We start from the raw sequence: 60,948 nt of genomic DNA on the forward strand, positions 1-60,948 counted from the left end.
CTCCTGCCTGTGAGCCGTCCACACGCACCATGGGGCATTCCCGGACGTCCCTTGTGCATGCAGACCTTTATCCCCTTTAAGCACAGGGTCATTTAGGTGGGAGGCAGGATCTAGCCTCTCTTTATGTATTGTGTTGACTCATCAGAGCTTCATTACTTTAATTGCCACCAGGGGAAATGTTAGTAATGCAGTAGTTCATGGGATCCGAGAGAGTAGATGAGCAGCTAGGAGCTCTGGCGCGATCAGTCCCGTACCTTAGCATAGCTATACTGCTTGCAGCAAGGAAGAAGGCAAATTATGAGACCGTTTCAGACACGCTGAATGAATTTGAGAGCAGTTAATAAAATGAGCCTCGCAAAAAAGACCGTTTAATCTAATGCAGTCATATGGCCGCATAAAAAAACCAAGCCCTTATCTTGTTGGTTTACTAAGGTTGCCCGACAGACAGCTGGACTCTCCTTTTGTGACTATCAGTGCAGTGAAACCGCTGGAAGCCCTGCTCTCAGCAACAGGCCTATCTGCCTGTGAAGGCTGGTTTGTCTGTCTCCCAACGATGCTATCCCAAATCTAGCAAGGTTGCCTCTTCTGACAAAACTGCAGTCTTCTACGCTGGCAAAAAAATATAAGGTCTTAATGTTTTAGTAATGAATAATCTTGGCCTAATTTTCCTACAATGAAAAGAAACTGTGTTCCAAATAGAATTATAATGGCACTAGCTTTTATTTAAGCTAAAATGGATTTTGAGTAAGTTGAACATCAATAAAATGTGGAACATTTAAAGTCTGGAAGCCTTTAATCTATAAACTGCCTATGCTCTTCTCTACTTGTGCCGGAGAAGACTTATCTACCTGCAGGAGGGCAGTTAATTTTATAAGGTTATTTCTATATAGTAGCTTCTGGGCTAATCTGGTGGGACATCTATCATTGCCATTTGAAAGAACGCTTCGGTAAAGTAGAGATGTGCGTTCAGAACCACAGTGGGAACTTTTCACTTAAAGTCTAGCAGATGTTTGCTAGCATGCCGAGCAAGGTGCCGCTCAACCCCAGAGACACCACCACAGACAGACATTACAAAATCCCTCAAATTGTTGGATAATCAATCAGCTGCATGATGTGAGCACAGAATTCTTCAGAAGACAGCGTGAGTCTGACCTTGATATCTCAATGCATCTATGAGGTAACTAGATCAGTATTTTACCTGATCAGGTTTTTTTCTCAGCTTAATGTTTCAGTATCACTGATGCGATGTTGTGAACAAATGGGAGTCTGACCTCAGGCATTATCAACAGAATAGTAACATTCTTCGTTTCATTTGGGTTTGGATTTTTTTTTTCCCCAAAGACCAGCATAAAAACCCCACTTTGCACTTGCACTAAAATTTCAGAAAGGAAGGCTCTTTAGAAAACAAACTTTTCATTTAGGAATGAAACAGATTCAATCTTCCAGACTGAACTTGACCGGCAGACAATAAGCACAGGATCAGAAAACATCTTCATAAATACAGGATCGCACTGCTTTCACAGAGTCATTCTTAAGAACAGACAGTCCATTGAAGTTAAATCTAATTTACCGATCGAGTTATGATTGGATTGTACACATCTTTGCAAAGAACATTGCCGAAGCTAGGTAAATAAATCAGCTACGAGAAGGATTAGGCATATCCATAGCAGCCAGTCCCTCGATGGCTATTTAATACACCTGTTGGCAGGAAACCTTCAGTTCAGAAAGGCCTGAGCCCAGCGAGCGGCCAAATCTGCCAGAGAAAAATGGTGTTCTTTGATATTGTCCCTTTGTGAAGGCATTGGTTACTGGCAGCTGCTAGCTGAGGCAGGCTTCAGGTCTAGCAGGACCTGTGGTGTAAATCAGCGTGGCCCTTCCCAGCTGCAGGGCGCTTGTGCCGTTTGCAGTGACCGGGCGGGATGCTGTAGGTGGAAGATACAGATTTGTCTGTGCGCTGTTCCGCCCGATGGCTGCCCCTTCGGGGATAGGTGTACTTGTGGGCATACGCCATGTATCAAAGTAAAAAAAACCCCTCTATTTCAGATGTTAGGTTAATACTGAAAATAGCATTTTACGCTTTCAGAGCTACCAGAATTTATTGCAGAATACTCATACGCATAAAACTGGAATGGGTATTTATCGGGTGCTGTATGAAATCAGCGTTAGCTGTCTCCTCAAAGGAGCGTACCAGTTGCAAGGACTCCGCCACAGCAGCTCCTTGGGATGACAAAATGACACGAGTTCTGGACATGCTGGTGGGAAGAAGGGGCCTTGGGAAGTCCCATAACCCAGCTTCTCCCTCCGAGCAGGACTGTCACCAACACAAGGTCAGGGCAGACGTGGCTTTGCCTGGGTAACTCATGGAAACCTCCGAGAGCGGCAATTTGGACCTCGGCTAACAGCGTGCTGAGAGAAGATGAAGTGCTAACAGCGGAAATAATGCCTGTGTGCTAGAGTTAGGCTTCTGATTTGCCTTTTTTTTTTTTCCTGGAGACCTTTTTTTTCACCGTGCAGTAAGTACTTGCAGTGGGATAAAGAGTTTGGTATTTCACAAACCTCCTTTCAATTTCTGATCTAACAATAAACAACACCATAGGGATACAGGGTCATGCTCCTTTACAGCTAATATAAGCGTCAGCTGTTTGCAATTGCTCCTTAGGAATGGATTTTTTTTAAAATATCGTTTGAGGCCTTGTTTAAAAAATTATACATTGCGTTTGATGTGACATGGAGCCGTGAAACATTTTAAGCCAGAGCATGTGCAGGACAAAGACACAACCATGATGAATGTTAATCAAATCAATTTTTATGCAAACTAATATTCTATAAATGAAGTTTCCTAGAATTCATTGCCAATGGCTTACAAATACCTACTTTAGATCAGAAATGAGCAGGAGATTCAATGACAATATGTACTGCCTGCTGTGTTCAGAAATATTCGTTAATACGATAAAGTGTTTCATATCCTCATCATAGCAGCTCTGGGTATAATACATTATTTTTACATCAGCTAAATATGAAATTTATTAACTCTCTGTGAATTTCACAAGTTTCATTTGTTTCCCTGAATCTTTCTAAAATAATTTTATTGCCACCGATTTCAGCATCAGTTTCAGTTCAAGCCTCATAGTTCAAGCCTAAGCCTTTTCTTCAGAGACGTTGAGTCTCAGAAAATTTTGTTGGGAGGCAAAGTACTGGATCTTGAGATTTAAACTTTTATTAATGGCAAAATGAAGCTACTTTCTTAAAAAGCAATCACGAAACCTCTTTGCTCTTTGTGTTTTGATGCACAGAAAATGAAACTCTCAGTATGGTCACTTTCCTGTGTATTCTTCTGAGAGTTGTAAAGTACAGTCTTATTTTCCCTACATACACAGGGCCACTAAACAGAAACATAAAACAATAAAAAATGTACTACAAAGGTCAGTTGACTTAAACCTACTTGAACTACAACAATATCACACCTGGAGTCTTTCAAGCAATTTCAGTAAACTTATTTGTATGCCGTAAGGTATATTGTCTATATAAAAAGCTAAGTAAGATTGACTCCTGCCGGTCTTGCCGCAAAGCTTTGGGCACCAGAGAGATCTGCAGTTCAAATAGAAACGAAATAAAATAATAAAAACAATACTACAGGAGTGGTAGTAAAATTCGCAAATGCATGTAATAATTGATTTTTTTTTCAGATCCAGGCAGTTATTCAAAGTATTTTACGTCTGTAGAGAATAAGCATTAAAATTACTTCAGGAGGAAGAGTATGAGACGCATGCAGCTTTCAGCAGAGTTTTCTAAAGGAAGCTGGCTCAAACCCTTTTAAAAAATAGCCTGTTTTCTTTTTTTCTGAATACTTGAACCTGCCAGAGAAACCACAATTAAGTGAGCTATTATTTCTCTGCTTTTTAATGGGTACCAAGTTTAGTCTTGCAGCCTGCAAGCTGAAAGGGTACAGGATGTATTACAAATGTACATTTTACACTTTGGTACATGTAAAGTCACAGAAGTGTGAGGTACACCTCTTTTTTTACCTCTTTAGTCATTTACAGTCACCTACAGGCCTGTAGACTGGGCGGAGAGCGGATGTGGGCATGCAAAGCCGACAGTGCAGCCCTGTACAGCCAGCCCAGGACCACACCGTCCTCTTTCTCGGGAACACGTGTAGGAAATTAAAACCATTTGAGTAAATGAGGATAATGCGATTCAGGCAATCTGTAAGTTAATTGCCAACTGACTTACTAGGGATTTGTAACCTGCCTTCTGTGAAAAGAGTTCTGTCTGTTAACCGGGAACCGAGTGAGCAGCGCTCTGTGCGTGCAGGCATTTGCACGCGGGTTATCTGCAGCGCGCTAACATGCACGGGCAAACTGCGAGTGTGGCAGTTCCTGCCAAATATTCTAACTTTTCGCCTTTTTAGTCGTTTTGCTTTAAGCCTTGAAGCTTTCGTCCCCCATTCGTAAAACAAATTTTCTTTCATTTCTTGCCAAATTTCTCAGTAAAATCCCTTGAAAACCTGGGAAACGGTAGGCAAGCATTTTGCTGTGTTTGCCTTGGCTGTTGGAGGGAAACAGATGCTGAATCTAATTCCTCGGTGAGGGCAGAGTAAGCAGTTCATGGACGAGGAAGCAAGCCAGTACACCGAATTAAATCTATCTCAATAAAAGGGCTGAACTGCTGCTCCCGACTCACTTACCAGCCGCAGGTCTGGGGCAGCGCTGCTGAGGGGGTGGCAGAGGCGACGGCGGGGACGCAGGAGCCAGGGAAGAGAAGAGGGTGTTGTGTAGGATCACAGCCCCAACGGCTTGCTCAGATGCCAGGGCAGGACAGTCCCACCGGTGTCATCACGCCTGAGGCGGCGAGCTGGGTTCCCCGTGCTCCGTCACCCCGGGGAGTCTCCACCCTCTGCCTGCGCGCTGGGGAAGCCAGAGGGCTTCACAGGGAGGGCAGGGCCAGGACGAGCCACGGCTTTCACCGTTTTCTTTTTTTCTTTCAGCTGAACACGTCGTAAGCCAGCAGCAGCGCAGCACCTCGTCGGGAGCCGCCCCAGACCACCCGCGTTGGTAGCGGTGACATTTGAATGAAGTATAGCGTCTCCACCTGCCAGAGGCTGGCAGCGATGGCTGAGTCCGGCAGAGCTGGCAGGGCGTGAGGAATGCCGGCACGGCACGTCGGACGAGGGACAGCTGGCTGTGAAGTCTTCTCCCCCAGTGGCCTGCCTTGGGGGTACTACCTCGGTGTGTTTTCTTTCAGTTCCAAATACCTGCAATAACGCAAGGGCTGTACTCAGGCCATCAGAGCAGGGCTTTCACAAGGTAATACGTGGGCGGGTAATTGATGCTACGGAGGGAACCAAAGCTGAGGCAGCCTTTGTTATATGAGGTATGGGCACTGGTCCTCGGCGCATCCTGTCTGCCCAGCTGGGCCCGCTGGGCAGCACGGACCACAGCTTTCCAGGAGCTGTGCTAACACCTGGAGCAGCACCGATGACAGACACAACGCTTCTCCCATTTACTCTCAGACACGGTTTTGCTTGCCAGGACAGCTGTAGCTTCTGAGTCCAGTAACCCCGACGATGAGGCCGGCCAGGCTCTGGGGGATGCTGAGGGAACTCCTTCAGCTCAGCTGGGCTGCCAGCGCTTGGCCACCATCCCAGGCACCATCCTGCAGGAGGGCTCTGCCAGTGCTTTGGCAAGAGCACGAACCCATGCGGTCACGATCATTCTCCTTGGCAGGGGGACGCAGAAGAGCACATGTTACAGAGGGTTTCCAGTTAAAAGCACAAGCTTTATGGTCTCATTTTCCTAGCAAGACTCATCACTAATTAGCAAACACCGAGGCTGCCTGTAAGAGCTGTCCAGGTCAGAACACCAGCTTTTTTAGCTGGCTGTCACCTGGGATGGGTAAGTATCTCATCGTTCAGGAATCATGCTCCTGGGATCTTGTTCTTTCCTTTGTCAGTAATTTTACCATAATTAACTCTGTACTGGATTTATACATGACTTATAAGCATCCTAGCAGCTAGCGAAGACCATTGCATAGCCCCAGTAGCATTTGAGAAGGTGCACATATAGCTAAAGAGATGCAAAAATTCTGTTATCTCATTCAGGGAGCATATCTGCACTCTGGCCTGGAAACCTCAGCAGTCTCTTCGTAGTATCAGATCTGGGCTATTCCCAGATGAGTCAGGAAAAAACAGAGTCTTTGCACAGGACGCAGTCAGAGGCAGCTGTTGCCTTCAGCAGGACTGGCACTCGTGATCAATCAAAACAACACAATAACAAAAAAATAACAGAGATGAAAAACTACAGTTGTTCTCACAGATAGTTGCTCTACTGTTAAAACCCAACTTGATTTTTTTTTTTTTTTAGTTGTGGACATAGATATCCTTGAGATCATAGAATCATAGAATGTGTTGGGTTGGAAGGGACCTTTAAAGATCATCCAGTCCAACCCCCCTGCAGTAAGCAGGGACACCTTCAACTAGACCAGGTTGCTCAAAGCCTCATTAAGCCTGGCCTGGAATGTCTCCAGGGATGGGGCCTCCACCACCTCTCTGGGCAACCTGTTCCAGTGTCTCACCACCCTCGTTGTAAAGAGTTTCTTCCTAAGGTCTAATCTAAACCTACCCTGCTGTAGTTTAAAACCATTGCCCCTCGTCCTATTGCTACATGCCCTTGCAAACAGCCCCTCCCCAGCTTTCTTGTAGCCCTCTTCAGGTACTGGAAGGCCACTATAAGGTCTCCCCGGAGCCTTCTCTTTTCCAGGCTGAACAACCCCAACTCTCTCAGCCCATCCTCATAGCATAGGTGCTCCAGCCCTTTGATCGTCTTCGTGGCCCTCCTCTGGACCCGCTCCAACAGGTCCAGCCCTTCTTGTGCTGAGGGCTCCAGAGCTGGATGCAGTACTCCAGGTGGGGTCTCAGGAGAGCAGAGTAGAGGGAGAGAATCCCCTCTCTGGATCTGCTGGCCACACTTCTTTTGATACAGCCCAGGATGTGATTGGCCTTCTGGGCTGCAAGCACACATTGTTGGCTCCTGTCCAGTTTTTCATCCATGAGTACCCCCAAGTCCTTTTCCACAGGGCTGCTCTCTATCACATTATCCCCCAGCCTGTATTGATAACGAGGGTTGTCCCCACCCAAGTGTAGGACCTTGCACTTGGCCTCGTTGAACTTCATGAGGTTTGCTCAGGCCCACCTCTCTAGCTCGTCCAGGTCCTTCTGGATGACATCCGGTCCCTGCATGTCAACTGCACCACTCAGCTTGGTGTCATCTGCAAACTTGCTGAGGGTGCACTTGATCCTGCTGTCTAAATCATTGATGAAGATATTGAAGAGTCCCAGTACGGATCCCTGAGGGACACCACTTGTCACCCCTCTCCATCTGGATATCGCGCCATTGACCACTACCCTCTGGATGCTACCATCCAGCCAGTTCCTTATCCACCAAACAGTCCATCCATCAAATCCGTATCTCTCCAACTTAGAGAGAAGGATGTCGTGGGGGACCATGTCAAAGGCCTTGCAGAAGTCCACAAGATGACTTGTCCACTGATGCAGTCACTCCATTGTAGAAAGCCACTAGGTTGGTCAGGCAAGACTTGCCCCTGGTGAAGCCATGCTGGCTGTCTGGAATCACCTCCCTGTCCTCCATTTGCCTTAGCATAGCTTCTAGGAAGATCTGTTCCGTGATCTTCCCAGGCACAGAGGTGAATCTGACAGGTTGGTAGTTCCCAGGGTCACACAGAATCACGGAATCGTCCCTTTCTACCCTTTTTAAAAATGGGTGCAATGTTTCCCTTTTTCCAGTCACAGGACTTCACCTGACTGCCATGACTTTTCAAATATCATGGAGAGTGGCTTGGCAACTACATCAGCAAATTCCCTCAGGACTCTGGGGTGCACCTCGTCAGGTCCCATAGACTTGTGTATATTCAGGTTCCTCAGGTGGTCACGAACCTACAGTGGGAGGGACTTTGTCCCGCAGGTCCCCATCTTGTGATCCTTCAACTCAGGAGGCGTGAGGAGAGAGGCTGGCAGTGAAGACCGAGGCAAAAAAGTTGTTGAGAACCTCAGCCTTCTCCTCGTCTGTTGTTATCAGTTTGCCATTCTTGGTCGTCAGGGAGGGTACGCTTTCTTTAACCTTCCTTTTCTGGTTGACATATCTGTAGGAGCCCTTCTTGTTATTCTTAGCATCCCTTGCCAAGTTCAGCTCCAGCCACGCCTTGGCCTTCCTGACCTCATCCCTACATACCCAGGCAGCATCCCTACACTCTTCCCAGGACACCTGATGCTGCTTGAACTGCCTGTGCAGTTCTTTCTTGCCTTTTAGTTTGACCAGCAGGTCCCAGCTCAGCCATGCCAGCCTCCTCCCTGTCTTACTTGATTTCTTACACCTGGAGATCGAGAGCTCTTGTGCTCTGTGGAAAGCATCCTTGAAGATCTGTCGGCTCTGTTCTGCCCCCTAGTCCCTGAGGACCATTTCCCAGGCGATCCTATTGACTAAATCCTTGGAGAGCGGGAGGTTTGCTTTCATTTCTGAGTGGGTCAATACAGAGTTGTTCCTGTCTTCAGACATGGAGTAGACTATCTAAAGAAAAGCCACAGCTCATGCTTGCATTGCAGCCTGAACCACTGAGTAAAAGGTATTCAGCCTGTCTTTCCGCAGTTTCGGGAGGTGGCTGGGAGTTACTTAATTTCACTGTGACGTTTTGTCTCTCAGAGAGCGTGTGCTAGCCAGGCTGCTGGAACCGTGTTATCAACTCTGCTAGCTGCTGAGATGCTCGGTAGTCTTGTATAAAGATAGTACAGAGCTATTTACATTAAAATTGGTAATAAAATATTATAACAAAATGATTCCTCCGTGATAAGGCTACCGATTTTATCAGAGACGGTGCTGATTCTGCCGTCTCGTTGGCTTTATTAGTGCAGGGTTCCCAGGGGGATCAAGGCTCAGGTACTGCTGCAGGGCTCAAAACCTGCACCACAGAAAACACGTGCAAAACTCACTAGTAAATTTTACCCTGATAAATTCTGGTAAATCTGTTTCTGGTTTTTATCTGTTTGGGACTGTTTTCAAGGCCATGCCTTGTCTGGCTGCTTATTTGTTAGATGAGAATGCGTGACAAGCATTCATAAAGCTTTCCTCTTCTAGCTTCTGACAAATCCGTGGCCACATCACAAAAATACGTAAGGGTAGTAACTGATTAAACATGGAGTTCAACCTTTCAGACTCACGTTTTGTGCTCCCGTAAGATGTGTGACACACCCAAATCACACAACTGACCTTTGGTCAGTTCACAATACACAACCTTGAGATGTTACACACATCGCGAGTCGGGTATGGCCTTATCAGACAATGCTCCCGAACAGCTTTCATGCGTTTGCATGTGCTGTTTAATATTAAATCTGGCAGAAGGTCACCACACGATCCGTCCACCAACCGGACCAGAAGGTGGAACCTGTGCAGGTGTCACGCTAACGACAGTGAGGTCCCTGGGTCTGCCCCTTCTGGGGTCAGAGGTGAAAAGGGCTTGGCGCCTTCAGCCCAGCACTCGGAGGCAATGTTTAAAAAACATAATAATAATTTATTATATTAAAAGACTTGAAGTGATGAACATGAGGAAGGGCTTAATCTAACGTTGCTCAATATTACGCTCACCAGGAATTGTTCCTGAGCTCTGCATCAGGCTGGCATGGTACAGCTTGGTGTTGGATGCGAATCTCTCAGGAATCCTTTTGGTCTGTCCCGTTAGCCCTGAAAATAACATGACGGGCCTTCTCCCTTTAAGGCTCAACATTCACACATCAAATTCTTTCATCCATGCCCCAGAAAAGTACCAGTTAAATCACCACGATGTTAACATCACATATTTCGCTTGAGTGGCAAGTTTCCCAGCAGCTTCCCTGCTTCTTGGGGTGGGCTTGCTTTTCTGTGTTCCCCCCTCCTGAATTTAGGCTCAGAGCTATACTCCTCCGCAGCCCTGCCCTCCCTTGTCTTGCGAGTGTCTTGCCTCTACTTTGCTTTTTAGACCAAAAGCCTTGCATACTTGAAAGTTAACATACCTAGGAAATATTTAAGACCTCTGTTTCCTATCAGTGAACAGAACAGTCCCCTAGAGCTGCTGCCACCCCTGCTGGTGAAATCGCACCTAACCCCCCCGTGAGTTGTGCCAGCCCCAGTGCGCTGGTTGTGGTGGCACTTGGGGAAGACGAGTGTGTTGCAGAACTGTGCCTCCAGCAGGCTGTGGCTCCCTTGTGCTCACTCGCTGGCGTGCACTCCCACCACCCCAGGGGGAAAACAGTCCTCCAGGAATTGTCCACAGCGGAGGTGACAAAATAGATGCCAAAGGGCTCGCTGCACGTTTGCTAGCCACGCCGGAAATAATGGTGAAGCAAACAATAGGAGAACCAGGAGAAGTTACGCTATCTGTTGTTCTGTGTAAAAATGCTGCTGCTTTATCAGAGCAGCTGATCTCTCCCACAAGCTCCTTCTAACCACCCTGCTCCATGTCCACTGTCATACTTTGCCCCCCAGCTGTCTGATTTCTTTGAGACAGCAAGTCCCCGGGAGGGAGTTGAAGCACCACAGGTGGCAAGCACTGCACCAACTGTGACATGTCACGAACACAAACAAGTAGAGGGGCAAAGACAACTGGATAGATACACTCAGAGTTTTTACATCCACTCGTTGCTGTTCTAATAGGTATCAGGGACTGTTATGTTTCCTTCCTACGGTTCAATTGCTCTGACCTCGTGCCTGTGCAGAAATTTCCTGTCATGGGGGAATTGCCGGTGGGCAAACAGCAGCAGCAGGGTGTCTCTGGAGAACTCTTTCCCCTCCTTACCCTGGACTATTAAGCAGAGAAGCAGGTGGGCCTCCTCAGCATCCTTCTTCCCTGGTGCCCTCTAGCGCCTGCCACTCTGCTCTCCCAGCTCATTCTGCAGAGAGGATTTCTAAAATACAGAGCCGCTTAGAGGCCAAGCCCACGGGAAGAAAATAAGTAGCATCGAGTCTGTCCTTTAGTAACAGTGCGGGATGTGAAACCGGGTGGTCTGGTCTACTTTCCCGTACTTCATGCGGGAACACCAGCACTGCTTTGCCCCGGGTGAAACAAAACCGAAGGAATGGCAAAAGTCCTTCTGCAAAGTCTGGGGAACCACGCTGGAAAAGCAGGAAGACCATTTCAGGAAGAGCTTGCATTACCTGTGCTTTTGCCACCATCCAGCATATTAACAGTCACAGTGGATTAGCCTTTAATTAAGAGACCACCTCAATAGAACGGAGCCTGAGCTGCTCGTTGGGTGCCTGTGAGGCTCATTCGCCAGCACTACCTGTAAAATCCCCTCCTGCACAGTGACTCTGCGCGACTTCTGTGTATTTGCACGTGTGTAGGAGCAATCCAGGGCTCCCGGGTGAGCTTGTGGAGGCCGTTTGCAACTCCCCGGTCTGAAATGGAGCCTCTCCAGACACGTGCAGCAGCTCTGTGTGCTCTTACTGATGCTTTGCCAGCTTCAGAGAACAGGGAACTGCCAGCAGCATGGTACAGGCCGTGCCTGCAATGACACAACGTATGGGGAGATACTTTCAGGTTCCCCCCACATCTGCACAGGAGGCCCTGTGTGCACAGCCTACCCAAGACAAGCTTCTGTGCTACAGCTGCAGAGATCTCCCAGACCGACGCATCCTTGCCTGGCTGACTCCCAACTCCATGACACGGATCACCTCTGACAAGAGGATCCAGGGAACTACAGGTCTGTCAGTCTGACCTCGGTGCCTGGAAGGCTATAGAACAGATCATCCTGAGTGCCGTTATGCGGTACATGAAGGACAACCAGGCGATCAGTCAGCACAGGTTCATGAAAGGCAGGTCCTGCTTGACAAACCTGATCTCCTTCTATGACAAAGCGACCTGCTTGGTGGATGAGGGAAAAGCTGTGAATGTTGTTTACCTGGACTTTAGTAAAGCCTTTGATACCATTTCCCACAGCATTCTCCTGGAGAAACCGGCTGCCCATGGCTTGGATGGGAGTACTCTTTGCTGGGTAAAAAACTGTCTGGATGGCCGGTCACAGAGAGTGGTGAACAGAGCTAAATCCAGCTGGCAGCCGGTCGCAGGTGGTATTCCCCAGGGCTCGGTATTGGGGCCAGTTGTCTTTAATATCTTTATCAATGATCTTTATCAGTGATCTGGAGGAGGGGATCGAGTGCACCCTCAGTCAGCTTGCAGACAACACCAAGTTGGGTGGGAGTGTTGATCTCCTTGAGGGTAGGACGGCTCTACAGAGGGATCTGGACAGGCTGGATCAATGGGCTGAGGCCAATGGTATGAGGTGCAACAAGGCCAAGTGCCGGGTCCTGCACTTGGGTCACAACAACCCCATGCAGCGCTACAGGCTTGGGGAAGAGTGGCTGGAGAGCTGCCTGGGGGAAAAGGACCTGGGGGTGTTGGTTGACTGCCAGCTGAATATGGGCCAGCAGTGTGCCCAGGTGGCCAAGAAGGCCAACAGCATCCCGGCCTGTATCAGGAACAGTGTGGCCAGCAGGACTGGGGAAGTGATCGTCCCCCTGTACTCGGCACTGGTCAGGCCCCATCTCAAGTACTGTGTCCAGTTTTGGGCCCCTCACTACAAAAAAGACATTGAGGTGCTGGAGCGGGTCCAGGGAAGGGCAATGAAGCTGGTGAGGGGTCTGGAGAACAAGTCTTACGAGGAGGAGCTGAGACAACTCGGGTTGTTCAGCCTGGAGAAAAGGAGGCTGAGGGGAGACCTTATCGCCCTCTACAACTACCTGAAAGGAGGCTGTAGAGGGGTGGGGGTCAGTCTCTTCTCCCAAGTAACAGGCAATAGGACAAGAGGAAACAGCCTCAAGTTGCACCAGGGGAGGTTTAGACAGGATATTAGGAAAACTTTCTACACTGAAAGGGTTATTAAGCGTTGGAACAGGCTGCCCAGGAAAGTGGTGGGATCACCATCCCTGGAGGTATTTAAAAGACAGGTAGACGTGGTGCTTAGGGATGCAGTTTAGTGATGTTTTTGGTCAGCTGATGGTTGGACTCGATGATCTGAAAGGTCCCTTCCAACCTAGACAATTCTATGCATCTCCTAAATAAACTCAAGAGGGGGGATGACTGGTGAGGAGTCCACGGACCACAGCCAAAATTAAGCAACAGGTCTTTAACATAAAGCAAATTTTCACTCGTCTGCCTGAGTGAGACAGGAAAGGTGGGACACTTGTTCTTTCTCTTAGACAGAGCAGTGGGGAAGCGCAATGGGGAAGCACAGTGCAGGACGCCTCAAGTCAGAGCCCATCCCAGCCATTGCTCATGCCGCATGCAGCTGCAGGGCAGAGGGACTGCTATGGGGGCGGTTGCCAGCTCTGCCACTGAGGTGCCTCACCTGGGGGTGCCGTGGGGCACGTCCATGTCCCTCAACCTCCCTGGGACGTGCTGCTGCCCCGACTGGTCCCAACTGTGCTTAGCCCGAGGGCTGTGGTGCTGCCGGTGCAGGACAGCTGCAGTGGTGCCAAGTCCTGGCACACAGCACTGGGTACAGCTGCTGGTGTCGTCTCCTGCCCCAGTCTGCAGGGATCCCATGGGAGAAACAAGATTCCTGTGGAAAAACAGCCTTGACACATCTCCCATTGACATGAAGAGGGTAAAACAACCAGAGCATTTCCCTGAGCCACACGCCAGCAACTACCTGTGCAGGGGCTCTCTGAAGCTTGGAAAAAGTATAAGTCCTGTGGCTTTGGGGTCAAAAACAGAGGGCAAGTGATGCATTTCTGAAGCTCGGGAAAAGACTAACTCACTCGTGTATTTTGTGGACTTGAAAAGGGAGGCTCGGGGGGAATTTGGGGCAGGCGGGGTGTGTGTGGAATGAGAGGGTGTTGGAGGCAGGGTGGGCAGGGTGCGCGGCGCTCCACTGGAGATGAGGATCACGTTGGCCCCTGAACTTAGGGAGGCTGGCATGCACCGGGCCGAACTCAACATGAGGTGGGTGAAAGGTGCGTTCTTCCAACCGTTCAGTCAAGGTTTGTACAACCACCAGAATAGTTATTAAATAAACAATATTTAGACAATGTAAAATTATGACAGTTAATATTCAGGTTATGAAAATGATTGATTTACAACTGTGTCAAAAGCCCAGGCTGCTTTAATTAGCTTGTCACAAGAAGGAGCTTCTACAATCCAGAGCTGGAAACAGCGGGAGCATCTCTTCTCCAGCATGGGCAGTAGCTGGTGCTAAAATAACTCAGCACTTCAAATAATCTCATCTGGAATATCCACTAACCGGAGATGAAATTACTTAAAGCACAAGTGTCCATCAGCCAGAGCTGTAACAAGCAGGAGCACCTCATGCCTGGACTGTCCAGGAGCAGAAGCTGGTATTACCTGAAACTGGGAGAAGCCCAAATGTCCATCTGTTGGAGCTGCAGTATAGATGGAGTATCTGTTAGCCAGAGGTGGAGCATCTCAAGTCCCAGCTGTGCAGTAGCCAGAGCCATGATTTGGAGCAGGCGCTGAAATAACCTGGAGCTTCTTCATATACCCGGAGCTGTGAGAATCACGAGCATCGCTTATCCGGAGCATCCAGTAGCTGGAGCTGTAACAAGCCAGGTGGACCCAGGCACGGCTGTCTCCAAGGAGCTCTTCCCAGCAGGGAGGTAAGTTGTCCTTCTGTGAGTGGGGAGCCCAGCCTCTTCCCTCAGGGATTAAACTGATGCCATGTGCCATCTCAGTCCAGCTCCCGAGGGCAGAAATGAGGTGGGGGTCCCCCAGCTCTTCCTGGTGCAGCCCTGCTGTGAGGGCGCAGTGAGGCAGCAGCACAAAGCAGCAGACTCTCCTCCCTCTCTTGTGGGGGGAGAAAAAGTAGTTAGAGCTCCCGGCCGCACAGCTGAGCCCCGGAGACCCCTCAGATGCCTGTCCACTCCCCAGCCAGAACTCAAGTCTCTCCCCAGAAGGACAAGCGAGAAAGAGCATCGTGCCCAAACCCCGCTGCTGCATTTCAGCGCAGCATAAAACTGCAAGGAGCAGCACTGAGGCTACCAAGGGGGTGCAGCTGGCTCCGACCCCAACAGCTCTGGCTCCACGTTTCCTGAAGTCCCTTTGCAGCTCCCAGCCCCTGAAATGTGAGGCAAAAACCACTGGGGAGGGGCTTTGAGGGTGCCTGGGGGAGCTCCCTACGCAGCACTGACCACCGTTGGGCATTGCCTGCCCCACACCTGTGTTTGTGCAGCGCGGCGAGAAGCAATGGGGGTAGCCCTGCTCCAGCGGTCCCTCAGCCCGGCCGCAGGGGCAGCCGGAGGTGACCCAGTAATGGACTGGCCAAGAGGGGCAAGTGCTGAGCTGGGAGTCCCAGGCATCCCTGACGAGCTCAGCAAGGAGCTGAGAGCTCCTTGTGAGCCAGGGGACAGGAGCTGCAATGCCAGCGCTCACAGAAACTATGACAAGAGTGAGCTGACCTTCCATCAACAGCTGCTCTGTCAAGTGGTGTCCTACATGCCCACTTAACACGCCTACACCAAAAGGGTGTAAAAGTAACGCGGTACCTTCCCAAGACAAGCTTCTCTGCTAGAGCTGCTCTGTAGAGATCTCCCAAACAGATGGGCCCTCGCAGGGAAGCCTGGCCGACTCCGTGGTGCGGATCATCAGTGATAAGGATTCTCCATCGTCCTCGCTCCTGGCAGCGGTTTGGAGAGTGTGATACCAGTAACACCTCAAATAGTACATATAGGTGTGTCTATAGGTAAGTGATAATAAGTACATACTTGCTTTACTGATCGTGATTTAGAATCACAGAATCATAGAATTGTTGAGGTTGGAAGGGACCTTTAAGATCATCGAGTCCAACCTTTAACCTACCCTGACAAGAGCCACTTCTAAACCGTGTCCCTCAGTGCCTCATCTACCCTTTTTTTAAACACCTCCAGAGATGGTGAATCCACCACCTCCCTGGGCAGCCTATTCCAATGTTTAATAACCCTTTCAGTGAAAAAATGTCTCCTAATATCTAATCTAAACCTCCCCTGACGTAACTTGAACCCGTTTCCCCTCGTCCTGTCACTTGTCACCAGGGAGAAGAGCCCCCATCTCTCTACAACCTCCTTTCAGGTAGTTGTAGAGGGTGATAAGGTCTCCCCTCAGCCTCCTCTTCTCCAGGCTAAACAACCCCAGCTCCCTCAGTCGTTCTTCATAAGGTTTGTCCTCCAGGCCCCTCACCAGCTTTGTAGCCCTTCTCTGGACACGCTCCAACACCTCAATGTCCCTCTTGTAGCGAGGGGCCCAAAACTGAACGCAGTACTCGAGGTGGGGCCTCACCAGTGCCGAGTACAGGGGGATGATCACTTCCCTAGTCCAGCTCACCACACTGTTCCTGATACAGGCTAGGATGCTGTTGGCCTTCTTGGCCACCTGGGCACACTGCTGGCTCATATTCAGCCGGCTGTCAACCAACACCCCCAGGTCCTTTTCTGCCGAGCTGCTTTCAAGCCACTCTGCCCCAATCCTGTAGCGCTGCATGGGGTATTTGTAGTAACTTGTAATAAATCGACAGAAACAAAGCCTCTGTGGTGTTGTGTACTACAACATCCTACAAACCTCCTGTTGCAATCCTCGCACGCCTGAGGGTCATGTCACCCTCACAGGTTGTGGCAGTGACTCCTGTGCAGCCAAATCAGCTTGGCCTGAGGCTCCCACAGGGACACAGGCCCCAGCTGGTGTCACTCAGCTCAGCCTGGTGCAGCTGTGCCCACCCCACAGCCCCTGCACAGAGGACGGGGGTCCCCAGCAGGGCCGGAAACCAACACCGGGCACTGCCACCCACAGCAGGGATTTCCTGAGCAGCAGCTGGTCCCAGCCCTGGTGTGCTCGACCCCATGGGGCTCTGCTGTGGGCACAGCATCACCCATCTCCCTCCCCTGTGGCACAGCACCTCCTGCGGTGTGATCCTGAGACCCCCGTGCTTCGGCCAGCAGCGAGAGACCCCCAGCTCAGCCCTGATGGTGCGGTTGGGTGCGAGGATGTTTGGCTGCTGGTTTGTGCACTTGCTGGGCAGCACCTGCAGCTCCTGTGTCCCCCAGTATTCCTTGGATGAGGTGGGCACTGGTGCCCTTCACCCAGGCTCGGGGATGGCTGCTGCTGTCTCGTCACTGCACTGCCACGGCATTGCCTGCAAGGACAAGAGCCCGGTGACAACCCAGGTTCCTGTAGGGGTCAGAGCTCTGGTCCCAGCGGCCTGAACCCCTGTGTGTGTTGGGGAGAAACACCTGGAGAGGAAACCCTGTGATCAGGGATGGGCAAAGCCATGGGGTCCCATGTGCCCCTGCCAGGATGGGCAAGGGGCGGAAGGGCCAATGACTGGCAGGTGACACCATAACAACCATCAGAGTGGGAGGGGAGGGCAAGGGGTCTGCAAGAGCCCCATGCTGGGGACACAGGGCTCGCCTGTCACTGGAGAGAGGGGACTCCAGCACTCATGGTTGGGTGGCTTTGAAGACCTTGACCCCAGTTCATCCGTGAGCTCCCAGAGCGGCAGGACTGTTGCTGAACTGGCCACCCCAAATCACACAGCTGCCAATGCTGCGGGGGAAGAGGCGGGGGGGGACACAGGGGCTCAGACCTGCCTTGCCTGGCAGGCTGTGGGAGATGGGGCATCCAGCAGCCAGGAAAGGGCAGAGGTGACCCAGCCACGGTTGGGCCGCGCACAGGCCGGCACAGTGTCATCTGTCCCCACAGCAGACACACGCACTGCTTGTTAGCACCCAGCGGGGGCTGGCACCATGCCACGGCCGCCCGCTCCTGCTTCTCTGTGCTTGTGTGTTTTGAGCGTGCAAGCGTGTGTACGTGCTGACGGCGGGGGCACAGCCTCACCCCTGCAACGCCAGGGATGTGGCAGTGCCGTGGCCACTGTGCAAAATGCAACGGGAGCTGCGGTGGGGAAAAGGGGGCGGGGGGTGTGGGGGGGTGTGTGAGTAAAACCCACTCCTGGAGGTGCCAGGACAGAAGCACAGATGTGCCAGAGCCCGAGGGCCCTGTGCAGCCCCAGCCCCACCACCCATTCTGCGCAAAAAGCACCTTTTACCGTTAAAAGCGCCAAAGCTTAAACCTATCTGAGCCAGCGCTCGGCATCTGTAGGGCAACCTCAGCTCCAGAGTTATCCCTTCCTTCTTCTTCGCCCTGGATAAACCCCTGCACCCCCGAGCCCCAGCGAGGCGCAGGTTGTCCCGGCTCCCGCAGCACCCACAGCTGCAGGGGTGTCACCCCACAGAGAAGCAGCTCCCCCACAACAGGCTCCTAACGAGGTTAATGCGGAGGAAGCCGAGTGGGACTGTGACCCCCCACATTGTCACCGTCACTCCCCAGATGCCTTCTGTGCCTTGGTGCCGGGGGTGGTCCAGGCAGAGACAGGGACGGGTTCATTGCTCTCGGGCCTCTGCGAGCATGGGGTGCTGCTGCCGCCAGCTCTGCACGCTGCCAGTGTCCGCAGAGAAGCTGAGCTGCCCGCAGCAGGCGTGGGTTTTGTTTTGCTTCATTTTATCTTCTCACTGAACTTTGTGGTCTGGTCTCATCCCAGTGTGGGTTCTGCAAAAGAAAGTCTCCTTTATCCGATAACCGCCTCAGCATTGCTCTGAGTGCACAGCGTACAAAAGCACGATGCTGTCCTCTGGTGCTGCAGGAGGACACAGAGAAATAAACAACACCACACCGACAGGAAGACAAACTCTGCTGTTTATTGCTGGTGTTACCCAGGGAAGGAGCAATCAACCACAGTCAAGGCAAAACCCCGCCTCCGTGGTGGGTTTCCCGACAGCCAGGGCAGTGGTGAATCTTTCCCGCCGTGGCTCTGCAGGGCACAGTGAGGATGGCGGCATCTGCAATGGGATGGGAGAGGAGGGTCAGGGAACAGGGCCGTGCCTCGCCACAGTGACACAGAGAGTGTGTCCACCCACCTGTCTGCGTCCCCCGCCCTGTCCTGCCTCACTGGCTGGACCCAGTGATGGGCCCTGAGCAGAGCCACCATCCCGCAAGAGGTTCCCAGCAGCATTCCGCTGCGGGACAGGTCACCCTTTCTCCCGGCCGTTGCTGTTCCGGCACCGCAGCAACGCTGTGTCTCAAGGCAGGCGTCAGTGAAAAGGGAGACTCTGGGAGCCCACTTGGCTCTGTGCAGCAGTGACTTTATAGTCCGCCGCCAGCACGCCCGGCTTACCAGAATATGCCCAGCTCCCTCCTCCGGTTGATGTCTCTCTTCAGCTGGCAGAGCGAGCACATGGGGCAGCACATGGTGGCGGTCCAGTCATCCAGAATAGAGCCCTGCGGAGCGAGGGACATCGTATGAATAACCCCTTCCCACCTCAGCTTTTAAGTTTTCCTGTTCGTCATTGTCAACACCGCCGGGCAGCTCAGCCCTGTCCCCGCAGCACGCTGCCGCTTGCGGCCAGCGAGGACCGGGATGAGGCAGTGTGCGACGGCATTAGCTCCAGCTCACCGCAGAGACGGAGACGTGTCCCCGGCTCCCTGCCTGCAGGGCTGCCCACGCAACTCCCCGCCACTGCTCTTCCCCTCAGGCACCTCTTTCTCCTTCCCTGAGCCCACACCCCGGCAGCCAGCTCGTGGCTGTTGTTGCCAGCGGGGCAGTTGGTCACTGACCGGGATGTTGTATCTGGTGCGGTAGAGCGTCCTCATGGCCACGCTGGGGCCGCACAGGCAGCACTCATCCATGTCCTGGGCCACTTGGCACCCCAGGCAGGTGAAGCAGAAGGCTCCGCAAACACCTGCAAGGCAGTGAGACACGGGCTTGGCTGAGAGATGCAAAAAAAGAGGAAAACGGAAAAGCCAGGCAGGGATGCAGCCCTGGGAGCTGTGGCTCTTGACCTCAGATGAGAGCTGCTCCGCTGTTGGTACCCACAGAAGTGGGGTTTGCAGCAGGCGCAATGCCACAGAAGGCATGGAGAAAACACCAGAAACACATTGTAAGCCAACAACAGGAATGAGGGGTACGTATGTACTCACACACGCCGCAGTCGGAGCAGCAGTCCAGCAGCCCCGACTGCCACTCGCCCGCCCGTGGGGCAGCCAAAGTCTGGGGCTGGAAGGTGATCACGTTGGGAGAGGCCATTGCCAGCAGGGGTCAGGTCCCTCTGGGCAGTTCGCAGTCTGGAAGGAAAAGCCATCAGAGAAAGACGCTGCAGGTGTTGCTGATGTGGGGTGTCTTGCTCAGGCTGCTGCATTCGAAGATGGAGAGGGCAGCACAGGTCCCCGTGGGGTCCCCACTGCCAGGGCACTGCCACCCCCACCGCAAAGAGGGGAGCTGCCACTGTCCTTTGCAGCAAAGCCCTCCCCAAAACCAGGTCCCAACCAAAGGCAGCAGCACGTCATCCCCCTGCCTATGCAAGTAAAATGCCTTTGTAAAAACAGAGGTTCTTTTTTTTCAGAGCCCCAATGCTTCAACACTTCAATCCTGTCTTCTCACCCCTGGTTCATCTTTCATCGTTATCCGCTTAAAGTAGTATTTTTTTAAATGTTCACGATGTCCCAAAGCTACTACAGCTCGGTCCTAGCTTTCCTGAGCTCTCAGTAGTCTCCTTAATCTTATCTTTGTTCCCTGAGCATCTCAGCCTGTTTGCCTCCCCCTCTCCCTTCCTTCTTCACCTACTTTCTTAGCAGGCTTCCAGGCAGTGGGTGTTCCTTGTCCCTTTCCATCACCCTAAACCCAGCCACGAGTTCCCATCCCTCCTCCACTCGCCTGTCTGTGCCGGTGCCTCATCCTCATCTTCCTCTTCCTCAGTTCCCTGGGGCTACCACGGCCCCTGGAGCTCCGCTCCTGCCTCTGAGAGGAGCAGAGCACCTGCTCCACAGCACCATCCCCAAACCCACCCGACCCATGTAACATCTCCACCCGCACCTCCATCTCCATCCCCATCTCCAACTTCATCTCCAGGTGCGGCCCCTTCCCTCCCCACTGCCCCCTGCAAGGCACAGCGTTCTCACTTCAGCCTTGGAGCTTTAATTTAAAAAAAACCAATGAACCTAGAGGATGCTCCCATAGGAAGTTCCGTACAGATACACTCCCTGCCCTGTGCCCGAGCTTGGCGCTGCTTTGTTCAGCAGCACAGGGGCGAGATGCAAAGGCTCGCCTGCTCTGACAGCTCCAAGGGCTCTCTCCCACTCCCAGCCGCACAATCTCAGAGAAGACATCAGCAGCAGGACAAGCAGCCTGAGTTTTGGACCCCGAAATCGTGGGGAAGGCTCCCAGGGCAGCTCCCTGGGGAGGTCCTCTCCAGCTGCCGCGTCCCCGCACAGCCCACGGGCATTTCCACGGCGGGCATCATGGGCGTTCAACAGAGCACCTTCGGCAATTTCGTCTCCTGCCTGCCCCTGCCAGCTTTGACACACGCTCGTCCTGCCTGCCCAGGTGTGACAGCCAGGCCTGGGGGGTGCCACGGAGCAGCCCTCCCCTCCCTGCCCTGGAGCTCCCTGCCCTTGTGTGACAAGGGCAAGCGAGTGCCTGAGTTTCAGGATACGGGGAGGAGCAAAAAGAAAAACAGAGGATTTACATTTTGAAGACACGAATGACGGCATTAATCCCTGTAAATGCCGTTAAAACGCGATAAAGGGAATGGGATCATTTTCATAGTAGTATTACACATCTACACAGAATTTAAGTACTAAATGCAAGTCTCCAGGAATACCATGGAGTAAATATATTACTACGGCCGGCACTCAGATGATGCCATCGCGTGCATTACCCGCAGCCGACACCAGAGAGGTAGACACAGGCTGTGGCATTGCGTTTGTATTGACAAGCCGTCAACAGGTGGCAAAGGGCTCAGTGGCTCTGCCCATCATTTACAGACTGGCCTGGACATATCTCTGCTGTCAGACACAGCCTGTTGCCGTACTGCCAACCCTTGTCCCCTGATAGTACACAGAGAGGAAAAGGGACCTCAAGTTACACCATAAGAGGGAAGAAAGTCCCCATTGGCAAGGACCTTTGGAGGGAGCGCAAGCAACCCCACCACCAGTGGGTGCAGTGGGCACCACGTTGACCCTCACCGGACACCTCCCGCCTCTGCCCCGGCCTCTGTCTCTCCTTGTTCATGCACAAGGCCCCAGGTAATCCCCGTCACCTCTGCAGCCAATGTAACACCCCGCTGCTCGTCAGGATGGCAGCCCCTGCAAGGAGCCTCAGCACGGGGCGATGTAAGAAGCAGCAGGAGCCAGGAGGGGCGGGGCAGGGGACAGACCACAGACTGTGGTGGGGGACAGCATGGGGGTGCCAGGCAGGGACCACAGGGAAGAGCGTGGGAAGGCGGGACGAGCAGCAGGAGAAGGTTTAGGGGCAAGGACCCCACCAACCTCCCCTGCCAAAGGAGGTGCTCCCCCACCAGCAGATAACGAGATTAATAGCAGCCCATGGCGAAAACACAGCCGAGCAGTGCCCACTTCCACGCGCACCCCGTGCCCTTTGCAGGCAGGGCTGAGCACAGACTTTCCCTTCCTATCCCAAGCAGAAGCACACCGTGCCCCTGTGCGGAGGGAGGCTGCGGCGTGGAGCAGGCAGCAGCTGGAAGAAGCCGCCGCCGCCGCTCCTCTCCTGAGAGGTGGCCCATCACCCCCAGCACATCACCCCCAGATCTACAGCTCCGCAGCACCACTAGCAGCGTTGGAACAGCTGACGGGAACAAAAGGGATCCTGAGGTGCGCACAGCCACAGCTCACCGATAACCAAGGTCACAAAGCAGGGTTTTGTTGTGTACGGGCACATGTAGATGTCCTCAAACGAACCACAGCGTGCAAATGCTGCCGTCCTTCACCACTGCTGCCCACTTCCGTTGAGACGCCTGTCAGCAGCACCCAGCACGCCCTGGTTTAGCTCTGAAGTGTTCTTCCAGGTAGAAAAACCTCACCTCTGTTTCCACCCCTTCCCCAGCAACGAGCAGTTTCCATAGTTTTGTACTGCAGTTCCTGCCGAAGCAAAGCCAAGCCATACGTACCCGCGGAGCCGCCTTCGTCCCGGGAGATGCGTGTCCTTTTCCTGGTTCTCATCCTTTATATGCTCTGGGTGCTCCCTGGGCGAACAAACTCTACTCCCTCTGACTAATAGACCAGATGCCGGCTTAGGTGCTGCTTTGCGCAATTGCAGCTTCCCCACCGAAGGCAGCTGGCACAAGCACAAGCTGCCCCCCCCCCTCAGCTCTCCCCACCCCAGCGTCCTGCAGGACCAGAGACCCCATGGGACATGCCTCTTTCGGGAGGAGTTTTCAGAGGAGGACCGTTTGTTTTCAGGCTCCTGCACTGCCTTAAACCATATACCACTGGAGGTGCTGCGCCTTTCCTTCATTAAGCCGCAAGAACTGAGCACGACTCCGCTGGGTGACACAGGCACTGCCTCGAGGTACAGCTACCAAATTGTGCCACCCTGTGCTGGGCCGAGACGGCAGCATGGCTTTTCTTTCTCCCTCTCCACATTCCTGGCCTCTCTTAGGCTAAAAAAGGCAGTTTTCTGTATTTCCAGGGATCACCCTCAGGACTGTCTGGGCCGTCTGGGTTTTAGGCAGGTGGGAGTGCTGTGGCACGGACCCACCTCACAGCACTGACAGAGCCTCTACCTGCCCTTTACAAGGTTGGTGGTGGAGGTGAAGCCAGAGGGGGGAGAAAAATTATCATCTTTTCTTTAGAGAATGAAGCTGGGGGAGATTTGTAGGGATGAAAAATCCTTTAGCATCTCTCTGAGAGTGATGGAGAGAGGGTGGATGTCACCTCTGCCTTTCGGACAGAGAGCGTACTGCTAACAGCCCAGTGCAGGCAGACGCGCTCTTGCCCGGCCATGGCCGGGAGGCAGAAGGGTTTGCCCATGGAGAGGACTCAGACAACCCCCGAGTCGGCTAGGTTTTTAATGGCAGGCAGGTGGGAATTCACTCTCAGGGTCCGCGGGGGAGCACGTCTCTGCAACGTGGGAGATGGGCTGGTGCCAGGCAGCCAAAAATCCCCTTGGCTTTATGTTCACGAAGGTGGGACTGGCAAGTAGCCCCATATGGCCACCCAGAGCCACTGCAGCAGTGACATCTCGGCACTTGGTGGCCTGCAGCCGTCATCTGCCTGCCAGAAGCCCCAGCTCTGCCCTGGATCAGAAGTCACCTTGACAAATTTTACAACTTGGATGAGCAACGCTGGCTCCTCCCGTGTATTAAGCATCCTTTCTAAAAGCTGAGCGAATAACGCAGTGGGCGCAGGGAAACCTCAGCTGCCTCAGGGGCTGCTGAGACGGACAGAGTGGGAGAAGGATGGGTGCTCTCAGGCAGCGCAAGAGTGACACACACGCTGGTAGGAAAGCAAACGCTGCTGTTTATTCGTAATGCTAACCAGAGAAGCGGGAATTAGCCATAATCTGGAAAATCCTCCATGGTGCGTTTCCCAAAGCCCGGGGCAGCTGCGACGCCTGTCCACAGTAGCTCCACAGGGCACAGCGAGGATGGCGGCATCTGCAATCAGATGAGAGAGGAAGGTCAGGGAGCGGGGCTGTGCCTCGCCACAGTGTGTGTGTGTGCGTGTGTCCAGTCCTGACCCCTGTCCTGCACAAGGTTCCCAGCAACATTTCGCTGCAGGACAGGTCATTCTTGTCACCTGTCCATGGCCATTTCCCCACTGCAGCAACCCTGTGTCTCACTTCAGCTGTTGGCAGGAGAGACTCTGGAAAGCCGCTTGGCTGCATGCGGCTGTGGCTTCATAAACCAGCACCAGTATGCCCAGCTTACCAGAATATGCCCAGCTCCCTCCTCCGGTTGATATCTCTCTTAATTTGGCAAAGGGAGCACACGAGGCACCATGCGGTGACACAGAAGTCAGAGCAAATGGACCCCTGTTAGGAAGAAATTGGTTAGAGACGTAGGCTTCCCAAAAGCCACCTTTTGGCCAAGAAAACGTTAATCGCATTCCAGGCCGTGTGCCCTTTGTTTCCTGGCTGGCTCCAGCGTCTGAGCAGCAGACACTAGAAGCCAGGGCTGGTGAACCCCCACACAGTGGAAAGAAAGGAGGGAGCCCTTTCTGCAGGCTGCAGATAGCTACTTCTCTTTCCGCTTCCGAGGCTAAGACTGCAAGGGAAAAAACACACACAGAAAGCGACGATTTGGGCAAACTGGGCTTGGGACATCATGGTTTGCACTGGGGACAGTGGGAAGAAACCATTTCACGTACATCCCGTATGTGAATGTCCAACTTCTTCCTGCATCTGATTACGGATGTTTAGCTGTACAACTGACAATCTATTCTTTGGTCTGCCCACAATTACCTCAAACCTTTGCCGTCTTTCAAAGATTGGGGATAGCATCGGGAAGCAGCAGCTGAGGCTCTGCGAGCTGCTGTGGTTGGCGGCAGGTGAAGGCGGGACACATGGCCCTGGTGAAGGGTGCTGGGAAGGAGCTGTGTCTGATTAATGAGCATTGTTGGACACCCAGGGATCAGCATGGCTGAGGGCGTCCCAACCCCTCTCCTGTGCTCCCAGCATCATGCAGGGTACGAAAGTGGGCAAAAAAGGGCAAGGGGAGAGCGCTGCTGCTCATCTGTTCATCCCTGACGTGCAGAGAGAGGGGCCTTGGGGGCACCTTGTCTTTCAGCCCCACAGCATGGCGAGGGGGCAGGTTAAGCACTGACCGGGATGTTGTATCTGGTGCGGTAGAGGGTCCTCATGGCCACGCTGGTCCCGCACAGGCAACACTCGTTCATGTCCCCTGCCACCTGGCAGGCAAGGCAGGGGCAGCAGAACATCCCGCAGCAGCCTGTCACGGGGAGGAGAAAGGCACCGGTGGGTGAGGCTCCCCCTGCCCGCCCGGCACTGCCGGCATCGGAGGAGGAACGGGGAGGACCAGGCTATACGGCTGCAGTTATCACACCACCGACCCAAGCGGCAGGGGCAAGGGAAGTGTCCCGACATAGGGTGGGACCGACCACAGCACGTCACTGCCGACGGCTGAGAGACGGGACCACCCGAGGCACTCACAGACGCTGCAGTCGGTACAGCAGTCCATCAGCCCCGTCTGCCACATGCTCCTCGAGACAGAGGGCACCACCATGGCGTACTGCGGCTGGACCGTCACGACGGGTGGGACGGCCATTTCTAGTCGCTCTTCTGAAAGACACAGGAGTGGAACGAGCCAGTTAGTGAAAAAAAAAAAAAGCAGCCAGGCTGACCCCCCCCAACCAAGCTGGTCGCCATCACTCTTCAGCAGGCAGCCTTTCGCCAAGCTCCCTTGCTGCCGCTGGAGGTGACGGAGCGTAACCGTATCTTACCTGTGTCCGTGTCTTTTCAAGTTTTTTTTTTTTGCATTTTCTGCCATTTTATCCAGCCTTCAAAATAGCATCAGGCCATTGATGTTCCCCACTCCACCCCAGAAAGGCTTCGCTGGTGCTTAGACACAGGTCACCAATTTCCCTTGCGCCAAGCAGGGCTGGGCAGTGAACCTCGGCTAAAACCAGTGACTCGGGCATTTCTGTTGTTGAACTTGGCACGCTTTACACAAGATCGCTTTGGAATGGGTACAAAGCATGAAAGAAGCGGCCATGGTCTCGCATTTCCTCGTAACGAAACCAGGCTCCATGCAACACAGGTACTGTAGAAAACTAGTATCACTGGTTTCTTGTCACAGAGAGCCAAAAAGGCAGAAAATCAACACTATGTCCAAAGTCTGAACCCCAGTTCTTGCCTTCCTGCGGTTAAGGAAGCAAGAAAACCTTGAAAAACCAGAGTCGTGGTTTAACCCCAGCCAGCGACCAGGATGGCATCTCGCTCACCTGCCTTTCTCCCCCAAGAAGGGCAGGGAGAAGAGGGAGAAAAGGAGGTGAAAGGGGAAAAAAACCCAACCTTGTGGGTTAGAGATAAAGACAGTTGAATAAAAGACAGCACAAAGCATTCTCAGGTAACAGCTTGTCATGGTTTCAGTCGGGATAGAGTGAACTGTTTTACTAACAGCTGGTATGGTGCTGTATTTTTAGATTTGGGATGAGAAATACTTTTGATAGTGCACTGGTGTTTTCAGTTGTTGCTAAGCTCTCGAGGTCCTCTCTGCTCTTCGTATCACCCTGCCACTGAGCGTTCTGGGAGGGCACAAGAAGCTGGGAGGGGACACAGCCGGGACAGCTGACCCCAACCGACCAAAGGGATATTCCATACCTTATGGCGCCATGCTCAGTATATAAAGCTGGGGGAAGGAGGAGGAAGGGGGGGACGTTCGGAGTTATGGTCTTCACAAGCAACCGTGATGCACAACGGAGCCCAGCTTTCCTGGGGATGGCTGAATAGCTGCCCACCGATGGGAAGCAGTGAATGAATTCCTTGGGTCACTTCGCTTATGTGTGTGGCTTTTGCTTTATCTATTAAACTGCCTTTATCTCAGCACACACATGTTTTTTTCTCAATTCTAATTCTCTCCCCCGTCGCAACATGGGGGAGCGAGCGCAGTTTTAGCTGCCAGCCGGGGTTAAACCAAGACACGATTAAAAAGAAGCTTTGCCCTGAGGCCACGTTCTTTTAGCTATGCACAACTAGAAGAAAGGGGAAGGGAAAGAAAAAACCAAACCAAACCAAACCAAACCTGCCTGCTCACATTTGTTGAGGCTTTTCGCTACAAATTGGGGTGCTTGGTTTTTTTTCTTCTTTGAAAGAGCAGCTTGGCAAAGGCAGAAGCCCCCTGCTATGTTGGCAGGCTCCTCCCCGCCCAGCTCCTGAGCTCAGAACCCAGAACAGAAACTGAAATGAAGTGGCTGATGCTGACAATTGAGGCGCTGGGGTTGGGGGAGGGGGTGGTGAGGGGACACCCTCACTCTCCAGCCTTTGGGGCAACGCATGCTCCTCCAGAAATCCCGCTCCTAGCTTCACCCGGCAGCACGCGCCAGCCCGGCGTGAAAGCAGCCAGAGGCAGGGCCAGGCGCGTGTCCAGGGGGAAACAGCGAGCGTGCATTGCCTCCCAGCGCTTCCCTCCGCCGACCCACCACACCACCACCGCCGCCACGCCGAAAATATCTCCGCTTTCTACACTTTTACTGTATTCTGTATGTGAGTATTATTCACTCACTTCCTTCTCTCTCAGCCGCAAACGTTAACAAAGAGATTGCAATATTAAGATGCTCTTATCACCAGTGGCACACCCTGTTGAAAAGGATTGCAAATACACAGGGAGACCAGATGGCAACATATAAATAAGACTGAAATCCAAGCTTCTGGCAGCACAGGAGCAACACCTGGCACATCCTCAGAGCCTACCAGAAAACACGTGGAGCTAAACAGCCTTGCTAAGAGGAATTTGGCCTTGACCATCCACATGGACAAGAGAGAGCCTAATTTAAACAGACAGCAAAGTACCAGCCAGATTCCTTTAACGCAGTTATACAAATCTGGTAGCAGGAGAAAGCAGCAAAGAAGAATTTACCTCTCCATAATCCAGCTGTCGCGCGTAGCTTTTTAAAAGCCTCCCCCCTTCCCCAAGTAGGATTTGCCATATAACTTGCTTTAAATTATATGCCCAGCAGGAAAAAACCCCAAATCTCTACTTTTGCGCTATTACCCCCCTCTTCCCAGGCTAACAAGTTTTTACTACTTCTGTGCTTTAAGAGAACCAACCTTTCGGTGAGCAGCTTCTGTCAGAGCAGCCTTCCTTGCTGGCTGTTACCCTGTGCAGAGAGGCTCTGGGGAAGATGAAACTAAATTTTCTCACTCTGGGAGGCTCTCATTGGCAGGCAGCAGTAAGCAGGTGTAACGATGGGAGGTAACTGGAAGGGGAAAGGTCAGGAGCTGTGCGAAGCACTTTCTTTTTTCCTTTCCCCAGAATTAAATCACAGACTGCCATTCATTCTTTTTCAAAATGACTGCATGCGTATTGTCTCATTCCCTTGACTGTGTGCATACACGTGGTTGTTGTTTGGGGGAGAACAGCTCTGAATGCTGGGATAGACATTTCCCCAACGTTTTTCCCCGAAGAAAAAAGCATACTTCTCAGATCCCAGACGAGACTAAATGAAGAGAACCTCAGGGTGCTTCACTCTGAGCTTTTCCCTTTCCTCAAGGAAAAAGCTTTGGACGAAGGGTGGTGCAGATGTGCTCGCTTTCACAAACAGGCTTGGGCGACGGCGGGTGGGCAGCGTGGTGGTGAAAGGGGGCCCGCGGCAGGGGCTCCTGGGTGGCCGAAACATCCCTGTGGTGCCCAGAACAGCCCCTGCCCCAGCCCACTGATGCAAGGGGGCAAAACAGGACACTGCCAGAATGGGGGAAGGAGAAACTTGCGTTAGACAGCAACTTGCCAGCTTTGTCATCAGGCTGGGATTTATGGTGCATTAAGTGGAGCCTACTACCAACAGTGCTGCTGATATAACAGGGAGCTGTACCCTGAAACGCTCCCCTTGGCTGACAACAGGTCCAAAGTTTAACTGTGGCTGTCCTGCCTGACCCCTAGCTGGATCGTACAACTTCTTTTCTTTTTTTCAATAACATTGCAAGATGCTGCAGGAATTGAGGTTTGCAAAAAGTTGTAGTTCAGCAGATGCTTACTAGAAGTGACATCCCACCAGCTGACTAGACTGGGCTCACGCAAAATGCCAGCCAGCCTGGGAGTCTGCTGGGAAGGGAGGGAAACAGGAAGCTGAAATGCACAGTCGGTATGGGAGAAAACATTAAAAAAAAAAAAGCTCATCGGGAACATTTGAAGGATTTTAACAGTTTGTCCTCTGTCCAGAGCTGGGGTGACACTGACTGTCTGAGCAACCAGGCCCTGCAAGTACTTTTCTTCCGCAGAAGAGCAGCCCACTTCTACCTGCAACCCTGGGGCATCAAAGTATAACTGCCCTTTGTCCCCTGAGAAAACACTACCATAAACACTTACCTCAGCTCATTCCCTTCACCCAGCATTTAAGTTGGACAAAAAAATCACTGCAAAAGTCTCACCGGTGAAATCAAAACACAAACTCATGAAACTCACAGCAAGAGCATCACCCTTGCCCAGTGCTGGCCAGGAGGGCCTGTTGCCTCCCATGTCAGACACCGTGATTTCTGGCCAGAGCTCACCATGGGGCCTGACCTGGGCTCCGGTGATGGCTAGTGGCCATGGTCCCCTTCACGTGCAGCTTCTCTGGGTCCACGAAGTGGCACTGTAGAAAGATGGGCAGTCAGCTGCAAAGCGCGCCTCTCTTAGCTGCAGCAAGACAACAAACAGCAACAAGTCTCAATAGCTAGGGAGAAAGGAAACACGCTAACGAAGCCAAACCTGCGATGCCTTTTCCCATGTGGTAAGATTATTTCCAAGCAGAAAATGGAAATGTTCAGCTGAAATTAATATTCCCCAATTTAATGTGTATTACAGTAAATGCGATTTCGATAAAGATTCAGGAGTACAGGTTAAAAGCAAAACCTCTTTGAACACATTTTTGCTTTCTCTGCAAAGAGAAAAGTATAAATTACATGGTTTACCATGGTATTTTACAGAGAAGTGGCAACCAGAAACTACTTCATTCCATTTTACACTGACGCCATCCACATGCAAATGTTCCCCCCTACCTAGCCTGCTTCCCACAACTTGGAAGGGCTCAGGTGAGAGGAAAATCCCTGCAATTACAAAAGCCAGAGGAGAAAGGAGCTGAGGGAATCAAACTTCATGTCAGGAACTCACAAGGTAAAAAACAACTAAGGTAGAAGTCAACAATCAGATCAACCCCCTTGTAACAGACTAGTCCAACTCGTTAATTTTGTAATTTGCTGTTCATTAATTCCCTAACTCACAAATTCACTGACTCACACCCACACACAAGCAGAAGAGGTACCAGAGGGTGCGAGTGCGTGTCCTCCTGCCCACATCCCCAAGTGGCAGTGGGAAGCAGGAGAACCTCAGCAGTTCAGCTGCTCTTGGGCCAGCTCTGGAGGCTTTCTTGGGTAAGCTGACCTGTGTCTACCTTCCACCTTGGGCATGTGCTCTCTGGCATTTCCATGGCCTCCCAAGCGTTTTATCCCAAGCTGCCAGCTGCTGCCACCATGCTGTGGGGGATGATGGACCTTACCTTCTCATGTCCCTTGCATCCGGCATACACGATACCCTCACTTTTAACCTGAGGGTGCTGCTCGCCGTGTACAGGAGCAGGGCGTCAGCCCAAGGCCTGAGCAGGAGCCGAGCGAACAGCCACAAGTTATGCACCACAAAATTAATCCAACATTAACCAAAGTATTAGCAGAATGACATCCAACACACTTTGCCAACAGAATTTGACATGCAAGTACTTTTTTAAACGGATAGATGTTACTTAGTTGTACTGTTGATCAAAAAGGGCCTTTACTACTTAATAACAAAGATGCTTTTTAAGACAGATGGGAGAAGGCAATCCAAGAGAGAGTGGGTCTGGGAGAGATGATGTGCAAGAGGGGGAAGCTATGCAGCTCCGCACCTGCTGCGTGCACATGACAACAAGTCCTCTTCAGAGGAGAGCTCTGCAGTTCGATGGCAGTCTCGTTTCTCCCCTTCGTGTGCACGTGATGCCTCTTGCGCATGACGGGATTTCTTCCGCGTGACTTCATCCACCCTGCAGCCGGCTCTGGTATTTCCACACACCGACACACCTTTCTAACTTTGAGTCAAGCCACCTTTTCGTTCCCACATTATGCTACCAGTGGCTAGTGCTATGCCTGACCTGGTGACCCCCTGAAGCCTTCCAGCCATGCTGGCTGTCCCATGTCCTCTGGCCCACACTGTTTGCAAGCCACAGCTCCTGAGCTAGGTGCCTGCAGCTCATACTTTCCTGAAATTAGGAGGAGGGAAAAATCTGAACCCCTACATTAACGATGCCGTATTTACCAAGACACACACAAACAGCAAAATCCAGGCACAGTTTGCTCTGGATGATCTTATGGATCATCCAATTCTCTCTCTACAAAATGCAACTTTGTCACATAATGGTTCACAAAATCTTTATTCTTCATTTTTAAACTGCTCTTCTTCGACTTAAAACCTCCTCCACCCCAAAATTATAAACCCTATTTAAGAACAATTTCTGTGTAAGAACCAAAGAGGCCCTAAAAGCAGTTACACTTCTTAACATTTTCACATACGTCTATCTCACATGCAGTCAGGCTGAAAAATCTACTCTTTCTAATTTGCTCAAAAAATATTTGACACGCTTGTTTAAATAGTAAAAGATAAAACAACTTTACAGGGTGTACATTAAAAAGAAGTGTTCATAACCCACAAGTTAAGTCCGTTCCAGCCCCAAAGAGGACCTTCTGTGACCAAAGCCACTGACTCATTATATGCTTTCTCACCTCCCTGCAACAGGAACTTCTTTGTCTGTTCTCCACCATCAGTAATGCAAAACCTGCATTTAGCAGGGTAGCAAACCATGAACTCACGGCTCTGGACTGCAGTGTCTCCCAGACATGTCAGTTTAAACAACCTTAAAATATGATAAGAATCTACAGAGCTAGAGCAGGACACAGCCTTATTTTTGGGGTGACTGCATGCGCAGTTGTGCCCCCACCGCTCAAGGAGCAGAGCAGACACGAGGAAAGGTTGTTGGCATACCAAAATGAGTTTGGCAACCAGACGCTGTGCATCAGCAAACCACAGCCCCGCGTGTAGGCATACACAAAGCCACCTGTGGAGAAAAGCACACTCCCATTGCCTACTGGTATGTAAACTGAGGTAAACTCCAATTAATTAATTACAGAATGTGCCATAGAAGCTCTTTAACACCATGAGCCAAAGAAAAGGTTAACTACAGTGCAAATTATGTAACTGAGAGCATAAACCAGTTGAAAACCTGAATGGTTTGGAGCAACGTAATAGTTAGCCTGCACTTGCTATTTTTATTGTTTATAGGCATCCTCCTATAAACAAGTTCTTCCTGTAAGACTACAAGTCAAAACCAGAAGGCACAAGTCAAAAGGAATAGAATTAAAAAATAAAAATAAAAAAAACGAGGATCACCTCGCACGATAAATTTGTAGCTCACGGTCAACCACCAGTCACACACACTTGGCAATAGCTCCGTGCTGCTCTGGTTTTGGTTTAGTCTGTGTTCAAATCATTCTTGATAAACAAGCTCAGCTCACTCAGTGCAGGCAGCTTTGGAGAAGCCTGTTCTTTTCACGTGAAAAGGAACCACTGCCAGCAATCACAGCGAGAGCGAAAGGTAATTTTAAATACTTCTCTATTGATTTCTTATTCTGGACCTCACACGCTCGAAGAGTCCCAACTGCTTCTAGACATCTCAGGATAAAAACTGTTATTGCAACTCTTTCACGCAACAAACTCTGACTCAAACTGAAAAGTATTCATGTAATAAAATCAGAATACCAAATATGTACAGCCAGATTTTATTTACATCCTGAAATAATTTTGCATTTACCACATGCTGTCATTGAGACGTTGATTTCATATAAAATCTTGGGCTCACAGTCTTGAGAGCTTGATTTAAGTTTGCTTGTGCTACAGAGGACTGGCAGAGCAGCTTCACTTGTTGAAGCTTCTATGGAGGCTGAAGTCATTTAAGGATGATCAAAACTTATATTGCAGGATAATCTTATTCACATGTTTTTAGAAAAAAGAATGTTTTCACCAGCTTTTATAAATAAAGTATTTAAAGGAGCTACAGTTATGTTAAAAGATTTTTCCTTCTTCCAGTACTTATATTTTAGCTGGACTAAAATACCAGCATTTATAGTAATTTCAGCTACCTGTTTTCTAAAGGCTTTTCTACGTTTTTTGAGTCTTTTCGTTTCCACAGATTTCCAAGCACAATCCCCGTGAAGAGCAGAACTCCTACAGTACGATTTGAAGCAAATTTCTTCCAACAGTCTTCAGGTTTGTCTATGTCCAAAGTGTAAATCTGCAAAAGCACAGTATAACATTCTGGCGTTATTATTCTACGGACTTGTAAATATTTGACACATCACAAAAAGACACAAAAAGATCTGTAACTTCAAAAACTGAATCTCAAATGCTAAAGTCCATCCTTATCTCCATAATAAACAGGAATATTCTGGGCTTACAAAGGATTTTTTGCAGAACTGGCATCTATGTTTACTTGACAGATTTATTCAATGTACAGTAGAAAAGTCAAGGATCACACATGAACAAGATTCACAGACTCTCTCAATGAAGGACCGTATAAACAGCCTGGATACTGGCGTGTCTGGTTTGATATTTAGAAATGTAAAAATATCTGGGCATGTAAATAAGTCTTTTTGAGATCTTCTTCAGTAGGTAGCCACCTAGTTCTTCAATGGGAACTTTAAATAAACACCCCCAAACCTGCCTGCACCTTTAAATCTCTGCTGCAAGTGAACCAGGGTAAGTGGAATGCACAGGAAGGTGCCAGGCCCTGCCTAGCCACAATGGGCTGGTTCAGTCCAGTTGCTCTTAGCCGTGTGTGTTCAACTCTCTTGAAAAAAAGAACCAGGACACCTGCAACAACAGTTAGAAGCAAGGCTTGCCCAGCTTGGCAGCTGTGAGTCACAACTAGAGGTGAAAAAAACCACACAGCGCAGCAAGAGTGAAGTTACTGAAAAATATTCTCGGAAACAAAATTTGGTGCAGAAGTCTTGAGAAGGATGACAAGAAAAAATGTTCAGCAAAAGAAGTGAAAGGATTAACAGAAAAGTACCCCCCAAAACCTCCAACCTTGCAATTCAGCCTCTGAAGAAGTCAAAACAGAATGTATACAACTAAAGGAAGAGAAATCTTTCCCGAGCAACCCGTTCCTCTGTCATTTGCAGTTGTACAGAGGCAACAGGTCCCGATCAAACAGGGCTGGATTCTAATCAAATAATGTGAAACAGTGTCCACAAGCTTCTAAGACAACTTCTAAGACATGATGTTATCCACACCCTTGGAAACCTGTCAGCTCATCAAGCACAGAGAACTGAAAACACTGAACTGACAAACCAAACCCAACAGCAGCCAAACCACAAGACACACCTTCAGAAACGCAAAGCAAATAACATGTTGAAGGACAGTAGTTGTGTAGCGTAAATAAGTAAGTTTTAATTAGAATAAATTACTTAGGATTATAATGTGGTGTGATTTGTGCTGTTTGCCTAGCTTTACTTATCACGAGTAGCTAGATTTGCTGAAGCCTGTAGGCTGTGACAGTTATTTTTCATAGTAATTTTCCTAGCAGGTGGTACAGTGCTGTGTTCAGTCTTCTCGTACGGGAAAGATGTTGATATCACACTGATGTTTTGGTAGTGTTTTTCCCAAGTCTGTGACTCTTCACTTCTCCATGTTCTACCAGCCAGTGCAGCTGCACAAGGAGTGTAAACCAGAAGATAAGGAGGCTTCAACCCTCGGCTGAAACTGCAAATGAACAAGATAGGAGCCTGCCTGCCTGGACATAGAAAAGAATCCAATAAGACGTCAGGAGACCCCAGACCAAAAATCACTCTTGGATTAAAAGACGCATGTGAGGGGCAGGTGTATGGATCACAAGGGTATAATTGCCCAGGGGTTTCTTTGTTCAGGGTCCCTCTCTTTGGAGGCACCCAGCCTGGGCTGTCCTTACTGCTGTACCTTTCAATTAAATTAATTATTTTATAAAATCCGACACCTGAGACTGCTGCGGGAAACCAAGGGTCGATCCTGAAGAAGGAGAAAGCACACTCGAGAGTAAGTGTGTGTGTGGCATCGTGAATGGTGTATGAATGCTCAGGCAGCTGCTCCTTTAACATAAAAGGTGTTATTTTTCTATCAGTGAACCTGAATTTGGTATCTGCATGACCCAAATTCCTCTGTCCCAGGTACCAATTCAATGAATTAAGGGAAATCTACACCTCATGTGGCTTGGTCAGCTTTCTAAACTCAGGTAGTTAAGCAAGCGTTCAGAAATCTTGAACGAGAAGATAAGTATGAGAATGTTTAGGCAGAACTAATATTAAAATAATCACGCAAAAAGAAGCTGCTCTGTGGTATGCAGAACAATGCTGCTTTCGGGACTTTGGCAATCTACACAATTGTTTTGCACTCTTCACCACTTGCACGCAACAGGTCTGGATTTTCACTGCGGAAAACCTTCCCTGCAGAAAGGTAATTTCCATTTGTGCCAAAACTACAATGTAAGGCCTCTCTGACAATCCAAACCACAAATGATTATGCAGCTGAACATAGTATTCTTTCCCTCGTAGATTCCCAAGCACAATTGCTATGAAAAGCAGTGGCTGACAAGTACCAGCCTACCTCATCACAAGAATTCTCTTACTCAGAGGTATGCTAATATCCATCCCCTGCATGAGCTCCCCCCTTTAGAGTGTAATGTAAGTCTAATGTGCTTTAAAAGGTCTCATGCTAACCCCAGACCTAACTTCTCACTGTTGACAGTCTGCTTGCAATGCACAAACCTCTTTGCCATCACTCACCTACCAAGACCAGCAATTAATTTTCATATAGACTGACTTATCAATACAAGATTGGGCAACAAGATAGGATTCAGAAAGAACAGGGTTCACAAGATCCTCCCTTGTCCCTGTCTCTCCTGACAAAGCTAATTTTTTTCTTTCTGTTATTTATTAAAACGTCTAAACTAATACAACTGCAAGACTGAACTGCATTGGTTAAAAGAAAAAGAACTGAATTAGAACTGTCAATTACCATAAAATTATAATATTAACATCTGCTACAGGTGGTATGAACAAGCTACAGAAAATTTTGTTATACTGTCAGATCCCAGACTGAAGCTTCAGACCACAGTACAGAATAATTATTTAGATGTAAAATTAACCACGTCTGAGAGACAGAACATGCAATATTAATTTTCATATAGCTACCGTACTGTTATAAAAAAAAAAAGCATGCAAAGCCTTGAAACTTTAGACCATATAATACCTTAAAGTAAGTGAATGATCATAATATACAATTGCAGTCTCAGATCATATGTGCCAGACATATCAAGAGCTGTATCCAGACAGTAAAAACTGCACAATCTTGCAGGATATTGAGGAGGATCTAGCTGCAGCTGCTACTGGAAGCGAGAAGAAAACTGTTCCCTTGAGATCACAGCTTAATATGAGGCAGTTCTATTGGTTAGGAACGGATTGAAAAACAGCGTGCTACAGTCTGTGGACCACTGGAGGTCTTTTCAAACACAAGGTCTGCAAAAGGTACTTAAAAGAAGCGACTTTATTGTCAGCAGACTTCAGTTCTCTGTACGGGAAATGGGTTTTTTTGGTAGTTGGCGAATTGATGGCGGTTGAAAAGCACTCTTGATTTCTTATCAGGAACTGCCACATGTAAAAAGTATAAATAAATCCATCAAACCTGGTGTGCTAAGTGAGCCCCTACGGCAGCCACAGCCGAGTAATACGGGAACGTCTGGTTACAATTCATTCCTGCCATGCACAAACTCAGGAGCATTGCAAGGCTGAAGCCACTGAGCCACTGCTTCGTATACTCCTTGAACTGTAATGCTGTTGACTTCACACCGATAATGATGTCGTCCTTCTTATCCTAGAATGAAAGGATGAATTAGCAAAAAATACACAATCCAACTGCCACTTCATAAGGAAAATAAGAAGAGGGGCTTTGCTTAAGTTTCCAACGCTTCTTATTAGGAACTCAATTTAAGTGCATTTGTAGGTCTCTACATTAACATTTAAATTTGAAGTTTGGTGCTTAGAGCTGCTTTAGCAGCCAAGAGCTAATATCAGTGTCAAATTTATTTGCACAATGCAAATGTGTAAGCACACAAAGTGCATTATACTTCCAGCTTTCTACCTGATATGCAAAACATTTGCGAACAGCAATAAAAGGTGCAAGGGCTGGGGTTTCTTTGGTGCTCTTTTAGCTTAGTTGAGGGTGAAGAACTGCAACAGGTTAATACTGCTGTTAGACAACAAAGTCATAAATTAAACACACAAACATACACAGATAGGTAAAATTTCCCAGTGTTACTCTACCTGATGTGCATAAATGGTATCATATACCAGAGTCCACATTACTCCAGCAAAGTACAAGGGCAAACACACAGACCACTCACATGACCCTTTGATGGCAGACCAGCCAAGAAGGGCTCCCCAATTAAATGTAAGTCCTAAAAAAATAGAGAGAGTAGAAAAAAGAAAAAAGTTACAAGATTGACAGGAGCAATCTAAATTACATGTATAGAATTAAATATTATTTGTTCGAACATATATCATATCAGCAACCTTTTGTACTATACTGGCATCTCTATTTTCCTATCATTTATTTTCAGGCAGCTAATAAATACAAGTAACTTGACATTAAATACTCTGGACGTACAAGGAGAAATATGTGTAGCTATGCATTTTTCCCCAATTTAAATTAGCAGAAGGAAACATTTGCACAGAACTATTCCAGTGTACTCAAACAACGGGACTAAAGTTAAAATGCTTAGATGTCACTACTACAAAAGATGTCAGTATAACTGATGGCAAAAGAGTACACAGCAGCCAACTATGGTGCTTCAAGGCTGAAAATGACAATTTTGTTTGAAAAAGCTGAAGGCAGCTGGAATGTGAAGGCCAAGATACAAAGATATGTTTTAGTAGCTCAACCTGAAATACAAACACCATCAGTTTCTGCACAAGAGTTATTTTAGAGGCCGGAGACTGAAACGCAGGACAAATACATGTTTAAGTTCATTTCAAGATAACCCTGAAACTAAAGCTGATTCTCAAATGACAAATATTTATTTTCTCCCTCCCCTCACTCCCTCAAAATAAGGAACTGATTTTTAACAAAAAAAAACCAAACCCAAACATCAACTCTTCTACATGTTACAAATTATTTAAGAAGCTTGTGGCACAACAGAACTTTGTCTATAAGGTATTTTTATTTTAATCTAAAGTTATAAAAAAATCAGGTTGCTGAAGTTCAGTTACCAATTTGTAAAACACCTCGAAAACTATATCTGAAGAAAAAAATAGTAAAAATATTTCCAGCTCACCCAAGACAAGCTGTGGCCAATATGTTATTCTCTTCATCAGAGGGTAGGTGACCACAAGAGATAAAGAGGCTGCTCCCAGAACAATACTGTAAAAAGTACCAAGAGGTGTATTGTTTGGCAGTCTAAAGATCACAAGATACAGTGCAGTATTACAGGAGCTGTACATAGTACTGAACTAATTCTTTTACTTTCAAATATAATTGCATGACTCATAACCTCCTCCCTCTGTCCCCAACACCTTTTCTGCTGAAAATCTCTGTGCTTAACTCTGGACCCGGAATCAAGTTTGAAAAAAACCCAAAAGATAACTTATACGTCACCTATAGTAATTCAGACACAGAAGCACACAAAGCGCCAAGCTAAGCTGTCCCCCAAGAAAAACCAAGGACTGGAAAGTGGAGATATCTCCAGCTGCCAAGGGCCTACTTGCAGTCCTCACAACCTAAAAATGGAAAGACTAATGTTAATACCAAATCCAACATAACACATTCCACTGTATTGTAAAACTAAAAGTCACACAATTGGCATGTAAGTGGGAAACCAAACAGAAACAGGTCACAGAATGTATGAGATGAGGTTACTTCAACGATACAAACCTAGCATATCAACACGGACATGACCTGTATTTCTAAGCAGCAGTGCTTATAACAGAAGCACGCAGGCTTTAAAAACTAGAGCAGAAATAAAGTGCCACTTGTGTGCAATGAGGTTGACTAGAAACACTATAGGCATCTTGTATATGAATTTTATTACCTTAGGGGAAAAAAAAAGGCAGACTTTAAAAGTTGTGAGCTGACTATCCTGATTTCAAGCAGCACTTCTGTGCTTAAACGCTTTAAAGTGATTACCATGTAAAATACCGTAAAGATGCAGGGCTCCTCTAGCACACATAATCATTGTTTGTTAATAACCGCGAAAGGACAATTAATTTAATCGTAGTTGGGATACAATGTAGTTTAGAAGTTCTGTCTGGAACAAGAAATCCTACAAGGCAAACCGAAGGAAGAAGCAAACATCAGAAAAAAGTTAAACTGAAATGTATGGTGAGGTACTTGCCAAAGGTGACTGCTGTCAAAAGAAAAAAAAAAAAGACAGACAAAAGTTTTGAAGTTTTGCATGTTGATGAAAATAGTGTAATGTCGATTCGAAGAGGTTTGAAAGCCAGCTTTTCACAGAATAATATGTATGTATAAAGTGTACTGCATATGCTTTGACAATGTGCATTTAAATAAACTCTTTCCGTTTGTTCTTGCCCCCCAACCAGGTTATGTTAAACGTCAGATACTGCTTTTGCAGTTTAAACATGTACTTAACATATTTGAGACCAATTCCATTGCACGTCGTAAACAAACACAGGATGTTTCACATACAGAAAAGAAAACGTGTACCAAATAATAAGTAACACAAAACCTAAAACTCCCAACCACCATAACCAACACAAGCCAACATCTTGCTATTGACCCAGCCTCTATCGCGCTTGTTTTGAAGATATCCTTTTAAGGTGTGCAAGAAAAAGCTGCAATGGGATTTTTTAAAACTTTACATCTAACCACATCACATGCATAAATCAATTCATTATATTTAAAATTACATCTTACTAATCACACACCCCACCCTGTCAAATATTTTTAGCATATGTCGTTGTTAACATCCTCCGAACCCAAAACCATCCAAAGCTGCTACAGAACCCGTACTGATTCATTCCCTTCCCAACAGCACAAATACAACAGTGCTGTAAGAAGAACATGACATATCGGATTGGCTCATTAATCCTGTCTCTTGCCAGCACCGCAACCCAAAACCCAAAACCAGTGGAACAATATAAGGAACAGAAAACAGGACAAGCAAACAGTGACGCATCACCGGGATACTCCCCTCCAAGCCCGCACCTGTGTATGTTTCAACATCTGACGCTGAGCACTGCCTTTTGCTTATTTCCCTCTTCTGAACAAAAGAGAAGTGAAAAATACAATATAAGAGAAGAGGATTAGCCCAGGGTTGGGCATGATACTCTTAACTGCCATTCTCATGAAGAAATGAACAATACTCAAGGAAACCCTGCTCCTGAAAATGAAAAGAAGAAAAAAAAGTAGTTCTTGGATAGATCATAACTAGCAAGTGTAGCAAAAAAGTGTTATTTATTTGGTTCCGTCATGCAAAACAAAGTTGAAAAAGAAATTTGTTCAAGTACTACCTACAGCTGACAACAACGTATATTTTATCTTACGCAGAGGTAAGTACTCTTCAAAAGACTTCTTCTTTACGTTCTAGACAGAGAAATGTTATACAAGAGAAAATGATTTCTACTGTTCTAAGGAGGAAACGTAGACAAATTAATTGCACACATCTCAAGAGAGAAACGCGGAGGAATTTCTGAACCCGGAGCCCTATGGCTGCACTCAGCGAGTTGGTGATGCTGGAGGTCAGCGGACACGTACGTACCCGGTTAATTAACCAGCAATTCACTTTCCTGGGTCTTTGCAAGCCCAGGGGAGTTTCTCTACCTTTTTGTCGTAGTCGCGATCCCACATGTCGTTGATGGTGCAGCCGGCTCCCCGCATGAGCACCGCTCCCACGCCGAACAGGGACAGCATCTGCCAGTCAGGGAAGCAGCCCGGCTCGGCCGCCAAGCCGATGCTCCAGGTGCACGGCAGGTACAGCAACCACGTCCCTGGGGGACGACAAAATCCGCGGGTTGGGGCGAGGAGGGAGACGAGGAGCGTGGGGGCCGCGGGGCAGGGCGGCAGCCGAGTAACGGCACGGCCGAGTAGCCAGGCAAACCCTTTGGCAAAACCCTCTGCCCGGAGCGAGGGTGCCCGTGGCCAGGGAGGGGTGGCTACAGCCACCGGCACCGTCCCCGCCACACCGCCGCTCCCGCCCGCCCGTCGGGGCCGGCATCATCCGCGCCCCCCGGCCGGCAGCGCCCGCCGCGGCCCCAGGCCCCGCCATGGCGGCCGCGTCGCCATGGCTACGGCGCCGGCCCGCCCCGCCCCGCTCACCGGTCGGCTGGTGCAGCCGCATGAGGCGCAGGTAAGGCTGCAGCGGGCCCGGCGCGGCGCGCACCAGCTCGGCCACCGAAAAGCTGAGCGGCCGCGGAGGTCCGGGCGGCGCGGAGGGGCGGCGCAGCGGAGAGAGGGGACCGGCGGTGGCAAGGGGCAGACGGGCGGCGCGGAGGCCGGCGGCGCCCCGGCAGAACCGCGCCAGGAGCGCCGCCATCTTGCCGCCGCGCTTCCGGCGTAGCGGTGTCACGCGCGGCGCCGCGCATGCGCTGCGCCCCCGTCCCCCTCGTGTGAGGGAGCGGGGCCGGGGCCGGGGCCGGGCGTCCGCTCTCCGGGTCCCCGCGGAAGGTTGCCGCTCCTTGCCCGGCTGGCAGCCCGGTGGCTCGTTCCCGGGAATCGAAACCGCGGGTCAGGCCGGGGGGAGCCCGCCCCGGCGGCGCTGGGACAGCCGCTTCCTCGTAGGCCGCGGGGCCCGGCAGATGTCGGCAGGGGTCGGGTCTGCCGTGGGCCTCTCACGGGCACGGAGGACCGCAGCCAAGTCTTGTGGGGTGTGAAGGAGGCTGTGGCTTCGCCTGCCGTGGGCTTCGAGCAGTGGTTACTGACAGGGCACCCGAAGGGACCTGTGGCCAAACAGCAGGATGCAGGGATTTAATAACTTCTCTCATCGTTAGTTACCTCACTACTTGCGTGCTGTTCTTACTACTAAATTTCTTCAAAGCCTTCCATGCTGTTTGTTGAAATTCCATAGGTGACTGTATATCCTCAAACGTATCATCAAGACATGGGTGTTCATGCATCAGCGTATGTCTTATCTCCCAGACTGTACTTAATAAAAAATTCTGATTTTGTGTATGGCCTTTGGATCTCTGTCCCCATTCATTTCTCCTGCCATCTTATCCCACCATCTGAGCTGCTGCATAAACTGGGGAGGGAAGGGAGCTTCGAACACAGCCGTGAAACCTTTGTCTTGGTTTCAGTGATAAAATGTCCCCAGATTCGCTGCTGAAAGATTTCCTAGAGAATTCAGCATCCTTGTAGGGCATAACTTCTGTCTCATTCCACACTTATCATCTTGAACAACTGAGACACTGACAAGGGAAACCATTTTGAACTTTTAATTTTCCAAAATGTTGACTACCAGGAGGAAGTAGAAAAACGATGCGATGGAGAAGTGATTTACGTTTTTCCATTCGCCGTTATTAATGAGCAGCGCTCCACAGCAGTAAAATGATTTGCGCGGGACCATAAACAAAATGGTTGCTCAACTTTGATGAAGTTTCACTAAGACTTTTTTGGTAACATTGGCTCCGCGTCACGCTGACAAGGTCAGTCATCGTGGGGTTTATTCAGGTACGGACATGACATGCCCGAGGCGTGTTTGAACTGTGTGTCCTGGAGGGCAGCGAGCGAGTGCCAGCAACGTGCGCCCACAGCCTTTCTGCCCGCTGTGTCCGTAGGAACTCTGAAACTCCGATTTTCACCAGGCGGGTGCTCCTGAGCAGACACCGTGGGCGGGTTTTTTTTTAACCTGTGATGTGGTGAGCAGACCCTGGACCACCTGCAGACAATTTTTAAGGAGCTGGTGAAGCAGAAAAGCAAACTCACCGTCATTAGATTTATATTCGTTACAAGGTGGCCTGGCCCCCTCACTGAAAAAAAAAAATAAAATCAAGCGAATAGCACATTTCAGACTTTGAAAAATCACTAAAAGCTATTAAGGCCCCACTGTCTTGTTTGACTCAAATGTGAGTTGGTGGCCAAATTGCCCCTGATTCGAAGGAGATTATCAGTTTCCTTATTTTTGCATACATTAAATGGTCTTAGAACCTTATGCAACTCACCTTGCAGGAACCGATTTACAAGGTGAGTCATCCCAGCTCCAGAGTCCAAAATGCAAAAGTAAATTGGAACATGTGAGAGCTATAATCGTTGTTCTTGGTCTCAGGTAAGTGTGTGTGCGTGTGTGTGTATACATATATATATGTTGACATTCAAGGTTGAGACCCCAAGGTTTACAACATTCACAGAGGAAAAGGAAAGCCCTTGAGATAAGGTGTTGCTGCTGCAGGCCTGTCCTGCGAGGGTGGTGTTCACCTCTGGTTCTGACTGTACCTGTGCGCTAGGATCCAGCGTCTTGTTTCCTCTGCTCCCCTCCCTCCTGCTTTGTTTGTACGGAGATAACAGCAGCTATAAACTTAACATGCAACACGTTGTGAAGTCGTCTGGGTGTGTGTAGAGCTTTTTAAGTTGAAAGCGGTCACGTGAGCTGTACACAATACCTCTTCGCCATATGAAGACACAGGCTGTGTGCTCAGAGAAGGGACGTGGCTGGGAGGTGGAGCTGGAACAGCCGTCACTTGCATGCCCAGACACCCCTGTACCCCTCCTAAATAGTTTTGCATCCCAGCCCTCAGCCCCTGTGTGGCGTCTGAGGCAGTGGGGCGCAGGGCTTCTCAACTGGTGGTCAACTACAATGGAAGCACGCCAACCTGGATAGGCTTTCCTTCATTTTCATTTGCTTGGGTACTCTTGTTGGGAATCACACCAAGCACAGATGATGTACGACCAAAAGAAACATAGGGAGTTTCGCGGTATCAATATGCCAAAAAAAGGAGTCTTTAAAAAAAAAAAAGGAAGGCTGCCAAAAGCTGGTATAAATCGCTTTAATTAAAATCTTCAAATATAAAAATCACAAGCATTGGAATAAACAAAACTGTTAGAAAAAGAGGCTACCAGGCAAACAGTTACTTTGATGTCTTAGTTGCAATTTATATTACTATAATAGTAATATATTATTAAATTTACATTGACTGGATGAAAGACTTCCCACTCCATTTTACACTCTCTTTGCTTCTGTTATTTAACTTGGACAACGGAAAGAAAATTAGCCTTCCTTATTCTTATTTCTGATCTGTATTACCCCCTGATACACAACCCTTCACAGAATGCGTCTGCACTGTGGATGCAAGCATTAGCATTACTTTGACGCCGAACTTAAATATAAACCTTTTATTGTGCAATTTTTCATCACGGCTTCAAAAGTACGCCTGTTTTTAAAGTCTGCTCGCTAAAAAAGGTCCCCTCCCCAACCCTGCCCTGCATTGAAACCTCTTGTAGCGCTGGTAGCATCCTTTTAAAGCTTAAAAAGGGAATTACAGCGGTGTGGTGGTGGTGTTTTTCCCTGCTGTGCTCAAAATATCGTAAGGTGTTGACAGTGGCATGGGTTATATATGTCTTCTAGAAAAGCAGATGCAAATAAACCTGTAGGGGAGACCACAGGTATTCTCCCAGGGGTTCTGCTGCCCTGCAGACTGGTGGCACACCAAACCACAGCAGGGTGTGCACGGGGAAGGCACGGCCGGGGAGAAAAGCCACTGCCAGCACAGATTTCTGGCCAAAATGGCTGTTTTCCCAATGGGAGGGATGTCAGCCTGGCTGGGCGGGTTTGTCCCCAGGATGCTCTAAGGCCACTGAAGTCCCTCTGATGGTCAAGGGGTGGATGGTTTGCTCAGTCTCCTTACTGTCCTGTTTCCTCGAGGACAGAAGACACCTGAGCGAGTTCGGGAGCGTAAAGCAGAGCTTCACCTGCGGATGACAGGTTCAGGGAAGTCCTTTCCAGCTGCATCACCCGTGGGGTGGTGAAGGTTGAAGAGTCACGAGCCCTCCGCATGCAGCCCACTGACCGCGGAAGGTTTGCTGGGGCGCTGGTGGGCTCCTCTCCTTCCCTCCCGGGGATGAAGTGTGTGAGGGCAGAGGTAGACGACACATCCTCCAGGAACGGCCTGATTTTCGTCTGTCAAAAACTCGCCTTTGGAAAGCACATGTCCACAGCTCCATCTTGTGACTGAACTCTCCTGGCTTGCGAAAAACATGCGGTTCTGCCCCAAATCCCATGGAGGAGACCTGGTTTCTTGTCAAGGCGTTCTCCACTGCAGGCACCCAGCCACGGTTTGCTTTGAGTGTCTCTGCTTCCCACCCCGAGATGCCCTCAGCAACCACAACCCCTCCTCGGGCTTCCCCGCATGGTGCAGGCAAAAATCACAGCTCTACAGCTACAATGAAAACCCTGCTCATCCTTTCCGAAGGCAAGCTTTTGAAGGAGCTGCTTTAAGAGCTGCGCTTGCAAAAATGAAAGGGAGAGGGGAGGTTGCAGTTCCCAGCTGGCAGAGCCCCAAGCGCAGCATAAGAAGCGGATGCAGCTCCACATATGGCATGGAGAAGGGCCCCGTGCTCAAGCGCAGTGACCCAGGCTGGATAGAGAGCAAACCCAGCCCCCTGCCTGGGATTGCTCTACCTGGATATTTCTCCCAGGAGCTTAACAAGCATCTTTCACACACAAATTACCCAGCGTGACCTCATGTGTTCCCTACCCCACAGATCGTACCAGCGCCACCACATTTACATCCCTTGCCAGAATTAAAACTCATGGTGGAAAAGTGAATTTCTAGGATTGAACTTCTGCTAGCCAAGTGCTTTACATTTATCCTGCGTGCATGGATTAACCATTTAAATGCAAGCAGTAGCTTTGGCATTTTTGATAACGTAAAAGCCGTAAGAGAAGGCTGGAAGGCCAAATACACCGCTGGGACCAAGGGGTTTTTCGATAAGCTCTGGCAGCGTTCTGTCATCCACCATCCGTAGCACACGGCCATTCAGCTCAATAGACCTGGAGAGGGACAGAGAGACTGTTTGGGCAGCTGCGCGCTGTTTGCCATCGAGAACAAACAGCTCTGGACCCGAGGGTAAACAAACTCAGCCCAAAGACAAACTAAACTTCCCTGAGGGTTTGTGTGCACACACACAGAGCATCTGCTGCGCTCCCTCTGCAAGGACTCCTTTAGAGTCGTGGCACAAGCAAGTTGAAAAACACATGTTTCTTACTCTTCTCGTGAGGTTCAACAGCAGAACAGGCTTCGAAAAGTACAAATTTTAAATAGTTTTTCTCCTGCAAATGTTAAGGTATCTTCTATGACCACAGAGCGGATCCTTCCTGTGCGTTAGCAGTAGCAACAAAAGAAACCATACAAAGTCGGAACACGTTGCTGTAAATCGGGAGCTAGCACTTGGGAAAACAATATGCCTGTGCTTGTGTAAAAGAAAAAAAGACTTTAGCAGCTGGTCCAGAGCCCTGAAGCCTGCTAGAAAAAAGCTTCCCGATTAACATCAGAAAAGCGTCCTCGTAACTTTGCAAGCTTGTTTTTTTGATTTTAGGAGACCTGATTTAACAGAACTCAGACCTTACTGAAAAAAAAGAAAAAAACAAACCCAAACGACCGAATGGTAACCTCTCCCCCTCTACCACTTGCAAACTGAACAAGGTGAGGTTTTAAAGGCCATCCGATTCTGCTTGCAATCCTTTCTACAGAGACGGGAGGAATTGCACGCTCACCTGGAAAGTATGGTGTCTTTGCCATGAGGCAGTAAGAGGTACTGATCCACGTGCTTGCTCGATAAGTAATCCGGTAGCTGCAAATGTTGAGTAACGTTGTAGAGGTTTAAGGCAAACAGCGTCACGTCCCCTTCTCTGTACTTTGGGCTGTAAAGCAAGAGAAGATGATGGTGGGGATCAGGAGAGAAGGAAGTTTCACAGAAATAACACGTGTCCTCGTGCTGTCCCCCCAGTTTGCTTTTGTTGGCCTGGGGGTGGCTGTGGGCTCAGTTTCTGGGATATTTTGCCCTTTCTGGAGGCTTACTGGAGGGCGTTGGTGCAGTGGAGGTACACGCGGAGCTTCCTCTCATCGGCTCCCACCAGACTGACCTGCAACACCTTGGTACCCACCAGCTTCTTGTAGAGCAGCGATAGCCAGTAGTCCTGGGAGGCACAAAAACACACGTAAGCACTTGTGTACACACCAGATACTCCACACGGTGCTTAACATAATGTCAATTTTGCTGGTAAACTCAGGGTTTTTTTCTGAATAATGTTTTGCTTTAGGAAGTTTTTCACTGTATCTATTTAAATTCCCACAAACAGCATAGCTAAAGAGAAGACCCTGCCTCCAAGCTGCAGAGCAGCTGTGTTTACAAGGTACCTTAGAGTCATTTTCCCCTTCCTATGCAAATCTTGTAGCTCTTTCTGTGGGGGAGAGACTGTTTGCATTTTGGAAAAGCCCTTCCGGATGGATGGACCACTTTGTGGATAAGGAACTGGCTAGATGGCCGCACTCAAAGGGTTGCAATCAACAGCTCAACATCCATGTGGAAACCAGTGACGAGTGACGTTCTTCAGGGGTCGGTACTGGGCCCGGTGCTGTTTAGCATCTTTGTCAGCAACATGGACAGTGGGATTGAGTGCACCCTCAGCAAGTTTGCAGATGACACCAAGTTGTGCGGCATGGTCAACATGCTAGAGGGAAGCGATGCCATCCAGAGGGACCTGGACAGGCCAGAGAAGTGGGCCTGTGCAAACCTCATGAAGTTCAGCCAGGCCAAGTGCAAGGTCCTGCACCTGGGTCATGGCAATCCCAGGCACAAATACAGGTTCGGTGGAGAATGGCTTGAGAGCAGCCCTGAGGAGAAGGATTTGGGGGTCCTGGTGGATGAGAAGCTCAACATGAGCCGTCAATGCGCACTTGCAGCCCAGAAAGCCAACCGCATACTGGGCTGCATCCAAAGAAGTGTGGCCAGCAGATCAAGGGAGGTGATTCTGCCCCTCTACTCCACTCTGGTGAGACCCCACCTGGGGTACTGCGTGCAGCTCTGGAGCCCCCAACACAAGAGGAACATGGACCTGTTGGAACGGGTCCAGCGGAGGACCATGAAGATGATCAGAGGGCTGGAGCACCTATGCTATGAGGACGGGCTGAGAGAGTTGGGGTTGTTCAGCCTGGAGAAGAGAAGGCTCTGGGGAGACCTTATAGCAGCCTTCCAGTACCTAAAGGGGGCCTACAGGAAAGATGGGGAGAGACTCCTCATCAGGGAGTGGAGCAGTAGGATGAGGGGTAATGGTTTTAAACTGAAAGAGGAGAGATTTAGATTAGATATTAGGAAGAAATTCTTTACTGTGAGGGTGGTGAGACACCAGAACAGGTTGCCCAGAGTAGTTGTGGATGCCCCATCCCTGAAAGTGTTCAAGACCAGGCTGGATGGGGTTTTGAGGAACCTGATCTAGTGGGAGGTGTCCCTGCCCATGGCAGAGGGGTTGGAACTAAATGATCTTTAAGGTCCCTTCCAACCTGAACCATTCTGTCATTCTGCAGGGTACCGACACCTCACACTTCAGGCTCACCCTGAAGCCACAGGGGATGAGCTGCCCTTCCTGCAGGAAAGCCTGTGCCCAATCCACAGGCACAACGGCAGAAAGAAGCCCCCGACAACTTTTATACCTCTCACTAACATCATGATTTTGAACAGGTCTCAGGATTAATTTCTCAACACCGGCCAAGAATAAATACTCTGACACCCCAGGACGATGACCGAGAGCAGGGCAATGCCCGGTTGTAGACTCATTTTTTCCAGGTCTGCTTTTTCTTGCATCTTGACCGCTACTTTTCCTCTGTGAAGTCTGTGACCAATGAGACCGCGTGGTCTGCACAGGTGTGTTTTGGGACTAGGAGCCTGCAGAGACTGAATTTTGCAGCATCACTTCTTTGAGCGCAGCCCCAGGGAAAGATGTGCTCCAGCTGGGTGTGTTTCAGAGAGTTTATCCCAGCTCATCTATCTTTGTCTTTGAGGTTTTCCTAGAAGGAAAACTGTCATGTTTCTCTCCTGACTCACCACGAACCCGGGGAAGTGACTTTTCCTATTGGCCTGCATGCTCAGCCCTCTGCAAGGAGGTGCAGCCTGCTGCCTGATGGACCTGAGTTTGGATTTCCCTGCCTTTAAATCATTATTAGCTTGATTAGCATCTGTACCGCCTGCAGGTGAGGAACAAGGCACATCCTTTCAGTCCGAATTAAATCTATTTTAAATGAAGGAATAAAAAGCCCAAAGCAACGAGCCTGACAATGCAGCCCCTGGCACAGGGGCCAGCTGAACAGGCAGGACAGAAACCCCCCAATATGCTGGGTTTCCTCTCAGATGATCTCTATGAACCTGTGAAAATCACAACTTGGAAGCAGAAAAATGAGAAGAAAGCTAATAAGAAAGATGCTTTCCTCTCTCCCCGAGGTAAGGTGCCACTAGCACAAAGAAATGGGCTGTGCATGCAAGAACAACGTTATAGTTCGAAGAATGATGTTTCATCACAGCAGAATATGTTTTCCTAATAAATCAAACTATACAAAACGCATGATCCTTCAGCTACTAGTGAAGGCTAAATATGCTCGCAGTCCAAGCAATGCTTGAGTCTTGACTTCATGTTGGTTTGGTTTTCACTTGGGATATAATTTATTATAATACCTTGTATCACTTCTGTCTAAAAGCTACTCATCGCTCAGCTGAAGAGTACTTATACCAAAAACGTCCATCCAGAAAAGCCTTATGAAGTCCAAAAGTGTCTACATATAAATCAGAGCACCACGTCCCAGAAATCAGTGTCTCTGTTGTGCTGAAGACTAGCTGCATCCTTGCAGCGTCAGTAAATACCTTGTATCTACGTATATAAATACACGAGCCCATAATGAAACATGAGCTAGCTTTAGGTGCCAGGATGGCTGTGCCTAGCCTACAAAATCTGTCGCTACCTCGCATTGTTAAAATAGCTGACTGGTGTTGCCTGCGCGGAAATACATGCAGCATTCAGATGGTATAAGCGGGTTTGAATACATACGGGTAGAGGCTCAAAGTTGGCATCCACCAGGTGATAGGTCCCTGCCCCGAAGAAAACCTGTCTCATCACCACGTCAATCCCCTGCCTGGCTGAAAGCCCGAGTTTGTCCAGCCACCTGCCAAAAAACGAGACAAACCACACGCAGGTGAAATTGCTGACCTCTGTGTTGCCCCTTTCCAAGTAGGAAAGCAAAAATTAGGGCATGACGCTGACTTCCTTAAAATCGCACAACTAATTTCAATTCAGATCTTGCATTGTTTACCTTAAAAAAAAAAAAAATAATAATATTTCAGACCTCTGGCGGTCCAAATTTTTGGGGAGAGTTGCTCCACTCCCCTGTTTGCAGGCAGTGGAAACAAGGAGTGGTAGCAGATGCTCCTGAACTGGCCAAGGGCCCGAACGCTGTGAGAAATCATCACACCAACGGCAAGGTCACCTGCCATTACCAGGCTTTGACTTGCTGACCCACCAGGCCCTGATGGAAAGAACATCATGCCTTACGGGGGTGGGGGAAGGGGAGTGAATACATTGCAACCATATTTTTGGTTAATTTTCAAAGCGTGAACAGCACATTCCCATGCAATTTTATCTCCCTTAATCTACAAACTGATCAAAGTGCTAAGAAAAGCCTGATTTTTTTTATTTCAGCAAAGTGCCCCAACGGGAGTCCTTGGAGAAAATTATTTTTATGACTAAATTTCCCTTTGGTTAGTTATTTCACGGTGGTCAAAGGGTGACATCAGAAAAGGACACCCATCTCATGAATGACTTTCCGTCCTCACAAAAGGATGGAGTTCGCATCGCAGATTTGAGGGCAGAAATACAACTTTCTCATTCTTCTCATCCCCCATTTCCCATAGGAATCTATTACCTGGGCGTACGTCGAACCCCAGGCACAGGGGAAGCACACAGGCAGTGGTGGGATGCTTATGATCCTCAACCCACCCATTGCCTGCGCTCCCCGCGAAGCCAGGGGCAGATGTTACTCCCACGGGGCACGTTCGCAATCTGGTAAAACGTGTAATTTCCCCACATCTGTGACATGGTACTCACATAAAGCCAGCAACGTAAGTGTTGGACAGCCTGGGAGCTCCACCTCCATAGGCAGAACTCGTCTCTCCTAGCCAGACCTTCTTGTCGGGCACAGTCCCATCAACAATCTGGCCGGTGTGGCGTAGGGAAGAAGAGAAAGAGACAAGAGTTAAGTTTTTTGGCAACTGAAATAACGGGCAATCAAAATTTTGTACTTTATCCAAATGCCTACGGGCGATGTTTGCATTTAAGGGATAACACCAGCTGAGGCGGCATGTCACAGAAATTTTGATCAAAAGGATTAGAAGCAAATTCCCCCTCTCTAAAAAATCACGTCTACGCGCGTAGAATGAGACATGAACATGGGTCTAAGATTTGGCATGAATGTTTACTAAAAGCCGTGTTCTGTAAGTCTTCTTGTGCTTAGTAGTGCTATACTCTAAGTTATACTGCTCTTAGGATCTCAAAATACAAAGAAAATACAATACATTTATGGTATGACCATAAATTTACATCCCTGTAACGTAATGACTACATCGATAAATGAGAATGTCGTAGGTTTGTGATGTACCTGGCATGATGCTTCCTGCATAGCAAACTATTGGAGCTCATTTATTGTTAGTATTGTTAATTTTTATTTTTTTATTATTAATATTTACAATGACAGCTGCACCCAAGCTTTGAGGATCCCTGTTTATTGCTAGTGAGAAATTGCGCTATATTCCGGATTCTCTGCTAACCCCCTGGAGACTGAACATGGGAATGGTTGAACAGGACAAGGCACCTCCTGGACTTCGCGTGTGGCTGTGGCAAAGGTATCCAGCACTTCAGGGCTCACAAAGTCCTCCCTTGTTGCACTTCGTCCATTCACATAGTAACTGGAAATGGGGGGAAAAAAAAAAAAACACAGGCAAAATTAAGGAAAAAGACCACCACAGGTACAAAACACCACCAAAAGTACTCAGTTGCGTGAGGCATTTATCCACAGCACTATTTTTCTGTCTGGTTCTTTTTCTTTTTTCTTTTTTCTTTTTTTTTTTGTTTTCCAATTGTGTAGGTATGTTGTTTATATTTAAGGGACTATCAAGTATAATTACCTCGATGGAGGCAGGATATCACAGAGATTTTGATCAACAGAAGTAGTAGGGTTTTTTTGCATCTACTCATTTAGAACAAGGAAAACATCACTGAATAAGAGCCAGCTTCTGTAAATCTTCTCTTGCTGAGGAGTCTGACGCTCCTATGTGATTACTTGCTTTACTGTTCCAAGTTATACATTAAAAATATTAGACCCCAGCTTCTGTCCCTCTGTTGGAGTATTTTGGCCATCTGGAGGGGAACAAGACGGAGGCATCCCTACCAGGATGAAGGTTACCCTCCACCATGAGAAGAGGAGCTTTGAAGTCTGGTTTGTCCGAATAAAGAATGGGAAATGAGGATCCCTGTGGTTTTTGCGTTTCATCTACCACTCAGTCCTACCAGAAGTAGCTGAAGTCTTCCAGCCGTAAGAGGAAGCTGAAACCCGATAATCCCAAATTAGTAAAGAAAATAACGCACGCCCATTTAAAGCAAAGGCAGTCACAGGGCAAGAACAGCCCAGGAAGGGGAGAGGACACATTTTATGCCTTGCTAGCAGCTCAAAATGCATAGATAAGTCCTATATGTATACACATACATAGTACAAGCATGTGCATCTTTTCCCACTGTCACCCAACGGCCGCACGACACCGCACTGCATTTGACTCCGGAAAGAAAAAAACACCTTCACATGGAAATCCCTCTCGAACGTGTGGAATTCATGGCAGGTGCCCGGGGGCCGACTTACCCCACCGTTCGCCCGAGCACTTTAAAGCTGTGTCCCTGAGCCACGGCGCAGGAACGCGGGGCCGGGGCTGAGCCGATGCTGTTTGCGTGGCGGGCGGGATCTGAGGGCGAGTTACCCCCACGCGGCCCCAACTGACTCGGAGGGCAAACGTAAGGGAGCAGGAGAAGCTGATAGCGCTTCTCTGTGGGTAAGGCCTGTCGGTCTTTTCATTTATATCGAGCAGAAATAAACCGAGAAAAAAGGCAGCATTTAACACATCTTGAATTCGCTTTTTGGGAGCAAAGCTTTCACTCAAGCAGATTCAGCCTTTCTAATGCCAAGGAGAGCACCGATGCCAGGGGCGCTGACTCCGTTTCAAAGCCCAGCCACCCAGGGGTTGTTTAAAACCTTACATTAAAAACTTTCTGCTCTTGCAGAAATTCAGCGGAGGCATCTCTGCCTAAGTCTGAGCTGCCTTCTTTTCCTTTATATGACATCTCCCTTCTTCCCGTGGGAAAGTGCATTTTATCTGCAAGGGTTGGCGGCTTGGAGCTTTGAGACAGCCAGGACTGCTGCTCAGGTCTCGCTAGCTTTTGGTACGTGTGGAAACACGGCATGTGCAAAAAGGGTCAATCGCTGCAGAAACTCTTGTCCTGGGGGGAGAACTGTGACCTACCCTCTCGTGCTCTTCTTAGAATTGAAGCTGCACGCCATCTTTTTTCTCTGCATCCCACTTCTGTTTTTCTCACTGCATAATATTTAGCAAGCAAAATGACCGTCTTGCACAAGTAGCGTTCCCCGTTGCTGTGCCTGCGTTACAAACCCCCACCACTGCTTTTGGGTTTCTGCACCAGGTACCCTCTTTGGAGACCTTCCGCATTTCCGTAACGCGCTCCCCCGATTCATCTCTCATTCTGAGAGGGGGCGTTTGCAGAGAGGCACCCCAGGAACTGCTGAAAGAGGTATTTCACTCCCTCCTTCCTGTCGAGATGTTCGAGGTGACGTTTTGTAAAGAAAACAGGCGATCATCAGAGTGACGACGGTATCCAGGCGGTACTTACTGGTGCCACGTGACAGAGTCGATCACCTTCCCTCCCGATTTAAGGAAGCTGCAACCAAAGGGGACGCGGTGGAGAGCAGGGGGTTAGTGGCTACCGGTGACAGGTTGCGGCCCCCCATGAGCGAGCAGCCATGCGCAGCCCTCCCTTCTCCCCCCCGCTGGCAGGAGTGACGGTGAACTGCTTTGGGCACTTGCCACTTGCGATGGCTTTTAAACGGGCTGTGGGCAGCCTGGCTGCCTCAGCGTGTTACCAGGAGGCTGAATTAATGCTCGTATAACACGTGGAGATTTCTAGGGTGAGAAGCCCTTGCTGACGCAAGACTAGACCCAGCACTCAACCAAAAGGTGTGCAGATCACTGAAAGTACTTCTAGAGTTTTAGTTTCAACCGGCTGAGTATTTAAGCCTTGAGCTGATGCATGCAGGTAAGATTTCAGTCATCCCCCGTCAAGGAAAAAAAATTTCCCACGTTTCTAATCTAAGGAAAAATGCAGGAAATTAGTTCTCAGATAGGCTGGATGTATCCATTTGTACATCCTTGCTGTTGATTTGGAGCAGAAAATCATTAAACCCTGCCCAGATATGCCTCCTCATGCTCCCCTGCGATTGGGTGCAGATGAGCCACCGCTGTCCACACCTGCCCACCCCGGGGGGTACTGCTGGGGTCCCACACCCCTACCTTCTCAGCAGCTTCTGCGTGTGCTTTCGGGGCTGTCCGACATCGGGACCGTAGAGCTTCGCGTGCCGGTAGAGGGTATAGTCACTCAGAAGTTGGCGTAAGTGAATAAAATCTTGCCCCAGCTGGAAGCCATCGATGTAGACGCCGGCTTTCTTCCTGAAGCTATTGGGCTCTGGGGAAGACACATATGCATCAGGACCCCGCTCTAGTTTTGGATCATAAAATAAGGCAGCTCGTTCCACGTGGGGAGTACCAACCCCTTATGTTTTCATGTGATCTGGCACGGTACGTGTGAGATATTTGGAGGTGATGAGCATGAAACTGAAAGCCCAGGTGGCGCCGCGTGCTGCTCTCCAGCACTCTGTCCCAGACAGTCCCCCTAGGTGACATCCTGTACCTCACGGGGTTTCATTCACCTCATCTCAGAGCCTTGGTAGGAGTGGCGAAATCATCTCCATTTGCTCATTCGTTGGACCTTCTGTGACATCCCTCCTCGCAAATTAAGACCTTAACGTTTCCCAATAAAACGTCGCTTTGCCTTTATGGGCTGTCATCCGAAACATCCAAAATTACCAGCAACGTACCCAGCGGTCATACCTTTCCAGGTGTCTGCTGGCCTGGCCCACGAGTAGGCTTCGCACTTACCGTTCCCAAGCTCCCAGGAGATGTTGTACCTCTGCGAGGCGCAGTAGTCCAGCAGTGCCCGGGCATTCGAGCTGTCCCACTGCAAGCCACCTTTCCGCAGCAAGGCGTTGAGCCCAAAGATGAGGTGAAACCCTGAGCAGTTTGCAAAGCTGTAGAGAATATCTAGCGTGTTTCCTGTGCGGAGGAAAAAGGGAGGGTGTTTATCTCAAGGTTACGGCGTGCTCGTGGAGCTTCAGCCAAGTGACAATCTTTACTGCTGGTATTTATTTAGCCCGATGCTGCAGATGTGCCAAGTCCTCCCAGCTGGACAAAAGAGCCCAGACCTTACTACACACCATCCTGCCCGGTGTTGAGATCCTCCCAACTCCTGCAGCAGCTGAATGCTATGAAATACGAGGTGGCAGACAGCAGAAAATGATTTCTTAAAAACATTTCACCCGCTTACTTAGAAAAATATTCATTTTTCAGTGCTTTCAGCTCCTAACAGCCTACAACCCCCTTTATCATGGGGCAGAGACTTGCAGCCCCCTGGCTATAAACCCTAGCAGAAAACTCCACTGAAGCCTTACTTGTAATGGTGGTGTTTTTGTGCTTTTTCCGGTTATGCTCTGCAAGAATCAGCTCCTCCTGGCTGGGCCACTGGGCCAGCAGCAGCTTCTCAACAGCAGCAAACGCAGGCCTCGAGCCACAAGCCTCTGTAGGGCGAAAGAAGGTTGCTAGCCATTAAGTCCTCGTCTGCACGGCCAGGGTCCAACGTGCGAAGGGCTGCATCCCGCGGGAGGAAGCACAAGTGCTGGGTGCCAGGCTGAGAGCCACTCGTGGGCTTCTGTGAAAGGCACCCCTGCTTTCACAATGTTAACCACACAGAAAAAGAGGGCTCGCTTGATGCGTAATTATGCTTTACAGATATATAATATGTCTATTTCCCAATTTAAGGTGACGAAGACGGCGGGTGTGGGAAGACTCTACTGAGCTGGTATCGTGGCAGTCACACCCCAGTAAACTATTTTAGCTGGAGCACCATCCAGAAACCCTCGTTCCGGCGAACTGACAAAGCTTGGGCTGCGGTGCCCGAGGAGCAGATAAGCCACCCCGGCGCGCGGCGGTACGGCAGGGTTTGTGGCCTGCCTTGCTGTGGGCTGATATTGGGCCATGCTTCCTGCGCTGCCCATCTCATGCAGGAGAAAACACTGACGGCGACACGGGCAGGAGTCACGAGACACTTTTTTCTTCCAAGCTCATGGTTTTTCTCGGCATGCAAACAAGGAACAAGCCATAACCAGAGAGGAAGGCGCGGTCTGGAGTCAGTTACCCAGAGGTCAGCAAAGCGGTAGAGGGGGAAGAGTACCACTCAACTTTAAAACTGAGCATCACCGGCTGTACAGTGGTGGATGATTGTGCTGTTGTGCTATGTACCGCAGGAATAGGTGGGAATTTTTTCATCTGAAACACGTCTGGAAGGGTTTATGTGCTTTTGCTAGGTTCAAAGAGGAAATGGACTTCAATGCAGTGGGAAATCATGTGCGCCAGGACCAAGCCCAAGCAGTTAGCAGTGGTCTGGTGGGTTTGCACTTGCCTTGTCGAAGCGACAGGAGGGCAAGGCTGCGCCCCCAGCCTAGCTCTGGCCTTGGCCAAGACAGAGAAAATGGACGTTCTGTTCTCATCAGATTATTTTTTCCATCCGTTACTTAATTTTCATAATGAAACCACAACTTTTGAGATGACCTTGACTGCCTCCCAGGCGGCGGGGGAGCTCCCAAGGCTGCTGTGGGGAGCACAGGGCAGCAAAGAGAGAGTGCCAGCGGATGCCAGGGTGGACATGAGGGCCCCTGCACCCTTCCTCACTTTCCCATGGCTGGCACAGCTCCTCCCATGGACTGTGCTGAAGGTCCATGGATCTCTTCTCCATGGAAGAAAGCAATGCTGACCCCCTGGAGGATCCCCAGCATTGCCACCATGCCCTTGCAGCATCCCCAAGCCACATCAAAGCCACCTCCTAAACCTAGGATGGTTTCAAGTCTAACACATTGATGATCATTTTACCTTGCTGGGCCTGAAGTTCCCAGAGGATTTTTTCTTCCGAAGTTGAATCCTTGTTGGGATCAAAGATAAGAAAATCTGTCTCTGTGCCGCCAAACCTCAGGAAGCCTGGGGACAGGGCCGTCGCCAGGGCACGCAGCTTGGGATTGCTGAGGAACGGACGTCAAGAAACAGAAAAAACACTATGTTCATGCAGACTATGGCTTTGGCATAGAGGCTAAACATGGCAAGTACTCAGAGGAACACGCTGCAGTAGGTGACCTGGGGCTACCCAGTAGCCTCAGGGCACTCCTGACCCCTTGCTGGACCTGCGCCCCAGCCCTCTGTACTGTGCAACAGAGATGCTGCTGGCCAAGCGGGCCAGGAGAGCGCCGGCAAGGCAGCAAGGGGGAGATGTGCCCCAGGGAACGTGCTTATGGGCAGGGAGTCAAAGTAAGGCAGTACTTCAAAACAGGTCTTTATTTGTCCTAAGCATCCTTCTCCCTGAGATTTTTTTCGTTTTGTGTATACAAAACTAACATACCAGTCCCGTGAGAAGGTGGATGTAAAACTCAAAAAACAAAACAAAACAAAAAAGCATTTAGCTTTACCAAAGCATGTTTATAAAATAACATAAGCTCTCTCATGCGAGGCGCTGACACCCGGCCTTCACTGGGGGAAACCGCGAGGCATCAGGGACGCCGGGCGCACAAGCGCTATCTGCTCAGTGGTGAAACACAGCAGATAAGAGGCCGCCAAGTACTTCCCGCTCCTCATGGCAGTGGGGCTGGCCCCAGACTGAACCCCAAGATGTGCAGCCGGGGCTGGAGGATGGAGACCCGAGCACTTTCCAGTAAAGCTGGTGTCAGCTTTTCCCTCACCTTGGTGAGGAGGAAGAGATGAAAGTGGTGGGAGGAGGGAAATCAGGACTGGAGAATTACCATGGGGCTGAAAAACGGGATCAGAGAGTGAAAAGGAAAGAATTAAGATAGCGTCTGAAAAAGGTAGGACAAAAAAAGTAATACAGTCCAAAAAACCAGAGCAAAAGCAGGGAAGAAAAGGCAAGAGAGAGGTCAGAGCCAAAAGAACAGGCAGGGAACACCATCTCTCGGCAGTCCACAGTTGTTCAGTGTTACCCAATAGGGGAAAAAAAAAAAAAAGCTTCATTTTTAGGACCTCTCGAGTCAGCTTTGATGGTGACAGACCTTCCTCAGCACTTATTTGACTTTGTGTTGACAGTGCCCCGGCAAACGTCTGCAAAGCTGCCGGAGGACTCGGAGCATTTCTCCCTCGCAGAGCAGCAGGGCTAGCAGCCCCCAGCCCCCTGCCCCTCTGCTCGGCAGCTTACTTCTTTTTTTTTTGTTTTGTTTTGTTTTGTTTTGTTTTTGTTTTTTTTTCCGCTCCCAAAGCGGCTCCTCTCCCGAGCTGATCCCCGTCCTGCTTCCAGCGAGCTGCGCCTTTCCCTCCATCCACCCAGCCCCGCCGCCCGCTCCCGCAGCGCGACCGAACGGGGCCGCTCGCACCCGCGGCGGGTACCGCCGTGCCGCCCCGCGGGGGTGGGGGGGATGAAATTAGGGAATCCCGAAGCAGAGAGGATCCAGCAGCCTCCCCCGGCCCCAGCTCCAGGGAAAGGGTCTCCGCGTTCCCCCCAGCTCCAGGGAAGGGGTCTCCGCGTTCCCCCCAGCTCCCTCCCCCGGCCGGGAGAACACGCCGGGCGGCGGCGCCGCCTTTGCCGGCTCCCCGCCGGGATGCCCGCGGTCCCTTCCCCGCGGTCGCGGACATCTCTGCCTGCCGGGGACTTCCCAAGCGGCTCGGGGGAGACCCCTCCCTCCATCCCCCCCCCCCAGGGCCCCTTTTTCCTTTGCCCAAAGCGGGAGGGAGGCGGCTCACCTGAGCAAGGCGACATAGCGCGGGTCCCGGGCCAGGCTGGCGTCCAGGGTGAGGGAGAGGAAAGCCGGGTTCACCTCCCCGCGGGGGCTGCCCCGCAGCCCCAGCCGCAGCACGGCCGCCCGCCGACCCTCCGCCAGGGCCGGCAGCGGCAGCAGAAGCAGCAGCAACAGCGGCGGCGGCAGCAGCATCCTCCGCTCCCGGCCCGCCGCGCCGCTCCGGAGGTACCACCCCCGCGGAGGGCGGGCCCGGCCCCCGGGGATGGGGGTGCAGCCCTCCGCTCCCCGCCGGGAAGGACAGGGGCGTCGTGAGCAGCCAGCGCCGAGACTCCCCTTACCCTCTGCAAGGGGGCTTCGGGCTGCAATAGCATCCTCGAAGCGCAGCCCTGTCCCTCCGAGCCCCGCCGCCGTGCGGTGTCTCAAACCAGCGCTGACACCGGCAGCCCCGGGGTTCCTCTCCCAGCAACCCTCAACCATTACAAAACGAACCTGGGCGTCAAGCTGGTTCCTCGCCTGCTCGGACCTTTTCCAGCGTCACAGCACACCGCAGCCGACTTCTACGGCTCTCCGCCTTGCCCGTGCGACCCCCGGGCCTCTGCGTGCGAAAACAACGGGCTGAAAAAATCACTGCACGCTGAACGCTGCTACCGCTACTGCTCAGGAGATGAGATGTCAGCCTGGATCCCAGCCGCGGGCCTCCACTGCGGGAAACTGAGTCACATCGGCACGCAGCGCACCTGTGACAAGTGCCACTTGGTGAGCTTGCTGCCTCTGGCTGAAACCCACCTTCCCTGCGCTGTGACGCTGCTGCAGCGAGGGTATTTCTTAATTACAGCCAACACGCAACTTGGAATTTGTAGCTGTTACAAAAAAAGGACTCAAGCAGGCGCTGGGTCTGCCCCCCGGGGTGCTCCCTGCAGAGTCCAGCCTGTGCCGAAACTCCTTCTTCTTTGGCAACACCTAGCCTTGCCAGGGAGCCCTGTCAGGAAACAGCCAGCTGTAGCCACGGGGCAGGTATTGCTTCATATGCCCACTATTGAAACATTTGCGGAGTTTTTAAAAAATAACCCTTAACATCACCATCACGTTTCCCGCCTGCATCGGTTTGTCCTGAAGCATCCACGTTTCTTACTAAGTTTGTTCGCAAAACGGTTGCCTGCTGGAGCACAGGGCAAATCGTCCGGTCCTTATCTGTTACTTTA

The 60,948-nt window shown here is 49.9% G+C and overlaps 4 protein-coding genes across 5 annotated transcripts in view; all 4 read right to left on the bottom strand.

Annotated features, from left to right (window-relative positions):
- Positions 1-4,821, bottom strand: part of ABCG2 (ATP binding cassette subfamily G member 2 (JR blood group)) — a 22,709-nt gene extending 17,888 nt beyond the window's left edge. Inside the window, exon 1 of the mRNA XM_074588392.1 lies at positions 4,688-4,821. The gene's annotated coding sequence lies outside the window, so the exon portion shown is untranslated. The remainder of the gene's footprint in view (positions 1-4,687) is intronic.
- Positions 4,822-19,194: 14,373 nt separating this feature from the next.
- On the bottom strand, positions 19,195-20,107 carry PLAC8 (placenta associated 8). The gene is made up of 3 exons (XM_074589002.1): positions 20,002-20,107; positions 19,639-19,763; positions 19,195-19,302 (listed from the first exon to the last, which is right to left on the bottom strand). Exons 1-3 carry the CDS (start codon positions 20,105-20,107, stop codon positions 19,195-19,197), a joined length of 339 nt encoding a protein of 112 aa, XP_074445103.1.
- Positions 20,108-24,316: 4,209 nt separating this feature from the next.
- Positions 24,317-42,252, bottom strand: COQ2 (coenzyme Q2, polyprenyltransferase). 2 transcript variants are annotated; one of them, XM_074588751.1, is made up of 11 exons: positions 41,913-42,213; positions 41,418-41,584; positions 39,234-39,355; positions 38,914-38,999; positions 37,904-38,037; positions 37,266-37,454; positions 33,692-33,843; positions 25,988-26,116; positions 25,642-25,766; positions 24,747-24,850; positions 24,317-24,473 (listed from the first exon to the last, which is right to left on the bottom strand). In XM_074588751.1, exons 1-10 carry the CDS (start codon positions 42,127-42,129, stop codon positions 24,834-24,836), a joined length of 1,338 nt encoding a protein of 445 aa, XP_074444852.1. In that variant the 5' UTR covers positions 42,130-42,213; the 3' UTR covers positions 24,317-24,473; positions 24,747-24,833. The 2 variants fall into 2 exon arrangements, with proteins under 2 accessions (XP_074444852.1, XP_074444851.1); XM_074588750.1 differs by lacking the exons at positions 24,317-24,473; positions 24,747-24,850; positions 25,642-25,766; positions 25,988-26,116 and adding an exon at positions 31,914-32,610 and having other exon boundaries at positions 41,913-42,252.
- A 2,307-nt stretch (positions 42,253-44,559) lies between these two features.
- On the bottom strand, positions 44,560-59,999 carry HPSE (heparanase). Its single transcript, XM_074588973.1, has 12 exons — positions 59,751-59,999; positions 57,885-58,030; positions 56,411-56,536; positions 55,842-56,015; positions 55,197-55,368; positions 54,520-54,567; positions 52,439-52,532; positions 51,676-51,782; positions 50,623-50,737; positions 47,606-47,724; positions 47,302-47,448; positions 44,560-46,578 (listed from the first exon to the last, which is right to left on the bottom strand). Exons 1-12 carry the CDS (start codon positions 59,936-59,938, stop codon positions 46,419-46,421), a joined length of 1,596 nt encoding a protein of 531 aa, XP_074445074.1. The 5' UTR covers positions 59,939-59,999; the 3' UTR covers positions 44,560-46,418.
- Positions 60,000-60,948: the final 949 nt, after the last annotated feature.

The sequence above is a fragment of the Larus michahellis genome, chromosome 5 (assembly GCF_964199755.1).
Source record: "Larus michahellis chromosome 5, bLarMic1.1, whole genome shotgun sequence".
Classification (NCBI taxonomy): Eukaryota; Metazoa; Chordata; class Aves; order Charadriiformes; family Laridae; genus Larus; species Larus michahellis.

Bases quoted from the DNA above. Each gene is read 5' to 3' on its own strand.
- HPSE (XM_074588973.1), bottom strand. From the start codon at position 59,938: ATGCTGCTGCCGCCGCCGCTGTTGCTGCTGCTTCTGCTGCCGCTGCCG. The intron at 51,783-52,438 runs GTGCCTTGTCCT...CACACCGGCCAG, and splicing joins CCACACGCGAAGTCCAGGAG to ATTGTTGATGGGACTGTGCC. The intron at 50,738-51,675 runs GTGAGTACCATG...GTTTTTTGGCAG, and splicing joins ACTTACGTTGCTGGCTTTAT to GTGGCTGGACAAACTCGGGC.
- COQ2 (XM_074588750.1), bottom strand. From the start codon at position 42,129: ATGGCGGCGCTCCTGGCGCGGTTCTGCCGGGGCGCCGCCGGCCTCCGC. The intron at 38,038-38,913 runs GTGAGCTGGAAA...CTATTTTTTTAG, and splicing joins TTGGCCACAGCTTGTCTTGG to GACTTACATTTAATTGGGGA. The intron at 32,611-33,691 runs GTAGCTGAAATT...TTTTCTCCACAG, and splicing joins GAAAAGCCTTTAGAAAACAG to GTGGCTTTGTGTATGCCTAC.
- PLAC8 (XM_074589002.1), bottom strand. From the start codon at position 20,107: ATGGCCTCTCCCAACGTGATCACCTTCCAGCCCCAGACTTTGGCTGCC. The intron at 19,764-20,001 runs GTGAGTACATAC...ACTGCCTTGCAG, and splicing joins CTGCTCCGACTGCGGCGTGT to GTGTTTGCGGAGCCTTCTGC. The intron at 19,303-19,638 runs GTCAGTGACCAA...CTCGCTCCGCAG, and splicing joins GCACCAGATACAACATCCCG to GGCTCTATTCTGGATGACTG.